This window comes from Ischnura elegans, chromosome 5, assembly GCF_921293095.1.
Source record: "Ischnura elegans chromosome 5, ioIscEleg1.1, whole genome shotgun sequence".
Classification (NCBI taxonomy): domain Eukaryota; kingdom Metazoa; phylum Arthropoda; class Insecta; order Odonata; family Coenagrionidae; genus Ischnura; species Ischnura elegans.
The window spans coordinates 5,768,558-5,840,646 of NC_060250.1; the positions used below are offsets into that span (position 1 = coordinate 5,768,558).

Genomic DNA, 72,089 nt, shown 5'->3' on the forward strand with positions numbered 1-72,089 from the left:
CCTAGAGGGATGACTTTCGACGATGACCGTGATCACCTGCACTCTCACTATCACTGGAACCCGTGGTGAAAATATCATCCCAATCCAATATCTATTTGGTTTTAACTGGGGAAAGAGCAACATAGAACTGCACATTCTTTGGGCAACTTTGGGTTTGACTTTCCCTCAAACACAGCCATTTCCCCTGTGGTGCACATCAGTCCTATCTTTATACGATGGCCTGACAACCTTTAAATGGATCCTTGGTTTATCCTGACAACCAACTAAATGGAAATTGCTGATCCACACATGTCCATTCTTATCTCCATAATTTCCAAATCAAAGGCCGCGGAACATTCCTCTTGTGACTCAACTTTTTTTTGAAAAGCAAGCAACGGCGCAGAATAAAATCAAAGAATGCTGCGATTCATTTTTTGTGACCACCTCTGGATTCCATTCTTTTTCCATCTACAACTTCCTTTATCTTTCGGGGTAAACTAAGGGACAAGATAATGTTTAAATATTTTCATTAATTTATAACAAAATATAAGTTCTAAAAATACCCAAATGCCATTTTATTAATCCGCACTGATGAGTGTAAATTAATGTGGAAGATGAATGCTGTAGACGTAGTAGTTTTCCTTAGGTTGAGTTGCAAAGTTCATGAAGTTGACAAAACGGCTAATTTTTCGGTGCGCGGAGTCATGTATTGCACTGACCGTGTCTACATTTTTCAATTTTTTTGTAATAAAATAAATCAGAATTTAGGATAAAATTTCCTTTAAAATGACGTATAGTTCATTTTTATAGCATGTAGTGAAGCCAGGATATAAATTTGCAAAGTACAGCGGCACATCATTTTGACGCCGACAGTAGAAGAAAACGCTGTCTTCTTGGCTGGCACTCGAATGCATGAGGATCAACGTTGCTCTATATTTTCATATTTCCTCCCTTGATTTTAAACATCATGGAATTTTCTATGTCCTTCCGTAACTGAAATTGAACAAGTGCCTTAATAATTTGAGTCCATCGTAACCATCGAGAAACACCTATCTCGATTTTTGTTCGGAAGTTGAGTTGAGAAGTTGAGTTGAGAAGTCTACGGCGGCCGAATTATCAAAAAATCTCAGTTTCAAGTTATTCAGTCAATGAAATATGGAAATATTATTTATATTAAAGTTATCTTCGCTCACATATCACACGGGTTTATCATTCCGTTTATTATACTCTTATTTTTCCGTAACGCTCATCCCGACAGACGGCTTGCATCGAGGCTTTTCTTCTAATTTCCTCCGTGGGAATGCAGACGAAAATTTTTTCTGGGGTGTTATTGCACAGAGGAACAATGCACCACTTATAATTTTTCCTTATTTCACCCACGTTCTCCTTTAAACGCAACGTGGCTCTTCCAAACCTGCAGTTACTGGGCTTGGATCTTGGACTCGTACTGAACTATGACGTCACAGCCAAAGATTAGTGGGGGCGGTATTTTTTAGCCCGCGAAACTCGGGCGACTTTTGGGAGTCATTTTCTAGGGTATAAACTGAATTTTAAGCGGAAAAAAGTATATTGCGGTACTAAGTGTTTACTCTAGTATATCAGCATACTGTTTATAAAAAGTATGCAATTTCCCTATTCATGTTCTCAAAAGAGCGCCTCTACCGGCCGAAGACTCAACTACGTGCGCTGTCCCAGCCTTTTCCCGACGTTGGACGGCGTTGTATATAACGTAGGCTACGCAAGGTCGGTAAAAGGCTACGGTATTAATCATGGCCTATGCGACGACTCGACATGATGAGAGAGTAGTGTTGAGAGAGCAATCTAGAGGACTCTGGGCTGTAAGATAGACTTAGGACATCTATTGGTTTCTCTGCTAACTCTCACCGTTTTGTGACCTATAACAGCGCTCTCTACAGTTCCTGTTTACGCACTGCCTGTGCTTAGTAAATCAGCGTAGCCTACGTTATATACAAGGCCGTCCAACGTCGGGAAAAGGCTGGGACAGCGCACGTAGTTGAGTCTTCGGCCGGTAGAGGCGCTCTTTTGAGAACATGAATTACATGAGATCTTACGGGAAATAGCAACGGAACTGATGAAATTACGTTATTTTTATCTTAAGAGAGGCTCTAAATTCTTTCTAATACTTGTAAATCTACATAATACCCAGCAAGCCACCTTTAGGGTGTTTGCCAGGGGAAAATAATGAAGAATGAGAAAAAGCGAGGATATTTATTTTAAGGAGGTCTCGAGAAAATTAGTCCTAAGGCGATTGATTTTGGACCCTATTGCAAAACATTTTTCGATGGAAATGATTACTCACTAACCAAAACTTACCAAATATACAAGAATTGCCATGAGAAAAAAATCTCCTAAACCGGGAATCGAACTGCGGTCATACCGCCATGCGCGTCTTTAGGGCAGGGTTGAGACTCTTAACCGGTCGTGAAGGGGCCATAACTAGGACTTTTTTCAGGGGGTGCAACGATCAGTTTGCCACTATCCCTCCCGTGATCCCCTTTTCTCTTCCACCCCTAAAATATAATACCTCTGTAATCCATTTTTTTATTGTGCGTTAGTAGAAATTACTCGCCGTATGTATGCTGTGAAGAACTTTTATTAATTTTAGTTTAACCCTTTCAATGCGGCAACGTGAGATGATAATTTTGCCGGTAGCGGAAAGTTTTTTTTTGTACAATACGATTATTTCTGCATTTTTTAGGCTTAATATGTTACTTTTATTCTTATTGTACACTTTTTTGCTGAAAAATAAATATTTTTTATTTTGACATTTATGGATGTCACCCGCGTCGTAGGATGACCTCTGTGGTATGCAACCCGCATTGCCAAACCCGCTTTTCTATCTCTTGATGGAATTTTTTGCCTAAACTCTAGTCGTTCGACACATTCATCTGCATTATTTATTCGGAATCAAAAGATATTAAGTCCATTTATTTTAAGAGCTTTAAAGCCAAGTAATTTTGTTGGTTTTTATCCACAAATCAATTAGAGTGCTTTTATAAGGATTTCTCTACGTACTACATACGTTTATGAATATTTTTTCGTATTTAATACGCAATAATACAAAAGGAATTGAAAACGTACTATTAGTCATCGTAACGGAAAAATTTGCTCCCTTACTGTAATCTTTTGGCGCTTAGGGTATAAACAATGGTTTGGTTAAAAAATTTTGAAATCTAAGAAATTCTGTGGTAAAAAGTATTTTATTTTCACAAAAATATCATTAGCAAAAATTTGGCATTTGAAATTTTGAAATCAATCGAAAAAAATCATAATTATATGCACAGTGATAATGAAAAACAATAAAAATCTCGAAATATATATTTCTAATTAGTAATCATTAAAAACATTTATACCCTTTCATGAAATTCTTGGAAGCAAGGGTGCAAGCAAAGTCCAGGCTCACCTTCACAGTCAGGACAGATGTAAATTACTGCTTTTCGCACTCCCTTTGCATAGCACACTCTACATCTTTTTTGAGGTTTTTTACCCTTCGTCCCATCACCAGCTATCGCCGGAAAGTGGGAGAGACCCTTTTTTGGTTGAGGGGATGGGGGCAAGGCACTTATTTTTGAGGACAATAGGGACTCTATTACCTCCATTCTATACTCATACAAGCTCTTTTTGTTGCCACTGAATTTATTGTAGAGTATGTAGCTATTTATCAACATTATTTGGAATAAATGAATGGCAAGTTTTTTGTACCACTTGAGGGACTTGTGCTGGCAGGTGTAGTAGGACAGCAACTGGTCGCAGTGATCGACACCACCCATAAACTTATTATACTCCACCACTGCTTCCGGTTTACCTCTCCCCGACCTTTCAGTGGGTACGAGGTTACACCCGAACTCAGAGGATATCAGAGACACATCCCTCTTATCCCTCCAGCGGAAGACGCAAATCCCCTCCTCACTCCAACGAGCAACAATCTGGTTTTTTGCCAGTTTGTGCCCAAAAACCTCTCTCGGGTTCTCTTTTCTTGCCGCACGGAGGGTCCCTGTGCAGTAAGTTTTGCATTTAATTAGATCCCTAGCTAGTGGAACGTTATTATAATAATTATTTAAAAATACACTATGCCCCTTATTTTTAAAGTCTTCCAAAAGTTTGTGCACCACTTTGTCCCCATGTCCACGTCCACCCACATCGCTATCCCCAGAGCCCGCATAAACTATCATACGATGCACTAACCCCGCTGGCTCACAGAGCATGTACATTTTTATGCCATGTTTGTGCCTTTTCCCCTGCATATACTGCCGGAAATTCAATCGCCCTCGCCAAAGCAGCATTGATTCGTCTATGCATAGTTCTCTTCCAGGGGAAACACAGGAAGTCATTGTTCTATGAAAGCAATTCATTAGTGGCCTAACTTTATATAGCCGATCAGATGGAACAGGTTCATTTTCATCTGCATTTTTTGCAAAATGAAGGGCTTGCAATATCCCAAGAAAGCGATCCCTTGCCATGGATTGGCGAAATAATCGAAAGCTGAAAAAAATCGACTTTTTCCAATAGTCCGATATTCTATTTGTGCGGACCGTCCCCATGTGAAAGAGCAGGCCCAACCAAACCTCGAACTCCTCTCTGGTCAGTGGCCGCCAGTCTGTTATCCTTGCACGGGGCGATGGATTTCCCAGAAATATGCACTCTGCATTCCTTTCTGTTTCCCTTATGACTAGGTCAAAAAACTCGTCGGTAAACACGAGGGAAAAGTAGTCTTTGGCGGTCGAGCCACTTGGAAGTTTCTTTAGACCAGGGGATCCAACAAAGGAAAGGGTATTCCTATTCACTGGGGGATTAGCGGCCCAAACAGCCTCAGATGTAACGGTACCCCTAGCCGTTTCGGTACCCCTTGCCGCCTCGGTCGTACTAGAGTACGTAGTAGAGTAATGATTTTTAATTATTTTGGCTAACTAATTTAATTATGAAAGTTAAATAACTTTTCTAATAAATGTTTCAAAATTTTCTGCTCCCCTCTCTGAAATCTTCGCCAGAGGCACACGCCCCCCTGCAACGCCCTAGCTCCAGTCTTGGGTTGCGGCTTCATTGAAGTCCTTTTTTCCCGCGTTGACATCCTTGACGAACCACAAGGGTTTAAAATCTAGCAATGACGGATATAGATCTGCACCAACTAGGTGGGGGGCCTATCTTCGTGAATTACTACACAACCAGGGGAATTTCCCCCTAGCCGAAGGGGGGTTCGGGGATTTTGAAAGTTAGGATTTTCCAGACTCAAAAACGGCTGTTTTAGACTAATTCATTGATAAAAAAGACACTATATTATGCAGGCGTGGTAGATCGTTTTACAAATGCCAAAGCGTTAAAATAGGCCCTAAAAGGTTAAAAATAATTTGTATTTTGACTCGTTATAGTTGGTAAATTTGCCGGAAAATTTTGCTATCTGCTTTACGTCAAAGTAGTGACATATGAAAATTTCAATTTTTATCTATAGCGTATGTTACGACTCCTAAGCATCTCCCCTCCCCATGGATCCGCCACTCTCATCTTGTACCATGAGCCTCGGAACAATTGCCATGGGAATCAAAGAAAGTCTGCTCAGTGGGCTGGAAATCCAAGATCACAGCCTCGATTCCCGGTTCAGGGGAATATTTTCTCATGGGAAATTCATGGATATATCACCGCCGTTCACGCAGCAGGTTGATTGCGTGAATCGTTCAGGGGCAAGGGGGTCGAACCGATTCTCACCCAATCTCACGTGGAGGGGAGGGGGGTCCTGGCAAGTATCACGTCTTTTTTTCCGCAAGAAACAGCGTAAAATTGTAAGAAAACTGGGTGGAATTGAGCAAAACGTGTTCCTCTATGAAACTAGTTAAATTATATTTTTTGTGGGAATTTTCACCGATGGCCAACGTTCATTCAGAAGACAGTATTCCATTGCGCGCCTTGTGACCCCATTTCGGCCTCTATTCCTTAGCTACAATTCTAGTCACACCCTTGAGAACATGAGAAATCAGTTTCTTGACCGTAGACTGACATCTGACGGAGTAAACGTTTCCAGTGACTTCGTCAAGTTACTCTACCGACAGCAGGAAAACAGTGAAAACATGTCAAGAACTTGAATTTCAAAACTTTCTACCTCTCTGCGATAGAGTAAATGACTCTGAAGATTGCAAATCACTGTTGCTTATCAGGAAACTCAATGACATTTCTAAGGGCCATGAAACTCCTGCAACGCAACCGGAAGATCTTCTCGAGATATGAAGTAGACCTATTCCAGGTATGGTTACTGAAAAAGTGTTTGTCGACTGATTAATTATTTGATAGTTAATTAATCATTATTAACAAATTTCCCCAAGTGACCATCGCTTATATATTTGAAATATATATGAGAGAAGCTGCAGTAGCTTTCGTGGCGGGTTACCTTATCCGAATCGCAGAGGAGAGAACTGAATGTATAGGGCGTCTGGAACCTCTCGCCGCATGTCAAAAAAGTGCTCCCTCACTGTTATTAGTGAATCATTTGAATAGATCATAGATAGATTGTTATCCTAGCAAAAACTTTACATATTTCTCAGTGTAAGCAGTGCGCAAACTTGACAGCAAAATTTTATATTCGGGCAGTACTGTTTCTGCAACGCCAGCTACTTGAAGAGCAATTACTGACATTCATTTTACCAAGATTTCTGAAGGAATTTGCTTGTAAGCAATGCACAAACCCGGTATTGCTTCGTGTAATATTACAAAAAATTTTTAGGCCACTTCTGGACAACTATGCTAAAATGAAACGGACACTGTAACATGGAAGAAGTAACAGCACCTGCGTTTAGGAAAATATCACTTTGTCGGAAATTCCTATAATTTTGAAAACATTATTCCGTGAAAAATACCAAAAAATAAAGGCCAAAATTAAATAAATATGGTAAATGTTAGCATAATCACGAAAAGAGAACTAATTTTGACAAAAATCGCGTCTGTTTCAAATGTTCGCCATTCATTCCCATACGAATTTTGTTCTCAAAACAGCGCCAGCGGCGACAACTGGAACTAACTCCAGACATGCTCATTCTGCCCGTTTACAGCCCACGTTGGACGGCCTTATGAATAACGTAGGCTACGAAATCAGTCTTGAATGGGAAGGGAAAGTGAGGGAAGGTAGGCATCTCGTGATTAATGATGTTTGTTATGCAAGGAAGAAATGCGCTATGAGTGTTAACTTCCTCGGTATTTCATAGTTGCTTTTACATTGCAGATAAAGATTATTTATAGTTCTTTTTATTGGAATATAGGTCATATCAGGGTTTACTAGAGAAGTAAGTAAATTACCAACTTCAACATGGGGAAACACGAAGTTGGAACTCCTAAGTATATAGCAAATAAAATTAAAGCAAAAGGGCTTCAGAAGTTGAGATGGTATTGCCAAATGTGTCAGAAACAGTGTAGAGATGAAAATGGATTTAAGTGTCATATGATGTCTGAATCACACCAGCGTCAGCTGTTAATTTTTGCCGATAATGCTGACCGTTACATTGACGAATTCTCCAAGTGAGGTGACGTTCCAATGTTTTGAGAATGTCTTATGTCTCCACATACCAGATTTGTTAATAACCTGTGTAATTTGTTTTTCTTATTCAGGGAGTTTGAAGAGGGCTATTTAGAATTGTTGAGCCGACAATTTGGAACGAAGAGAGTTCATGCTAATCGCGTTTATCAGGATTACATTTCTGAGAGAAATCACTTGCACATGAATGCTACTCAGTGGGAAACGTTAACGGAATTCGTGAAATGGCTCGGCAGAGAAGGAAAGTGTGTCGTTGATGAAACTGAAAAGGGGTGGTATGTCCAGTATATTGATAGGTAAGTGTACAGCTTATGAGCATAACAAGCTTACATCCTTGTACCCAGTTAATGATTTGTATTAATGAGTCTTCTAAATATACCGTTACTATCTTAAATACTTTAGGGATCCAGAAACGATAGCATTACAGGAGGCTCTCGCAAAGAAAGAAAAAATGGACAAAGATGATGAAGAGAAAATGATGCACTTCATTCAAAAACAGGTAGGTAGTTATCAGTGCTCATGGGTGCAAAAGATCTAGTGGCAATATGTACCTTTTAGTGGTAATCTTTTCTTCAATTTAATTCATAGGAGAATTTTTTTAATATCACGCAACGTATTCTCTTTCATTACTTTCAGTATTTCCCAGCCATTGGCTGTCTACAACTTCTATAATTTTTTTTTATGGTTTCAAACATCCATGGCATCGCAGGTATTTTGATTAAGGGCAAGGAATATGGGATGGTAGGAATGCGATTTTGGGGACTTATGTTTGGTTTTCACAGGCAGGCTGTAGTCCAAGGGAAGAGAAATGAGATCATTAGCAGTGACTTAGCGAATTTATGAAGTGACCTTTTTATACAGTTCAGCAGGGAGTGAATTTGAGATCTTTTCGAAGGTTTATGTTGCTGATGTTCTACGAGGCGCCGACTATCCTGAGAACTATTGTGTTTTCTCTGGTTTAAGTTTCTTGAGATGAGTTGCTGCAAAATGAAGCCAATCAGGTGAAGCACACGATAGAAGGGGTTTGATGGTGATGGAGTAAAATGACCGTTTCGTTTTCAGGGAAAGCGGTGAAGATGAGTGAATGAGTGGCCGAATACTGTTTCACACTCCTTGTCAATTTGGGTCTTGATGTGGTAGGCCCAAGGAAATTTCTCGTCAATGTGGACGTCAAGATACTTGACTAGTTGCCGTTTTGGAATTTTGGTTTTACCGAAGTATGATGAGGGATCTTTTTTGGCTTTCTGTCTTCTTGAAAATACTGTATGGGTGCATTATGAGGTATTAATTGAAAATTTCCATAATTTGGTAGTCTTTGTAAACGCCATGACGATCTTGATGGCAATCAATCAAATTCAGGGTTTGAGCTCTTGATAGTGGTGTCATCAGTATAAAGATACCGATGAGTGGAAGGTGAGGTTGGGGTGTCATTTACTAACAGATTGAAAATGATTGGTGAAAGAATGGCGCCTGGAGGCATTCTGAGGAAATTGGGCAGTAAAAGGATGAGGGAGAATTGATTTGGACGTAGAATGTTCTTTCGAAGACAAATGATTGTAGGATTTTAAGGAGATACAGAGGAATATCTTGGGATTGGAATTTATTTATCAAACCCAGAGACCAAACCCAAACAAAAGCTGCTTCCAAATTGAGAAAGGCAGCATTTGAAATGGTTTCTGGAAGGTTTTGTAGGATGCCGACGAAGATCTTGAATTTTCTTGTCCATGATATGAGATCTATGTTTGCGGAGAAGTCGTTGGACGCAGTTTCGAAGGGCATTGTAGTGAGCTTAATTAGATGGTAAGTGGGTGTGCTTCCGGAGTTTTCGTGCAGCCGTTGAGTGATGATGGTGAGAATTTCTGCAGGAATGACATCAGGTAGGGCTTTAGAAGGCACTTGGTACGATAGCTGTGAAGGGATGACTGTAGTGAGTTTTTATATCCAGCCGTCGGCATCACTATGGGAATTAAGTGGAAGCTCAGAGAGGAGATGGGTGCTGTCACCAATAATTATGAGGAATTTTTTGTTATTTATTTTTGCTTTGGCAATGGGAATGCGGCTTTCCAGAGAGCATGAGATGACGTAGATGATGGGGAGATGATCTGAAGAGCCATGGTCTATGATGCAAAGTTGGCTGGAAATTAGAACATTTTTGGGAAGCACGATGTCGAGTATATCAGAGGATTTGTTGCTATATAATTGCTTGTTCTTTTGTAACTATTTATGGGGAAATATTTTATGACAAATTGATTGTGTTATAATGATCCTCGTGGGGAGTGTGGGCCTGTAGAAACAAGTTGGATGTGAAGTGCATGAACCTTCTCCTTTCAAAAGCACTCTAATTTGCTGTCGTGTCATGCACGGTGGTGTTAGAAATCTATTGATTTCATGCAAACAAACTTTCTCTTTTATACCTAAATGCATGAACTGGCCTTTGTGTTTGTAATGAGTGATGAAATCAAATAACTGATCAAGTCAAGTAATACTAACTGAAAAGAAAATACAAGGTGTGTTCAGAAAACTAGAACTCCAGTTTTACATTTGTTGCGAGAGTGTAGAGTCCTGACTATCAAAACATTCTTATTATGTTGGCATACATGCCCCTCAAGTGTGATAAAATTTTCAGCTGTATTCATTGTTTACTTTGGCAGCCGCTAAGGTTGGACGTGTTCTAAGGAGTTTGGCAATTTTCAGCTCACACGTCATTGCTTGTGTATGAATTTTTAGCCAAAAAATATGTACTGTAATGGTGCCCCAGCCTCCTCATTCGCCAGATATGGCTCTGTGTGACTTTTTGCTGTTTCTTTAAATAGGGAGAATTTAAAGAACCATCGTTTTACAAGCATAGGTGTTATTGAAAGAAATCACTGACAGAGCTAAAGGCTATCGCAAAGAGTGAGTTTAAGAAGTGTGTCAAGGATTGGAAGAAGCTCTGGTAGAGGTTACAACTTTAATGTAGACGAAAGAATGAATATCAAAAAAACTATGTTCCTATTATTTTCTGAACATACCTCACACAGTTAAACACACGTGGTGAGCGGAGTGGCCCTTTGAAAAGTGTTTGCAATTCAGAATGTGCGGGATATTGTTTTAAGTTGCTTCCTAGTAAGCTAAAAAATTGAAACTTTGGCAAGTGAACCCATGAGCGATTGCTGAATATTGAAATATGTTTATCATTTTTTATTGATGGTCAATGTTACTTGGATATTGAGGCTAAAAGTAATTTTATCATAATTTTTGTGAAATCAGTAATTATTAAGAAAAGGCTTCGAAAATAATTAGCTGGGTCATTCCATGTCAACTCAACCAGGGTCCCACGTCCACCATCTCAGATTTTGATAATTTTTTCCCTGTTGTTAGTTTCAACCTTAGTTAAGAAAAATCCAAAATATTAAAGACCCATTGCAAGTATTTTCCAAGATATGAGTGTTTGAAGTCAATGAGGCGCACACAAAAATTCTGCGCACCGGTCAAATTATTCAAAACTACCATATTTGTGCCCCTGTAAAACCTAAACCAAACGAGTGAAGCTAGTAAAAATTTTAGAGGCTATAAACATGCTGCTATAGTGTTCAAAACTGTTATCAAAACGATTTTCACTTGACAACTTTTTTTTCTATAAATGTTCAAAAATTGCACTTTTGACAAATTTCGACAAAAAAGTGACATTTTCAAATACTTGTAAAAATCACATATATCAAATGAAAGCCATAAAAATCTCTGTAAGCATGGTTTAAGACCACCAACTTTAATATAGAGTGAGGTTTTGGGCAATTTTGGATTTATTTGTTAATAAATCTTATGAAAATCATCATTCCGCTAGTGTTTTTTGTTGAAAAATGCCACTTTTTCAACTTCTAATAACAAAAAAGGGACACCAATTAGGTGGCTGAGATTTTTAATATAACTTGCTCTATACTCCCTCTTTCAGGAAAATTAAACCTGAAGTTGCTCTCATGATGGATAGTGCTTCTATGATTTATTTTATCGATGGTTGTAAAATGGCGGGCTACTGCACTTATGTTTCAGGGCTTCCCCCAAAAGGGGAGTTGTATTTGAGTATCAAAGTTCCTGTTAACCCCTATCATTATTTAAATTTAGCAGGCAATCTATTTTTAATTTCCAAATAGTATAAAATGGAAACATTTTAGCAAATATATGTATTTACTAGATAATTGCAATTAGGCAAAAACTGGTTGAATATGTACCTATTTGAAGGATAAGTACATACCTCTGACCTCTAAGCCTGATGGTAAGCATCACAGGCCTTCTCAATTGCAGTGACTTTGGAATCTGGTAAGGTACACTGCCTTCCTGTGATGGTCTTACGCTCTGGTACATGCATTAACACATCAGTCAACATTATCCAGCACTAATCCAAATGTTTTGGCAAAATGTTTGACCTAGCCTTCCCCTCTGGTGTCATGAAATTCACAAGAATTTCACCATCCTCAACTGTTTGAACAACACAGCCAATGTACCATCTGTTTTCATACACAGCAGCAACATAATATCCAGGTGTATGATGAAAATATGTGGGAAGTGGAGACTTTTAGACACTTGTAGTTCAAGTCCGCTTTTGAGTTTGAGCACTTTCAATATGTTAGTTACTTTCAATGGAATCCCAAGTTTCATGTTGCCATGCTTTAGCTCTCAACACAGAGTAGACATCATTTAGATCATTAGTCTTTGACATTGAAGATTAGAGTTCTGGTGTGTCGACTACTAATTTTATGAATTTGGACATCCCTGGAGGTTGTGAAACTTTTTAGTTTGAATTTCCATGTTTTATGTAATGGAGGGTTTTGATATCTGCTTTACTTGAAAACTTTTGGAAGACAAATGTCACTAGACCACATAAACTCAAGATCAAGGACTGTGCTAGATAAATGATCTTCGATTGGAATTGAAAGGTAACCTAGTATGGAGAAGGGGGTTTCGTCATATCTCCTCTACAGGAACTGTCTCACCAGATTTTTAGGTTTGTCTCCTCCACAAGTGTGTATATTTGGAAAAATATGCATTCTTACAATAATGCTGCATTCCATTTGGGGCACATTCTAGACCACTCAGAAAAAGCTTATGGGAAATTAATGTGCAGACAGCAAGAAAAATTGAAATGCACAGCGGAAAATCTGTGAAACCTGGTCAAAAGTTATTCCCTTGATGTTTAGCTTTGGCTTCAAGTTTTGAGGACATTCAGGTTGAAGATGCATACTGCCCACCTCATTGTATCAAGCATGAAGATACATTGAAGCATGTTAATACAAGTTTTGAAAGAGCTGTTCCCCAATCAAAATTTCAAATTTGAGTAAGACTAACAGATGAAGTTATAGTAGGAACAAAATTCACTCTTGTCAAGTAGTCAATTCACTCCTGGAAGAAAAATTGAGCACATGCTTTGATGTACCAGGACATAGTTTTCATAATTAAGACAGAGAGTTTAAATGTGATAATTGTTTTGATTTCAATGCAATGATAGATGATCTCAAAAAAAATGTGAAGAATCAAACCGGGAAAAGCAGTCGTAAGTTCTTACACTGGTGCCAACAAGATGGACTGTATCAAAAATAGCTGAAGTGTGCAATGTAACTAAATAGCAAGTGAAGCAAGCTCGAGATCTGAGGAAAAGGAAAGGTATACTTCCAGATGTGACCTGGAAAAAAGGAAAACAGCTAGCTGATAATATCAAAATAGGTGTAATTAAATTTTAAATTCAGTAGGTGTTTGTATGGAACACCAGAATATTATGCTTATGCTAGATGTACTTCCTTCAGTTAAAATAGAATACAAAGATACAATGAAGTGCCTAGTTTGTGACATAGGTAACAATCGGTGTATGGTGCACAGGTGTGAGCAGTGCCGAGGTAAAAAGCAGCTGCGTGAATTGCTATGCAACCATTTGGCTAAGTAGTTATCAGATGATTTAACTCTTACTTATTTTCAGAGGACACATACAGATCGTACAATAACTGAGAACGTACAAGTAAATGTACATGATTATATAGACTGGCTTGCCAATATGGTGAAAGGCCTTAAAATTAATGATTTTACTGCTGTATCTCAGGCCAAATTTTTTAGAAGAATTGAATATCGATAAGGTCATAATTTTACTTGACTTTGGTGAGAATTTCTCTTTCATTGTGCAAGATGCCATTCAGGGATTTTTCTGGGACAACCGTTAGGCAACAGATCATCCACCTGTTATCTATCATAAAGTTAATGAAAATGTGTCCTACATGACCTTTTGCATCATCAGTGACTGCTTGGATCACGATGCAGTAGCAGTATATCCCCTATGAATGAGCCATGGCAATGTATAAGAAAATATTTTAGTGATAGAACTGCAAGCCAGCATAAAAATTCAAAAATATAAAAAAATATATGCTTGCATTAATCAGGCTTTGATTTGTCAGCAGAATGGCATTTTTTGCCACAAGTCATGGAAAAAGTGTATGTGATGAATCGGCGGAACGGTAAAATGTTTACCTACAAGAGCCTGTTTACAACAACCCAGTGGACAAAACATTTTATCAGTGTGTGATTTGAGTGAGTTGATAAAAATGTCGAAGGCATAAAAACATCGTATGTTTCCAGTGCTGATGTAGAGATTTGGAAATCAAAATTGAACATGCGGTTTTAAAACTCTAAAACAATTAAGGGACAAGACCTCATCACTAAAACATTTCAATCAGTGAAAATGAGTAACAATTCAGTGGACTTTCTCTGCCCAAGTTCAGAGTACCGAAAAAAGTTGATTTACAAAATAGAAAAGCAAGATCATGTGCCAAAGAACATTATTAAAAACCCTGGAACTTATGTCATCACAGTACATAAAAACAGATGGTACATTGGCTGTGTTATTCAAACAGTTGAGGATGCTTACCATCAGGCTTAGAGGTCAGAGGTATGTACTTATCCTTCAAATAGGTACATATTCCACCAGTTTTTGCCTAATTGCAATTATCTAGTAAATACATATATTTGCTAAAATGTTTCCATTTTATACTATTTGGAAATTAAAAATAGATTGCCTGCTAAATTTAAATAATGATAGGGGTTAACAGGAACTTTGATACTCAAATACAACTCCCCTTTTGGGGGAAGCCCTGAAACATAAGTGCAGTAGCCCACCATTTTACAACCATCAATAAAATAAATCATAGAAGCACTATCCATCATGGGAGCAACTTCAGGTTTAATTTTCCTGAAAGAGGGAGTATAGAGCAAGTTATATTAAAAAACTCAGCCACCTAATTGGTGTCCCTTTTTTGTTATTAGAAGTTGAAAAAGTGGCATTTTTCAACAAAAAACACTAGCGGAATGATGATTTTCATAAGATTTATTAACAAATAAATCCAAAATTGCCCAAAACCTCACTCTATATTAAAGTTGGTGGTCTTAAACCATGCTTACAGAGATTTTTATGGCTTTCATTTGATATATGTGATTTTTACAAGTATTTGAAAATGTCACTTTTTTGTCGAAATTTGTCAAAAGTGCAATTTTTGAACATTTATAGAAAAAAAAGTTGTCAAGTGAAAATCGTTTTGATAACAGTTTTGAACACTATAGCAGCATGTTTATAGCCTCTAAAATTTTTACTAGCTTCACTCGTTTGGTTTAGGTTTTACAGGGGCACAAATATGGTAGTTTTGAATAATTTGACCGGTGCGCAGAATATTTGTGTGCGCCTCATTGACTTCAAACACTCATATCTTGGAAAATACTTGCAATGGGTCTTTAATATTTTGGATTTTTCTTAACTAAGGTTGAAACTAACAACAGGGAAAAAATTATCAAAATCTGAGATGGTGAGCGTGGGAACCCCCAAAAATTGGTTGAGTTGACATGGAATGACCCAGCTAGAATTAGAAAAGAAGCTTAGTTATGAGATTTTTACAATGAGAATTTTAAGTAACACCAATTCTAAACCTAGGAATTTTAATAGCTGTTTTCTTATTTTTAGTGTTGTCCTCGTTGTTCATTTATTCCTGTGAAATCATAGGTTGAAAGAATGTCAATTATGGCATTACGAATCCTAAAGAGTGTCATGCCATTTTAAAATGTGCTAGCAAAGTATACCGAGAAAATATGAGTAAATTTTATGTTTATTGGTGAGGATGTGATGAACTAAATGAAAGTGTGAGTTGAAAATGCTGATGTCGTTCATAATGCTAAGGGTGGTTGGTGCATGATATTGATATAGCATGTATGCATGACTGTGTAATCTCTCCTCTCACTCTAAGTCTCTCTTTAATTCAAAGTTTTTGAATTTTGTGAAAGCTATTTAATTTATGCTGTGTAGTGCGTCTTTTTGGAGAGTAAACTTCGGTGTTTAAATTTTAGAAGAAATTTTGTTTTTACGTGAGGAATCTAGCTGTAAGTGAACAGAAAAAGGAAAAGGATGTCTCAAGGGTTCAAATCCAGTCAAAGCCTCTGAAGGCACCCTAATACAAATCCTGTGCAAACAAAGAGGGTCAAGGGAAGGGACTGGACCTGTTACTCTGGCCTGTGGCCGGTTTGGCCCTCACCGACCTCAACCAACCTCGGGCCTCTTTAAGCACTGCTTTTGTTGTGTTGTCTTGTAGATAGAGGAGGGGCGAGCGCGGACGCAAGGCGGTAGCAGTGCACCCACGGAGCTGGTGCGCGACAAGGAGGAGCCTTTGAAGCTGAATCTGAGCCTGAAGGCCAAGGCGGCGGACGATGAGCACAAGCCACCCACGACCAGCCTCCTCTTGCTGAAAGGTGAGAGGGAGGGAGAGTGGAAGGGAGACTGAAGCGAGGGCTATTTGGGGAGGCACTTACACGTGTTGTGGGCCTCTTTAGGTGGAGTAAGTTGATTGACGCTTGAAATCTCCAAGTGGGTAATCAAGAGTGCAGAGAGACGAATGAGTCTGTGAGTAACCAAAAAAGTAACTTATCATTTCGTATATAGGCAAGAAATTATGATATTCTAATGCTTATTCACCATTGCGAATGATGGCAGTTGAGGTAGTAACAATTCTGAAGAAAAGAGCATAAAATTAGAGGTGTGCGAATAGTATCCGCGAATACTCGAGTACCTCGAATACTGGAAAGTATTCGATATTCGAGATCTCGAATAATTATGCCAAAGGTACCGTCTCGAATACCTCGAATACTTTGAATTTCGCGTCATACACTGTCGCTCGCACGTCGCTGGTAGTTGACTCGGAAAAATGAGGAGAACTCTAGTCGTTTAGTGCATGCAGCGCCGTTTTAGGCATGCTGACGAACTACATCAAATTCGCGGGTTAGAGCGGTGAAAAGAGTTCGACGTGGGGAACCGAAATTGATCGAGTGAAAAAAAATCCGAAAATCCCAGGTGTCCCCCATCAGGAGAACCTCAGTGCCGTGGGATAGCAACATTTGCCCATTTCCCACGATCCGCTATCCCCTCCATTCAGCATTCCCCTCACCCACTCTGACGATTTCCTCTTCTCCGAAATCAAACAAAAGATCCCAAATCGTGCAGGGATCGTATTACGAAGACCTTGGCTTCGAAAAAAAATATCAAGTTACACGAAAACAATAAAAACGTGTCTTGCGCTCCCCCCCCCCCTCTACTCACCCACTGGCCTTTTTCTGCTTACCTGCTTCGAAGTTCCCCATTTCTGGAGGTCAACTGCTGCATGAGTTATCTACTAGCCCAAAAGTTGTCTTACAATGACTTTCGGCAATTGATATTACACTTTTATTGGATTGAAATATTAGTAATATGCACATAATTTAAGAAAGAATAAGACCAAACATGACATATTTCTGACTTTATGTAAGCATTTTACGCCGGAAAACAAATGCCGGAAAGACGAAGAAATACGATGGAGGCTTAGTATTTAGGTGTAATGCTCAAATAGGGTGGTTTCCTATTATTTTTTATTGCCTAAATCGAAATATTAATACTCCTGGAGTACGTATTTAACGCTTTTAGATGTTTGTAAGACGATACCTATTTTTCGCATTAAAATTAAAAGTGATAATTTTCAAGCGCACGAAAACGCGATGGGTAAGTATGAATGCCGGGAAAAACTCCGCGTGACGTCGTTCTGCTTCCCGCTGCCGCGAGTGAGGTGACCTTGGGGCAAGGCTCTGAGCGCTAATACGACGTAGGTAGCCGAGTACCATGCTAGCTGGTAGCGCTTGGCTTAAATAAGGATTATTAATACCTTATGAAATGAAGAAAACTTTCCGACCTTAGCCAGTTTTAATAAGTGATTATTAAGACATGTTTCCCTGAGCTCTGTGCCTCATGTATGCATTGGTAACCTCAGGCGATGTAAAACTCCTATCCTCTCGTGTGGAAACTAGGTCTCTGTGATGTCACGTGGAGTGGCATCGCATGGGCGCCAATCTGGCCTTTTTCAAATGAGGATAAAATTGACCATTGACATTGGTCTAAACCGGTATGTCTAGAACCAAATAATTTGTATATTATGGATACACCAATGGTGGGTAACGAATCACAATCAATGCCTTTAATTTTTTTAATGAAGGAAACTACCCTATTGTTTACATAAAATTAAAATATTCCATTAATCAGCTAAATTCCTGTTTGAATCCTTTAAAGGCAATCACAATTACTCGCCAAAATCTTGGGTTTCCTGCTGCGTAGGCGACCTAGTCAAACATTTTCACATTCATCGTTTAGTATTCGAGGTATTCGAAATTCGAGGTATTCGAATATTCGAGCAATGATTTGATATTCGAATTCGAGAAATCTACTATTCGACCCATCCGTAGATAAAATCATCGAGAAGTCGAGTCGAATTTGAGTCATTTGCAGGTCGGAAAGTGAGAGAAAAGAAATCTTGACAAATTAAGAAATTTCACTCATTTTCCTTGTTATTGTTTGAGTCTGGATATTGTAGTTCATGGAGCAAGACATTCGTTAAGAAGAGTCTTGCAGGTAATCGCGCACTCTCAGCTCCTGCCAGTTTCATCCCCTCTCTGCATTCTCGGTCCTTTAGTGCAGTTGGATGCCCAAATTTAAAACCCTCCCAGCGGCATTGACTCACAATCAAATTATGATATATTTATACGTATTAGTTACATGGGTAACTGTTGCTTGCTCTTAAATTGCAGTCTTTGTTGCACTATAGCAGAATTTTCTGTCCATTGACAAAATTTCAAATGATGTTCTACCATCAATATGAATTAATTTAATGCAGGAATTGTTTCCATTCCAAAAATGTGCTCATAAAATATTCTTATTTTATTTTAAACCTTTGATAAACCTCATTAACTATGCATTTAAGTATATAATTTATTTTGCTGATTTCTAGAAGGTCAAATCCAATGTTCACATCTCATAATGAGTGGAGTAGCTGCGACTCCTCGGGATACTACTATTGCCACTAAAAAGGTAGAATTTTTACCTTTAAGCATTTTTCATGAAATTCTGCCAAAGCTACATAGGGTCGAGTAATGTATTGTTTTGCTCATTTTTTATTCGACTACAACAATGAATCACTAAACAGTGTTTAAACGTAACTGTGAAATGATGCACTGAATTGTTGAGGCCTTTACTTTGTAGAATTCCATTATATGGTTGGAAGGAAATTACTTTGCTTTTCTACAAAACACTCACTTTATTGCCAACTAGTTTCGGTTACACTGTACCATTTTACACACTAGTCTTGAAAATGGTACAGTGTAACCGAAACTGGTCGGCAATAGAGTGTGTGTTTTGTAGAAAAGCAAAGTAATTTCCTTCCAACCATGTAACTGTGAAAACTTGTGAGGCATTGCTTGTATTGCCCTAATGTTCAATAAGTATAGCTGGATGGTGAATTGGTTGTAGGGTCCGATGTGGAAGATGATCCGGTCACTAGTGATGATTCTCTGTAAGACCCAGACCTCAATATCAGCAGCGATGATGAAGGGGGAACTTTGGAATTTTAGAGTTCGGAAGCAGGGACTATGGAGATAAGTCCCGCAAGAGACTCCGATGAGAGTGTTTTGCCTTCAACAATCCACCCGCATGAATCGAGTGAGTCTTCCTCTGCACATCCAAACTGCTGTCATGACTGGAGTAATCCCTCTGGAAAATATACCCTTTTATTGAGGAAATAAAACTTGGAAAAAAACAAATAGGCCATCCGTAAACTAACTTCAAAGTCTTTCTTGCAGACCGCCGACAAAACTTTGAGTTTGAGGGACCGCATGGCATAGCTAGGGAAATAACAGCAGCATTAGTTGATGGAACTCCTTTAGATATTTTTCACTTTTTCTAGATTCAGATATTATAAAGGAAATGGTAAAGTAAACTAATCTCTTTGCAACAGAAACTCTTATGTCTACTGAAGACGTCGGAGAGCAATCCAGATTACACTCGTGGGAACCTGTCCCTTTAAGGGAAATGAAGAGATTTATTGGCATACTCGGATATATGGGTATAGTTGATTTGCCTAAACTTCACCACTACTGGTGTAAAAGAAGGCTCCTTCGAGTTAGCATACTTTCTAATGTGTCGCTACGCAATAGGTTTGAAATCCAACTAAAAATGTGTTATTTTTGTAATAATGAAGAGTGCCCAGATGGCGGTCGAGGCTTCAAAAATGAATTCCCTCATCAGGAAGTGGAAAAAGTGCTTTAACCCAGGGGAAACTTTTTGTGAGGATAAGACTTTCAGGGGACGCAGCAATATATTCCACAAAAGAAACCCATAAGTACGGAATAAAAATTTTCAAATTGTGTGCAGATAAAGGATACACATGGAACATGAAAATGTATTGCGATAGAGAAAAGGATGCAAGTATTTCCGTGCTAACTAATGTAGTAATGAAGTTATCAAAAGATTTGCTAAATTCAGGAAGAACCGTGATAACCGGCAATTACTGTACAGGCATAGAGTTGGCAAATGCTCTGCTAGACAACAAGACCCATCTAATTGGGACACTTCGAATTAATAGACGAGGAAACCCTAAAAATATGATTGGTGAAAAGGTGAAAGTTGGGGAAATAGTTGCGCAAGAGAATAACAGAGGAATATGCATTTTGAAATGGCGAGATGTTTTGCTTCTACAGTAAACTCCCGATTATACGAAGCAGGATTTTACGAAGTTTTCGATTATACAAAGTGATATTGCGGTCCCGGCGAAAAGCCTATGCTAAATACATGGCGCTATTCGATTATACGAAGTTTTGATTATACGAAGTTTCGATTATACGAAATGTTTTGAAATTACGAACCTCGGCTCGGTCCCCAGGAGCAAATGGCATTCGTTTATACGAACTGTGGTGAAATATTTGCCAATAAAACCAGTTACTCCGGCGTTAGTAGCTAAAAAAAATCAATGCTTCCGACTGTGGTCCATCAAAAGTGTGAAATCGTGAATGATAGTGCAATTTTGGAGAGAAAGGGTTTGCCTAAAACCTCACGGAGGGAATTTAAGGGAAGTAGGAGTTCAGTAAAAATATCGCGACTTCGTAGTTTAACATGTCAGGAAGGTTGCGCGGTGTATTTCGTACACTCCTACTTAACCCTTTGCACTGCTGTGAACGTACCTGGTATGTTCGCAAGGCAGGCTGCTGTGAACGTACTTCGAAACTACTTGACTACTTTTTGCCAAAGCACTTCGAAGGGTCCCCAATCCGGGACCCTTTCCTCAACGAGCTCACCCTTGCTGGCCCCTCTCCTCGACCCTCCGAGCGGGTGAGAGAGGTAGCCAATATGGTACGAGCAGAGAGACTGGGCGCTCGTCACGGTCACAGCCAATTTCCAACTCAACCGAGTCCCTTACCGTACCCTGCTTATATATACCGAGGTAGCCAATATGGCCGGCCTAGGCATATATTAGAGAAGTACGGTAAGGGACTCGGTTGAGTTGGAAATTGGCTGTGACCGGGACGAGCACCCAGTCTCCCTCCCCAAAAGTGACCGCTCTTGACTGCATTTTGAAAATCTATCAATCAATGCCATCATCAAAAAATGATTGTTTGCATCGCACTCCTGCCAATCAGGCATTCAAGTATGTCTCTGAACCGTGTTTCAGCGATGAGAGATAACGATTTTGTTAACTTTGCTAAAATGGCCAAGTTAATAAAATTGTTATTTTTCATCGCAGAAATACGGTTCAAAGACGTACTTGATTTCCTCCACTACAATCGCTACAATATTTTGGACTACGATAAAGGGAAAACTTCCATTGATTTGTGAGAGCAGCTTTGAAGCTAGCTTAGATCAGCCTTATGGAAAACATTGAAATGGTATTGAAAATTGGTAATTGAATTAATTTTGGGGGACTAGCGTCTTAAATGCACATATTCTGTACAAAACAAATTAACAATTGCACAACGTCCATAACGGTTTTTAGGGAATTATTAATTGATCGGTTGCTGTTTGGTGAGGAGGAAGTGGCTGAAGGAGATGAAATAGGGACATCATTCGAAAAGAAAAGGGAAAAACTTCCACTCTCACTAAAGAGAAAGAGTGAGATAGTATTGCAAAGCCGTTACGAAAAGAAAAAGAAAGGGCTTATGCATAAAAATAAGGTGCCTAAGGTAACTACTGATTGTAAAGACTGCAAAGGTAACCCCCACTTTTGCATTGATTGTTTTGCAATGCATCATAAAAATAACTCTTGCAATAAATAAATAGTGACCATGTAATGAGTATCAGAAAAATGTGAAGTACAGTAAAACCTCTATGTAGTGAACCTCTTTACATCGTAAACCTCCATACTTCGTACCAACCCACTGGTCCCGTCAGATTTACATGTAAATTTATAGGAAAACCTCTATATAGTGAACCTCTTTATCTCGTAAAACCTCCATACATCTTACCAACAAGACAGCCCCGAGGCGGCCTAACTACCTCCGCAAATCGTACCGAGACAACTAGAGACAATTAATGCAGCCGCGATTACCTGCATGGAATGACATTTTCAGCGATAAATGTTTCACGCTTATTTTTTTCTTTTACACCTTAAATAATTTTCACGTTAACCATTAGTTAGGGCATCCAACTATCCTAATAATATTAAGTGCCGGTAAATGAAGACAGAACACATCGTTTTCTCTTGAATCACGGTCAAAATCACGCGATAACACTCGCTTTCTTTTACTGATGGCTTTATTTTCTTGTAAGTGCCTACATACTATGATCAGTTAATAAAAGAGGCGACCAGCGCAGCCTATAATCACTAGCTGACGGAAATATTTCAACTAACTTCACTCCCATCCATGGAGACTGAATTACTCGACCGCATTGCTACTTCCGCTTCTAAAATTAAAATATTTCGAGAATTTTCCGCGACTTGAAATAAATCAAATACAGTTTTGCAATTATTTTATTCCCATATTTTCCGGTGTAGCACTTTCTTACTACCGCCTTGGTAATTTTTTCGATGCTTTCGTGAACGATCGTAGTTTAAACCTCGCACGCTCCGCGCGCTCGTTAAGGGGCTCCGCCCCTTAAAAACCCCGGTTCTGGCTTCGCCGTCTACAGTTGTGGTCGCTCGAACACTTTTAAAGTTCGAATAATCTCACCTCAGCTAGGGGCTGGCTTCGCCGGCCAGGGGGTAGGGAGGCGCCCCACTCATTCCTCGAAACGGCTTCGCCGTTCCTCGCTGAAGGGTGGCTTCGCCGCCCAGGGGTTGAGTGTGAGTTGAGATGGGGGGAGTCTACAGTGGCTGCGCCGCTTGAACATCGGGGCGGCTTCGCCGCCCGAGGGTTACTGAAGCTCCCCCTCGCCTACGCCAGTTACTCCTCGGAACGGCTTCGCCGAGGAGCCCCCCCGCGGCTGCTCCACTTAGTCCTCATTCTCCACCGATAGGGGTGCCCAGGGGGATTCGGGGGTTTTAATGTGTTATGCATGCGGTCACCAATCGTCCACAGTGATCACGTAGCGATGATTGTAAAGGGTAGTGCAATGCGGAGTAATAGTGGCGACAAGTACCCATAAAAGAAGACTTAATGGCAAGTTTTTCATGTTTTTGCGGGGGGTTCCAACGGAATACCGGGGGTTTTATACTTGTGTTAAACCAGTGGTCACAAATTGTTCTCATAAATTCCGTGCCGATAAGTCCTAGGGGTCCGGAACAGTGGTCTGACCATTCTTTTACCTGGAGAGGCGATTTATTAGAATTTTTTTGGGAGGTTTCACGGGGTTATCAGGGGTTTTAATGAGTGGTAGGGGCACCGGTTAAAGTGTGACGAAAACTATTCGGAAAGGCGACTTTAAAATTTTTTTATTTTTTTTTCGGCGATGTTCCAGGAGGTGATCGGGGGTTTTCTGGTATTTTTTCCCGTATGGTTTACGGTGGCTCGCCCTAGCCAAATATTCCGGATCTAGAGCTCAGAGGGGACGAGTAGTGCGGCGTAATGTTTGCGAGAAGTTCCCAAAAAGGAGACTAAATGACACATTTTACATTTGGGGGGAATTTCAGGGGGATACCGGGGGTTTAAATGTGTGTACTCCTGGCGGTCACCATCCATTCACATAAATTCCGTGGGGATGCGTCGTTGGGGGCGGTGGAATAGGCACGAAAAGTACCCAAAAAGTAGACTTATATGCAGAATTTTATTTTTTGGGGGGGTGTATATGGGTTTACCGGGGGTTTATAGATTTTTACTGCCAGCGGTCATCAATCGTCCACATCAATTCCGTAGCGATGAGTGGTAAGGATTGGAAAAGCGGCGGAATTGTGACGAAAAGTACCCGAAAAGGCTACTTATATGCAAATTTTAATTTTTTTTGGGTTTCGGGGGGTTTAAAGATGACGATACTATATGGTCACATTCATATACTGTCATATCTAAAAGAAGTAGGCCCTATGACATCCATAGTCCTATGACATCCATGACATTTCGAGAGAAATACAATAAAAAGTAAATCTCTCCCCGGAAAAAATTAGTAGTGCCCGCCATTTTTATTTTTTCGCGGTTACATCGATTAAATAATTTATTAAATATTTATGTTTTCTGAAAGAAAATGCATAGCTGTATGTAACTACAAAGTTTGAAAGAAATCGGTCGGGTTAAAATTGACAAAACCTTGTGTTAATCTTTTGGAAATCGTAATTTTCGGTGATTTTCGGAATACTTTAATTTTTTTCTGAGTATCCAAGCATGATGAAAGAAAATTGTTAGCTATTATTCGTAGACAATGTTATGAACATATATATTAATCATTTTCGTTGTCCAACTCACAAAATTAGGCCGACAGTAGTGGAAAATATGAAATATTTTCCGAGAAATCAATTCTTGGACGCCATTTTGAAAGCTTTTAACATAGAAATTAACTTTAAAAATTACATAAGTAAGTGGCGACATTTATTGGCTTTCATTATATACAGCAACGGTCCGTGTGACGGAAATGTATCGCCTGTATAACGATAACTAGTAAACGGACTCCCGGGAAATAATGGGAAGTGTCCGCCATTTTTAATTTTTTGCTGGGTTATCGATGGCAAAATTGTAAAAATGTTTAAATTTTCTAAAACAAAATGAATACTTTAACGTATATACTAAGTCTAATTGAAATCGGTCTTGTTAAACTGGACGAAATCTTGTGTTAATCTTTTGGAAATTGTACTTTTTGGCGATTCTCGGCATTATTTAATTTTTTTCTCGGCAACCAATGGTGACAAAAACAAATTGTTGCCTAGGTTAAATGACTAATCATGTAAGCATGTATAATAATCATTTTCGTTTTGCAACACTAAAAATTAGGTCGATGGCAGCAGAAAGTATGAAGATGTTTCCGAAAAATCATTTTTTGGACGCCATTTTTGCGGCGTTAAACTTAAAGTATAACTTTAAGAAATACATAGGTACGTGGCAGCATTTATTGGCTCTCTAAGTGTACAACAACAACCCGTGTATCATGCACAATTCGCGCGCAGCAAATTAAAAACCGGAAGAACGTCCCCGAAAAAAGCGCGATTTCGGCCATTTTGTCATCCTGGCGAGGACACGTGGCGGAAACTTCCGGTTTTCGGATTTTTCCTCCGGATCATTTCGGGTTCCCCGCACGCGTGCCAAATTTCAGCTCTCCACCATGTCTGGAAGTGGTCGGGAATTTGTATCCATCAGTGAGTCAGTTACCTCAAGGGCTGTATATAATATGAGCCATCGACTCCTCGGAACGGCTTTCCGTTCCTTGCCTGTAAGCGGCTTCGCCGCCAAAGGGTTATCGGCGCCCTCCCCTAGTAAGCTTCCTCGTGATGGGGTGGCTTCGCCGCCCTAGGTTTACCCGTGTCCCCCCGGGACGTCGACTCCTCGGAACGGCTTCGCCGTTCCTTGCCTGTGGGCGGCTTCGCCGCCCAAGGGTTATCGGCGCCCTCCCCCCTCGTAAGACACCCATTCGGCTGCTCCACATGTTGGAGCGGATTTTCCGCCTGAGGGTTCTCCGAGGTTTTCCGTGCCTCTGACTCCTCGGAGTGGCTCCGTCGTTCCTGGGGCGGGGGCAGCTTCGCCGCCAGGGTTTTCACTCATCACAGAGCAATGCGTACTACCAGCTATCCCCCATCGTTTGCAAAGGCTGCCGGGGGATAATGTGGCAGAATGTAGACGCATGCTAGCCGTGATCGGGGCATTTTAGCTTATGACGATGTTTTGAAGGCGGTATGGGGGGTTTACAGGGGTGTTATGGGGTGTACTGACAACGGTCACAATCATCGAAATAAATTCCTTAGCGATGAGTCATAGGAGAAGGGAATTACTGCTGAAATATGCGAAAACACCAAAGAACATGCTATTTACAGAAAAAAAATAATTTTTTCCCTGGTCTTCTAGGAAGCCACGTGAAATTTCGAGGGGTTTTCTTGCATAAAAGGTCTTTGTCTACCTACAATAAAAATTCCAGCGATCTAGCTGTAGGGGAACAATTATTTTTCCCGTATTACTCACATTTAGATTACCAATTCTGTGTTCTCCACATAGCGGTGCATAGGCGCTGTAATAAGGCATAACTAATGTGAATTTCGTAGCCGTACCTTGTGGGGAAGTGGTTTAAAAAAATCGCTTTTGGTGTCCATGTCCTGGAACCCCTTTTATTACTCTACTATTTTGTTAAGAAATGTACATTTAAAAATTTGAAGTTTTATTGCGGGGGTCTAATTGGGGCAGGATAATTGAACATGACGGGTAAATATAGCCGACACAATTCCCATTCGGAATCAATAAAAAGGATACAACTGGGATGAATGGTACACGAAATATAAGACTTATTAAGTAATTTTTATTTTTTTGGGGGGGTCACAGGGGGTTTTCGGGGGACCTAAAGTGCTTGTTCTGTATAACGCGGCATCGTTTACCTTCGATAAAAATTTCGGCTCTGTAGCTGTAGTGTAAGCATGCTTTTTTGACGGTGTCACCCGTTAAAATTAAATATTCTGCGTTCTCCTGGTTGCGGCACGTAGGGGCACGAGAAAGACGTCACTCACATGAATTTGGTGTCCATACCACGTCGGGAAGTGGCAAAGAAAAATTCCGAAAATTTTAAAATCGTGTGTTGAGGGAATGCAAACTTCATGGCGGATGTGTTGTAAGTTACCAAACGTTGTAGGAGTCGCGATTTCAATGGAAAATCGATTGTCAGTAATTACTCGAAATTCGTTGAATTTATGGATATGAAAAGATACCCAAAAAATGAAGAAAAAAATCTTGTATGTTGCATTAAATTGAATTGGTCCTACGATTATTGCAAATTGGTAAGAAAAGCATTGGAAATTTTAAAAAGTAAAAAAAAATACTTTAAATCAAAATATTGCCAAGAAAACCACACCAAAAAATCAACCAAAAAATCTTGTATCTCATACGTTAAGGACTTATTCCTACAACGATTTAAAGTTGGTTTTAAAAAAATCCAAAGATAGGCCCGTAAGAAAAGCATTGGAAATTTAAAAAAATTATAAAAAATACTTTTCATCAAAATATGGCAAAATCTTTCACATCAAAAAATCAAGTTTCCGTCAGAGAAATTTCATGTTCCTAAGACATTTGCAAGTAGGCAATGAAAGGAAAATGTTTCAGTCCCATACGGCTCCAGTGTTAATTCGGATCGATATATCTCGAAAACCGATCGACTTTTTCAAGTTTTCGGACTTTTCCCCCCGATGAATATTTTTTCTCCACGACCTGTAAAAATTTCGTCTTCCCAGCACGTCCGGAAGTGGTCGGGAATTTGTATACGTGAATCAGTGAGTGAGCTATCTGTCACACATCGGGTTGTATATGATATTGACTCGCCGCGATGCGCGCGCTCGTTAGGGGGCTACGCCCCCTAAAACCCCCCCTCATCCGGCTTCGCCGGCTGCCCACACCGGACGGCTTCGCCGTCCCACCCGCGACACCTCGGGACGGCTTCGCCGTTCCTCGTCAGGGGTCCGCTTCGCCGCCCAAATATTGAGGTAGCCTTGTGACGGAGACCCGCTAGTTCCTCGGAACGGCTTCGCCGTTCATCGTGGAAAGGCGGCTTCTTCGCCCAAGGGTTACCCGAATCCCCCCGAGGCGTCCACTCCTGGGAACGGCATCGCCCTTCCTCGTGATGGGGCGGCTTCGCCGCCCAAGGTGTACCTGTGTCTCCCCGAGCCGTCGACTCCTCGGAACGGCTTCGCCGTTCCCCGCCTGTGGGCGGCTTAGCCGCCCAAGGGTTATCGGTGCCCTCCCCCCGTAAGCTTCCTCGTGATGGGGCGGCTTCGCCGCCCAAGATTTACCCGTGTACCCCCGGGCCGTCGACTACTCGGAACGGCCTCGCCGTTCCTCGCCTTTGGGCGGCTTCGCCGCCCAAGGGTTATCGGCGACCTCCCCCCTCGTAAGACACCCATTCGGCTCCTCCACGTGTTGGAGCGCATTAGCCGCCCCAGGGTTCTCGGAGTTTTTCCGCGCCTCTGACTCCTGGGAGTGGCTCCGTCGTTCCTGGGGCGGGGGCAGCTTTGCCGCCACGGTTTTCTTTCCTCACAGAGCAATGCGTACTACCAGCTATCCGCCATCGTTTACAAAGGCTGCTGTGGGATAATGTGGCAGAATGTAGACGCATGCTAGCCGTGAATGTGTCATTTTACCTAATGACAATGTTTTGAAGGTGGTCCGGGGGGTTTCCAAGGGTTTTGATGAGTGTACTGAGTACAGTCACAATTACCACATAAATTCCTTATCGATGAGTCATAGGAGAACGGAAAACTGCTGAAATATGCGAAAACAACAAATAAACATGCTATTTACAGAAAAAAAATTTTTTTCTCTGCTCTTCTGGGGAGCCACATAAACTTTCGAGTAATTTTCCTGCATAAAATTTGTTTGCCTACCTACAATAAAAATTCCAGTTCTCTAGTTTTATGGGAACAATGAATTTTCTCCTATTACTCACATATGTATGACAAATTCTGAGTTCTCCACATAGCTTTGCATGGGCGCTATAATAAGGCATTACTCACGTGAATTTCGTAGCCGTACTCTATCGGGAAGTGCTTTAAAAAAATCGCGTTTATTTGTATATGGGCTAGAAGGAACAAAACAACACTACTATTTTGTTAAAAATCTGCATATAAAAATTTGAAGTTTTATAGCGGGTGTATTATTGGGCCTGGATAACTGAACATGACGGGTAAATATAGCCGACACAATTCCCAGTCCGAATAAATAAAAACGATACAACTCCGATGAATGGTACACGAAATATACCACTTATTAGGTAATTTTTATTTTTTTGGAGGGGTCACAGGGGGTTATCGGGGGATTTGATTTGCTTCTCCCGTATAACGCGGCATCGTTTACCTTCGATAAAAATTTTGGCTCTTTAGCTGTAGTGCAAGCATGGTTTTTCGACGGTGTCACCCGTTAAAATTAAATATTCTGCGTTAACCGGGTAGCAGCACGTAGGGGCACGAGAAGGACGTCACTCACGTTAATTTGGTGTCCGTACGTCGTCGGGAAGTGGCGAAAAAAAATTCCGAAAAATTTAAAATCGTGTGTTGAGGGAATGCAAACTTCACGGCGGATGTGTTGTAAGTTACCAAACGTTGTAGGAGTCGTGATTTCAATGGAAAATCGATTAGATTTAATTACTCGTAAATCGTTCGACTGATGGAAAATTAAAGGTAGCCAAAAAATTAAGTAAAAAATCTAGTATCTTGCGTTGAAAGGAAGTTGACCTACGATTATTGCAAATAGGTCAAAAAAATCCCGAAATTCGGCCCATAAGAAAAGCATTGGAAATTTTAAAAAGTTAAAAAAAATACTTTTAATGAAAATATTGCAAACACGACCACACCAAAAAATCAACCAAAAAATCTAGTATCTCATACGTTAAGGACATATTCCTACAACTATTTAAAATTGGTTTTAAAAAAATCCAAAGATAGGCCCATAAGATAAGCAATGGAATTTTTAAAAAAATATATAAAATACTTATAAACAAAAAATGGCAAAATGTTTCACATAAAAAAATCGGCCAAAAAATCTAGTTTCCGTCAGTGAAATTTCGTGTTCCCGTGACATTTTCAAGTAGGCGACGAATGGAAAAAGTTTTAGTGCCATAAGGCTCCAATGTTAATTCGGATCGATATATCTCGAAAACCGATCGACTTTTTCGAGTTTTCGGACTTTTCCCCCCGATGAATATTTTTTCTCCACCCACAGTGAAAATTTCGCATTCCCAGCACGTCCGGAAGTGGTCGGGAATTTGTATACGTGAATGAGTGAGTGAATGAATGAGTGAGCTATCTGTCACACATTGGGTTGTATATAATATAGATTTATTGCGCTTAGCGACAGTCATATGTCTTGCCTGCGTATTTATGCCGCGAAATCTGACTATTCCATCGGGGGTCCAGGACGTCAATTTATAGCAATACTGAACGAACATCAATCCATGCGCGGCAGTTTTAGGTGAAGGAGGCAGCTAATTAGCTGATACGCGGTAGGGCAATGAAATTTTTTTCCGTCGCCGCCGCTTTCTGAAGTTGTTCACCCAGCATTCTCACTGGGAAATCACGTCCTTTCGCAGAGCTAGCGTTTCTGTGCGCCCTCGACAGAGTTTTTCTTCAGAACGCTACGTGCATTGTATTTTGGAGAGAGGGAATTCAACAAAATTTTCATAATTACGCTCAATTTTTTGTCTATTTTTTTGCGGTAGTCATGTGTTTATTTATTTTTTTTATAATCTTTAACAAGTCACATGTTATAAGAATGATAAATCAATTCTAAAAGATATAATAAGGAGTATTTTCAATTATTTGCCATAAATATGAAAAAATATGAAAATTACTTAATTAATCATAGGCTGTTGATGGATTCGAGAAATAAAAGAAGGCGACTGCTTGACTTTACCACATAATTAGCAATTTTCCTAGCCATCAACGAGGACAGGCAGAAGGCAGTGACCTTTGGAATACCATCATTCACCTTCACATCTATTTTAAACAACCGAGGAAAAACAGAAGAAACTGTATATCTAGGCTGCACAAATAAAAAAACTCAGGCAGTTAAATACGAGGATGAAGAAATTGTGTTTAGAAATATAAAACTATTGTTCTTTCCTCCGAACACTATTAGTAAATTACAACCCTTAGACCAGGGAATTATTTCTTAGGTCAAAAGGCATTAACGAAAACAGCCAGTGATTTATTTACAGTGAAAATGGCATGAAAAAGTTCTCATGGAATTGAAAACATTATTTCGAAAGAGTTTGAAAAAAAATTTAAGCAAACCTATTAACTAATTTATTTTCTAAAAAGGCCTCTTGAACAATTTACTTTTACCTTTGTGTAACCATTAAATTGTAAATATATGTTCACTTATGCATACCTATATATTTAAATATATTAATATAATGGCTTAAAAGACAGTAGCACCTTTCATTTCCCAAGGATATGAAAAAATGGTGCCTACCACTAAAACCTCTCTATAGTGAACCTCCATACATCAAATTGCCCAAATTTTGGTCCCCTCCATTACGATGTAAAGAGGTTTTACTGTATTTAGAAACGAAGTAACATTATGTATTTCAAATGTTATCGAGTGTCGAATAGACATAAATGTGCTTACCAAAAAAAGATTTTATGACATCTTTACCCATAAAAAAGTATTTCATAATTAAAATAAAAACATGTTATAAAAATGTCATTTTCATAAAACCTCTGCCGTCAGTAGTACTCCTTGAGGCCATAGCGGTCCGATCGTTATGCGCTTCATGCTGCAGTAGTGGTCCTCTGGCCCTACCCAGCGCTTCTCTTGGAAATATTTAGGGCGGTCCCATGGGGCCGCCGTGGCCACAGTGGATATTTTCGTAGCGGTCCCTATGAACCACTGCGGCGCTTAACATGTTAAGATAAACCACAAAGATGAAAATTTCCCCATTGCACACTACCAATATGGCTACCTAAACTAAATCTGTTTATCTGCCCTTTACAGTTAGGACTTGGAAAAAAAGGCTATGGGATTGAGAGAATTTAAATTTGAAACCTCTATTACCTACTTATGGACTGCATTGATAGCTTGATTTGTGTAGTAAAGTTCTTGGTGAGGATTAAATCAAAGAAGCATTTAAAAATGTTCGTGACATGCCGGTAGCACAATTTAAAATGTAAAAATATATAGTTGTTTTTTGTCATAAATTAATATAATTAATTTGCTAATTATGTTTTTTATTTGTTGTCTTGTATTTTGTCTATCATAGCTGAAGACATTCTTTGGACTGTGGGGCAGTCTACCCTCAGCATCATGTCGCACTTGGGAGATAGTCAATGATTACTGCAATCTGTGACATGAGCAAAGGTTCTTGGCATTCTGGTTGAGGAGAACTCAATTCCTTCTCATTCAATCAAGTCTGTGCTGGATGGAATGAACGTTGTCCTTGGTTGTTTTTGCGTCAGTGCTTCTCTCTGTAGCTACATAGCGTTTAAGCAAGGCTCAGCCTCATGGCTTTGAAGCGTACTGTCCCTGCCATTCCAGCTTATGTCTTTTAGAAAATACATGAGAAATATTCTTTTATAAAAATTGATCACATTTCCATTGAAGTGAGAATTTTGTTTATGTCATTCCAATGTTCCCTCTTGAGTGTCTCAAGCACACTGTTGTTGCCTGTTTCAGGCCGTGTCGTGGATGGTGCTTTGGAGGCAGGGAGCAGCCGTCAGAAGAGGGCGGTTGGCGAGATTGGAGGTGTTGGGGTAAAGAAGGCGAAAACCAATGCCCTCGATGACATTATGCTGGAGGAGGAGTCTAAGAAGGAGAGGGCCAATCGCAAGGATTACTGGCTGGCCGAGGTGAGTGCATCTCTGATTACAGACCCCCTTTTAACTGTCCAAAAATCTCCAGGAGAAAAGTGGTTAGAAGGGAACTACTAAAGATGTAGAGTAAACATAGATAGAGTAGCCAAGGCGTTGATGACAGCGCTCTCAACCTAAAGTCAAGGGAATTAACGTAATAAAGTCACGTAACAGAAAAAGGTGAGGAGGTAGAACGAGTCAGCTAGTCCATGCAAGTTTTCTAATTTATATTTATCAATAGGTGTGTGTAACTCATGGTAATATGCATACTTCTTTCATCATAAGGTCATTCTTGGGGTATAAAAAATACTTTCGCACACAATTACCTCCAATCATCCTATGTGCTATCAGGGCATGGTCCTTATTTTGAAAGTTTTTGAATTTCTTTTAGGACGCCCCCCAGTTTTGTTCCATTTGGTGAGAAATTAATTCGTGAAAATTATTTTTGCAATCGGATACTGGTAGTGTTGCTGTGAGACTCGAGACTTTCTTGCCTCGTCTCGAAAACAAGACGAGACCGTTGGGTAGAGATCAAGACGAGACGATACCACTTCCACGAGACTCTCGAAAGTCACAAAATAGAGATGTATGTTCTAAATTGGTATTTTATACAGCTTTATTCCTAAAACTATGTCCTTCTGTTAAGTACGTTTTCCTTAAGTATTACATTTTAAATTTAATTCAATAATAATTTCTGGATAATTTTCAGTGGTACTTCGTTAAAGCGAGTATGGGCTATTGCGAGACCCAAGCCAATACGAGGGATAGCCGAGGCAATGACCCCATAAATAGCATGTAAAAAAATTCGTTTTTACGAGGCCCTTTTGGTGTTGGCACTCGCCATAGCGAGAGTTTCCATCGCCAGAAAGCCCTCACCAATAGTCCCTGATTTCTGTTATTTCTTGCGATCTGTTAGAAATGAAGTTATGCTCAGTTTCAAATTCATGTAGTACGATGTCGTTCAATAAATAAGTAGTTCATTTTGGTGAAAGTATTGTGGCATTAACATTCGCGAATTCTTGATCTTCTTTTGTTCCTCGCGCAGCAGAAAGCTGTCGGCAGCATACCTGCACGTCTGTGAGTTGCGTGAATAGAAAGCCTTTGATGGCACACCATGGCCAAAAAACACCAAACACGTCTACGCAAGAAAATAAAAATAATAGAGTAGAGGCATCCCCTGAGTTACGTATGTCTTGACTTACGTAAATCCGTACTTACGTAAGCGACAACCGTATTTCAAATGATTGCGTTAATTTTCGAATGCGAGCGCAAAGTAGTAGATATTCGCTCGTACAACCCATGGTAGAAAAAAATATCGAATTGTTATCTAGTTTATATGTGCTAAAAATAACAAAGTGACCCATTTTTGTCATTCCTCGAAGGAATTTTCATCCATTTCTGTAGAAAAATCGCTTATAAATCCCAAGTCAGCAATCAACGTGAAAATTTGCAGTTCTAGCGATGGATGTGGTTGCGCTCATTCCTGTACGATACAACTTTTTATACAGCATGCACACCCGAACTCCGACTTTCAACTATTTAAAAATTATATCCTTAACCTGGATCCGCCCAATGTAACATAAATGTCACACCCTGTATCGCTCCACTGTAATGGCTCTTGCATCGTTCGGTCACGGTATATTGTTGTGTTTTATACTTCATAAGAAAGAGGAAGCTAAGTGCTTCAATTCAAGGTAAGAATTGTCAAGTGAGAGTGAAGACCTATCCTTTGAGTACCCCTGGTACTTATGCGCCTTCCCTAGACACTAAAAATGGACGTTCGCTTTGTGTAAATATTTAATTTTTTCATTAACTATATGCGCTACAGCGACAATTTTTGTTATGTATCAACATAATGATACAAATTTATTAATAATACATTAATATGTTTGGTATTGCTTTCCATTTCTGTAATATACTCTGATAAATGTTACTGTGACATAAATGTCACATTGGGCGGATCCCTGTGCAAATCTTCAAAGTTTCGAATTTTATGCTCTAGTTAGAATTTATTCCATTTTCAACGTTTTTCCTTCGTATTCCCGCCAAAAGATTTATTATTTATCAATTAGTCGATAAATTTGCATTTATTAACTTTTATTCCGGTAATTACTTTTGAATTAAATTTTTTAATATTAGGGATATCGATAGCTCAGAGATATTACACTGTGTGAAGCAAAATAGCTTCCGGAAAACGAAGACTTTGACGAAGTACAATATACCTTGAGCCACCAGAAGCAGCAATTGTCACTTATGAGGACATTGCAGATTACCAGGCTGGTGGACTTGTTGAAAATTTAACGGGAAGACAACTTCGGGCAAGAGTGGAGCTTGTTTTGCAGCTTGATAATGATAATACTAATGAATTTCAAGGGAAGTCCGGAAGTATTTCGGTACCAGTTAGATGTAAGGAAAAGGATTCGAAGTCAACGAAGCTTATGTCACTTCTCCAATAGAAAAAAGTAAAAAGAGAAGCTGCCAATTTGCGACAAGAAGGTCATTTTGTAAGAAATAGTTTATTCCCCGAAACAGATCTTCCTGAATAGAGGGAAAAATTGGGTGTAGAAATTTTTTAAATAGTTTTTTCGGATGACATTCTTTTTTCTCATGGCAGAATTAGATAATTATACTACTTCTATTGTTTTTTCATCTTCTAGCATCAGTAAAGAGGAGATGAAATTTTCACTGGAATTTTACTGTTATGAGGTTGTAACTGGTTTCCATCCAAGCGATGCTCCTGGGAAGATTCTGGGGGTGCTCACAACTCAATGATTACCGTAGCCTAGCGAAGGAATAGGTTCTTTGTGATGAGTAGATACCTTTACTGTGCAGACAATACGATGCCCGACATAATAGACAATTTGTGGTAGCTTCGCCGTAGATCACTAAATTAAAAGAACGTTTCAGAGGGATTTTTCCCACTGAGAAAACTCTCTTTTGGCAGGGGTATGATTGTGGAGTATTTTGGTATCCATCCTTGCATGTAATTCATTCGGCGGAAGACAATCAGTTTTGGTGGTAATGGTGGAATATTTTCCTTGACTTTTGGATGTAGCTTTTCACAATCTGAAGCTGTTCACAATCTGTACACAAGCGAAATCTGGTCATTGCATGTCACAATTAGAGATCAGGTGTGTAATAATGCAAACATTACTGACCATACATCGATGCAAAGGCAAGTATAGCCGCCGTACTACTTCATTTTCAACAGAGGCAGACGGTGAAATATGTTACGATGCTAATGATCAATTAGTCTCAAAAGATTGCGTCGCCGTGCTGGAGAACACTGCACTTCCGTCAAATGCACTGCATGCGATGCATGTAATATGGACAAATATTGCTTTACTACTTACCACTCAAAATGGTACGTATACGCCGGCATTGAACTCTAAAGCAATCTTTAGTTTATATGAAACAAATTGATTCAAATTTAATTCAATTTTATACTGTATTACACCCTTATATGTTGTGAGAATATTTTTCAAACATGTGTATTTATTCTATGTATTTTCCAAAATTGGGAAATGCATTTTCAACTGTTTTACTTATTAGCCATGTAAAAATATTATTTAAATGTGCCATCTACAAATCCATTGATTGTGTCAATTCAAGGTTCTGTAATTTCATAACACTACTGCCGAAAACTTTACATAAATTTAAAATAATTTTTCTTGATGTGTATTTGACAAGTTTATAATATAAACATTATAAATTTAAATATACCCCAAACTTGTGAAATAGCATTGAAAAAATCCAAAACACTCGTACACCTTAAGAAATCACAATTTACATCGAAAAATTTATGATTCCCGGGCAGTGGAACTCTGAAAATTATTGCTAAATTTTTAAACAATTTACTTTAAATTTAAACAAAAGCTTGAAAATAGTGTTCGTAATAATAATATGCTTTTCTAGTGTTTTTTTATCATTTTAATGAACAGTGCAGCTCAAATGCAAAAAATATTTGCTTTTTCTGGGGAAATATTACCTTGCACCAAAAGACAACAGATCCGCCCAATGTGACATTTATGTCACAGCCTGTATCTCGGAAACTACACAACCGATCAACAAAATATTTTCAGAATGTAGTAAAAATGAGACCCTTACCATTCCCCTAAAATATGAATTATTAATCTCAAAAAAAATATTTTGGGCGGATCCAGGTTAAGTTTGGACTTTTCCATCGGTAGAATTAAAAGAAAGTGAAGTTCAAGCAGAAATCTTTATTGAGGAAAAGAATTGTTTAGTACCCACGTTACGGCATTGAAATTTTGAGTGTTGGCAATGACCGCCGCGAAAAAGTTAAGAAAAAGTTGACACACGATATTAATTGCGTAATTGTTTACATGTTTCTGGCGGAAAATTTTATTAAGCTGCATTTTCTCGTTCTCTCATATTGTGTGCAACTGTAAATGAATATTGCGTCATTGAAAGCTTTTCCCCACTAACTTTGTTGCACGTTAATGACGGAGTTGGCTGAATAAAAGCTCACTTTTAATTAGCTTCGTGCTGTGGAAATACTCTTTGATGTTTCCAGCGAAGTAAATATTCAAATGATGATATTTTCACGTTATTTTATTGAGATATGAGAGAATGAAAGTATGTTTCCGTGCATGAAAGATTGAGTGTATGTGCGTGTGAATGTATGTGCGTGTGAATGTATGTAAGAATATAGTAATATACTGGCATTTTTTTGTGTGTTATTTACTCGCAGGGACGCCGACTTACAAAAAATATTGGGGGGGCCCAAACTGGGGATCTTTCCCTGGGAAATTTTATAAGTAGTGAGTTTTTTAAGAATTTTAGAAGAGTCATATGATCAACATTAGAACTCTGAGAACTCTAATCTCGATATCTGGACACTCCGGGGAAAATCGACAAGCCTGACACTTTTTTCCTCACACCCATTACGAATTAATGAGGGGGCTCAGGCCCCCTCAAGCCCCATGGAGTCGGCGCCGACTGAATGAAATTGTAATTGAATGAAACTTCACCGAGAATTTACCGTGCATTTCTCCGCTGAGAATTTCACTGCGCCGATCGCAATCTCTGAAGCACTAACGCAAAGGTTCGACTTACGCAAAGTCTTCCGAAACTTATCTCTTACGTAACTCGGGGGATGCCTGTAATATGATAGTGGCGTAGTTAATTTATCTTCCTATTCACTCTTCACAATAAAAAAAAAAAACGAAAGCGCCAAGGAATGTAGACCATGAAGAGTTAGAAGGAGCTTTGTTCTATAATATAGCATTTAATAATTAATCGGTCCTCCACTCAATGTGCTCATGTTCTTCACAAAAAACTCAAGTAATTGGGAGAAAGTAAGAATTTTATTTATAATGATATTGCTGTCTTCAATTTTCATTGGGTTCTCTGTGATTTTCCGATTAAATGACTGAACTACTCAATTGCCTCCTGGGCTGGGATATCACAGCCTGCATCTACATACCTGCTAGTGTTTTCATTCCATAAAGAAATCCAAATATTTTGCTGGACTTGGAAGTTTAATTTCTCTCAGCATATGGTACCTGCAGAAGTAATATCTCCCAAGAAGAATTTTTTCCATGCGCTCCGTGATCAATGCAATTGTTATAATATAAATTTAGGGCTGAGGATTTATAATCTCTGTAATCTCCAGCTCAACTCTGCGGAAGTTCATTGTAACAAATGAAAAGAGAAGTACGTTCTTATCCGCCTTCTTTTAAATTGGTGGATAGTTTTCTTTTCATTTGTCTGAAAATGTATGTCTATTGTAGTTGTAGTGAGGTAGATTGGCTGGCATTGATGATAAAATTGGTTTTTTCTTTGTCCCTTTTTCTGTCCAGTATGTTTTGAGCTTATGCAGTTTGAATTTTTCAGGGGATAGTGGTCAAAGTCATCACAAAAACTCTTGGAGATAAATATTACAAGAAGAAAGGTTTCATCAGTGAGCTGTTGGGCAAGTATGTTGCCATGGTGACGATGCTGGACACGGGTCACAAGTTGAAGTTGGACCAAGCTCACTTGGAGACAGTAATCCCAGCCATTGGTGAGTTCAGGAAGGAAGAGAGTTATTCATGGTAGAATATATTGTCAAGACTGAATTTGTAGCCCTTGCAGACTTTACTTGGCATCTGGACATACTTCTTCAGGACAATAGTTTTGGCAGCTTCACTGTCAAAAATGATGAAACTGTCGTCCAGAAGAAATAATGATTGACTCCGAGTAAAGCCTGGAAGGGCTACAAAAAGAGCCTCAGCAAATATTCTCTCCCCAATTCTCTTGGCATGTTTTGGAAAAAAAATCTTTTAGTTTGAACCAAGTTTAGAAACTGTAGATGCTCAGCATATTTGGTGCTCTTGGAGTACAACTGTGCCTTACATGATCCTTAATTTTTTCTTACGGTGGTATATTTTTGAAGCAACAGGAGAAAGAAATCTGAGAAGAGAAAACCACCCACTTTTTAGTTGTCTATACACCAACAGTGTTTAAGGGCTACTAGAGACATAATGAATTGCTGCATTTATGCAATACCATCACTATACCTTAATGAGGATTTCTTAAATATGATTTTGGAGCCCTAATTCCATAGCTTCAACGTGAGCTAGGCATTGGCCTGCCATAACTCTTGTAGGCTACAAAAAGTGTTCTTCATTGTGGTTTCTTGATGCATGAAACTTGAAACAATAACATGTTTTGTATTGATTTAAAATTAGCATCAATTCCACTGCGAGATTTCATCTGCCCTTATTATATACTGGTGCTGAACAATTCATGGCTCTTGAAATTACCAACTGGATTCCAATAGGATATTATAAAGTGTCCTTAGTAGCTTTCAAAAACAATAGAATAACTTATATGTTGTAACCGTAAACCCCAACTTTTGGGTGTAAATGACTTGGTCAAAAGATAAAGAAGATGTCTGTAAGGGAAAACCACGGCGTGCTTGCTAAAAAATCTAAGTATTTAAATAGAAAGGGTAAGTTTCAGGGCATTTCCAATATTTTATTATATATTTTAATGTCCACAAATACAGCCTGCATGATGCTTCCATTATTTTTTTTCTCTTGGTGCTTCAGGTAGGTTAGTGAAGGTGGTCAATGGAGCGTATCGAGGCAGCAAGGCAGTACTCAAGGCTCTCAACCAGGAGAAGTTCAGTGTCACCATTGAAATATGCTCCGTGAGTATGGGGAGAACCTTGGCTCTTATTTCATGCCCACTGCATGTGCATTGTGCTCTCGCAAATGCAGAGGAATCTCCAAGTGAGGCATTTTCACTTTATGAGTGGGCCTTTACTTCAGAAATTCTTCATGATCCCTACCACTCGTGAGGGGAAAGCATCTTCATTTATCTTGAAGTCGTTATTAAATCGATAAGAGGAGTGTATGGTTTGTCATTATAGGAATAGATTCGCTGACGTACAGTGGAAGCACGTTGAAGCGAGTACAGGCTATTGCGAGACCCCTGCCATTATGACGGATAGCCGGAGCACCGTCAATTAACCCCATGATTACCATGTAAAAAATAGCCATTTTTACGAGGCCCTTTTGATGTTGGCACTTGCCATAGCGAGAGTTTCCATTGCCGGAAAACCCTCACCAAGAGTCCGTAATCTCTGTAATTGCTGGTGATCTGTTAGAAATGAAGTTAATGTGGAATGCTCAGTCTGAAATTCATGTGGTAAACTGTCGTTCAATAAATAAGTTTTACTGCACATTTAGGTGAAAATACTGTGGCATTAACATTTGCAAATTTTCGATCTTCTTTTGTTCCTTGGGCGGCCAAAAGCCGTCGACAGCATACCCGCACGACCGTAAGTTGCGTGAATAGAGAGCATTTGAAGGCAGACACCATGGCCAAAAAATGCCAAACATGTCTAAGCGTGAAAGTGAAAATAAAGGAGCAATACGAGAGTGGCGTAATTAATTTATCTACCTTTTCTCTCCACAATTAAAAAAAACAAAAGCAACGAGGAATGCAGAACATGAATAGTTAGAAGGAGCTTTGTTTGGGAGGCTTTGCCTACTTCAATCTGTGGGAACTACTGAGAAAGGGGCTATGTTTAAGGCTGAAGCGGAGTATTATTTCAGTGATAGATTGAGAATCGAGAACTTCAAGTGTTTGAAAGGTTGATTATACTAATTTAAAGCACGTAAGCGTTATCTCCATTCATAATTGCTGGTGATGCCTGCGGTTGAAACCAGAAGCCGTGGAAGAAAGGACTCCGATCCTAGTGGAATATCTTAAGAAGTATTCCCCGCATGGTATAACGTAGGCTAAACAGAACTCTTTTACAACCTACACCCCGACAAAACCCTTGGAGTATGGTTGTTTCTTGCGATGATGATTCTAGATGCACTCTCAGTGATGATATGTATATGTGAAAAGCTGATGCTGCACCTTTAGTTTATTTAATATAAAAAATTCTGCATTCTTTTTCATGTTTCGCAGTCATTATTAAGAATGTTAAATCAATAACTTCATACATGTAAGTTTTGTTGGCCATCAGATGCGTGTGCTTTTTCATTTTTTTGTTGGATATCTTATCCATGCAATTTATTTATTAGTTGCAGTTTCTTGCAGCTTGCTTTTATTTTACTTAAGTGACTCCATTTTAATGTCTGCGTTATATTTTTCGTGAAATACAGTGAAACCTCTCTTAAACGAAACTCAAGGGACCGAAATTTTGCCGTTTCGTTGATCGGGAGTTCGCTTCCCGGAGTTGATACGCATGTTGCATCATCCTAGGGGCACGGGAATTGAAGCAAGTCTGCATACGTTATCTTCATTCTACCTTCGCATACTTCAAAACAGTGCTGATTTCTTCAACTGCAATGCAAATCGCAGGCAATAGACTACATTTAGGAAGCCTCAGTTTGTACTATTCAATCACTTCGTGTGCTTTTTAATCGGTTTTCAAAAATGTATGCAGCGTAGCGGTGAGCACGAGGCGATCCCTTTATTCTCAATATTTGAAATAGAGTTCATGTATTCGCGTGGTTTACACTGAAAAATTAAGAATTTGATAGATTTGACCATTACTATTATAAGTGTAAGGTAACAGCACCAATTATAGCTTCATCATGAAATTTAGATCGCTCTACCGTAACGACGCGAGTTGCGACTTTCGTCGACCGATTAAAGCGCAGTGGGTGGCAGCATTTTTTTATAGTAGTCGAATCCAGAATACTCCATTGGTATACTTGTGGTCGCGGGCTTTGTTAATAATTTTTTGTATTAATATCATTTCCATCGTATTCCAGAGAGACAACTGCCGATAAGAAAACAGCTTGAAAGGCCTAATGCATGAGTTCTCAAAGTAAAATAAGTCACGATGATAATGCTGTTGACTGCAAACCCGATTTTTGCAAAATAACTATATATGGTGACAGGTGTGAATCGCTTCCAAGCTTTGCAAAGCCGTTGCATTATCTGCAAAATGGTCCTCTTCAATTTTGTCGATCCCTTACATCCATTCGACAAACCAAAAACTCCACTAAAATCCGAGGATAATCCCGCTTTGCCGCAGAAATGACCCCTCTGTCGAGAGGTTGCAACTTAGCTGGTGCAGTTGGGGGAAGAAAATAACGTGCACATTTCTTATTGTTAGTCCTATGTTGGGGCCCGTGCAGTGATCGAGGAAGTATGTAGTACTTTCCCCATGAGTGCATCAACTCCTGCCAACCACCGCTGAATTAATCCTGCTGTCATTCATGAATGTTTGCTGCTACCACAGGGGGGAGGCATCACACTCACCAGTGGCACAGTCTAAGTAATACATGACATGTTTAGACTGTGCCAGTGGGGTAGCCAGGGGAAAGGTCCGGGGGTACGAAATATTCATTTGAAAAATGAAGTTTTTTCGATTATAAAAAGTGTTAAAATAGTTTTAAAACTCTCAACTTAGTGGTACTAATTTAGTACCCTGTTTTTCAAAAATTCGTCCCCATGTTTTGGACCCCCCAGAACGAAATTCCTGGATACTCCACTGATTATATCATTCTTAAAACAGCGGAGTTTCACGTACTTCCCCAATAAAAATGGAGGTTACTTCTCTGAGCCATCACTATTGGTGCATAGGAGTACTAGTATAAAACGTTCTTTGCTCATTTTTCCCCCGTGACCCGCCTCTTCCTTTAGAGTACGGTCAGGAAGCAAATTATGAAAAAAATGCTTCGTCAGTATTAAATATGTCCTTAGAACTGTTTCTATTCAGCTGTCCTTTCCCAACTTCTTGCTTGCTCCTGCAAGATTGGCCCTGAAATGGGGGTCAGCTCCAGAAAGATAGTTGAAGACATTTGTCCATTGACATTGGTAATGGAGCGTTTTGGTTAGGCCCCTGGGATGCTGCGTTAACAATTTCCGACCGTTCGTTAGGCAAGAATTGTGTATAGTATTGACTTCCAATTCCATTAATTTTCTGAATATCGTGCTCCTTATTCTCTATTTATTTTTTCTGTGGTTCTCTTTCAAATATTAGGTAGTGATATTTTGTAATTAGTAATAAACATAGTACCGTGAAACAAAATGTGATTATTAAACATGGAGAACACATCTATGGCTACTCGAATAAAATCATTTTAATCCTTCCAATGCATCATGTTTCATGAAATATGAATTAATTATGTATAATATGTATGTTTTAACATTGTTAAGCATTTAAAGTAATTATAATGTTTCTCTAAATAGTGCAAAAATTATGAAAATCCGATGACGAGATACACTCGTCATTGCGCGGTTTGGTGTCTCGAAAGTTCATGACGACCGAGACTCGTCATTTCAGCGCAATTGCGACTGTCGTCTTCTTCATGCAACGATCGACAGCCGTCGCAAACCTTTTCCTCTGATGTTAACCTAGCCAGTTATATAATATCATGTTAATTCTTTTCTTATATTAGCAATTTTAATTTAAATCATTTTTGTTGCAGTGCCGTGGATACAATTGAGGTATCCTTTCAATGACGTTGCAGGCATAACACTCAAAATAGAAATTGTTTGAAACATAGGTAATTTTAATCACATCATTAAGAATGTTTAGAGTACTTTTTAGTGAAGGCGAAGAAGAAATTACCTTGGATGATCGAAATGGTTGCTGAGACAGGATTGTTCTATCACCTTCCACCTTTTATGTCTGCAGAAACAAATGCGATTGGTTATTTCACATAACTTCTGCAAAATGTACAGGATCATTAATCACACACCAATGGAAGCATTTGAGGCATTAAATAACTGTGATACAGTTTTATCAGTAATTGTTTGAATTTTCAGTGAAAATGTTAGGGATGGACGGATCCAGGATTTTTTTCATATCCAGATTCGGATCGGATATTTTTGGATCCAAATGCATTTTCAAATTCCTGACGCTGAGATTCCCCCAATGATTTTTCAATCTCTTGGGAAAAGTCACACTGTGTTCCAGTCGTATTTTGCCTTTTATATTTTCCACGGCTGAAATTCTGCTATGTAACCTCTGCGAGAGCTTGCAAACAAAACAGTTCATGAGTAGGACAAGAATTGCATGCGACGGCGCATTCGAAGATAGAAGCGGAACTCTTTCCATCCTTAATGGGTAGAAATTTATTTTCGCATTTTCGGATACGGATCCGATGTCTTCTATGACTTTGGATCCGATGTATCCAATGAAGGGCAATATCCGTGGGTATTTGGATCTCGAGGTACCCGATCCGACCATCCCTAAAAAATATCAAAATAAAGGAAGGATCACGTAAATGCACTTAGTACAAAGAAAAGTGGCTTTGTCGGTTGTGCCTTTGGATTATGATTGAAAAAGTAATGCTTAGCATGGATTTCATTTACTACAGCGCTTATGAATTGAATGGCTGGTTTGTTATTAAGGTAAGGAAATTTAGTGATGGAACAGAAACATGTCTCGTCTTTGGTCTGGATTATCGCTTAGGTTTATTGGATAGAAATGTCTCCTTCGCTGCACCAATCCTGTTCCTATAAAAGTGTTGACTATGGGTTTATTGGCTCTTATTTGCTCCACCTCCGGTAAAGTGATAATTGGGTATAGCGAGTGTTTATTTGAGCACCATAGGGCCTTGTTTTAATGAGTTTGAACTGTATGTAAGTAATAAGTCTTCTAAAGGATTAAATCAAGAAATATCCATAAGAAAAGTCCATAGTCATGTTAATAAATTTGAACACTATTTGTAGAAAAAAATATATACAGTGGAACTTGGTTAGTACGTTCCTCCTTAGTATGTTGTCCTCCTTAATACGGCAATTTCTCTCGGTCCCGATACCATCCGAACAAAATACAGGTAAATGTATTTGGTTAGTACGTTTGAAAAAGTTGCACTTTCCTGGTTAGTATGCTCAATTGCTTGCCGTGACGCAACCCGCAATTCGTTCTCTAGTATCTTCTTGAGGGTCGTAAACCTCCGAATTCATGATTTAATTTATTATTTTTAGTCATTAACATTCTTGCATTCATTCCACATCTCTTTCTTCGACTGTGATTTATCCAAATTTATCCAAAATCGTGAATTTTCAATTCTTGTGACGTGATGAATAATAAAATGCGGCCATTTATCAGGAATGTCTGACTATGCAATACTTTAGCCAATGAGAAGCCCCAATTTTCCCCACCCCGAGCTCCTCACCTTCTGTTGCCTATGGAGTGCCCACTGCACGCAAATTTTGTGAGTGGGCAATTGTTGCTATTGCACGAGTTATCATGATGAAGAAATGAATCTTATCCAATTCCCACTTTATCTAAAGCAGTTCTGCACGTAATCCATAAACTCGACGTCGAGGCTATGGAGTATGTGCGTATTTACTTGACTACTGTTGCGGGAGCAGACGATGCTCTGGATCTCTACGTGAAGCTTAGCTTAAAAATACTTGATCTCGGCACGAAAGCAGATGGCATTAGACAAACTTTTTAAGTAAATTTCAACTGTATAATATAATATCTTCTTGTAATTACATCGTATTCTAATAATCTTGCGCGTTATTAATCGCAATATCGATCGATATGGTATAATTCCTGAGGTGAATGTGTACGACTGTTGCCGAGGTGAATGTGTACGACTGTTGCCGTAATTTAAGGTCAATATAATTTTGTCCAATTTTTTCCAAGGTTGAAAAATTCATAACAGATTGGATACTTTTGATAGGATTACCCGTTTCGCCTACTTGAAAATTTATCACTTCGCCCATTTCTCTGACTTTGGTCTGTGGCGCATCGTCCGCCACAATGTAGAGTTGGACCAGTGGATAAGTGTCCGCCTACTAATCGGACGGCGCGCGTTCGAGTCCTGGCGCCGGCCGGTATTTTTTCCTATATCTTTTCAGGAATTCTAGAAGGTTCGAGGAAGATCCGGCGCGGCGTTCCAGAATATTCGCCGCATGTATATAAGCTAGCCATCTGGGCTACCCAAGTTCAGTTCTGTATTGTCAAGTCACAATAAACGCCTCTCCGCAGATAACCGAAGTGTGTTATTTAGCGTAGCCATCGCTACAGTGGTGACCCCGACAACACGCGACCATGGCCGACGCAGATCAACTCGCCAAACTGCAGGCTCAAATCGCGGGACTCCAGCAGCAACTCGCCGCACACCAAACGAACCACAGCCAACAGCTAGCGCTCCTTCAAGAACAGCACCAGCAGGCTCTGCAGCAACAACAGCAGCAAACAACGCTGTCATCGCAGCAAGCCTCACCGTCTCCATCATCCTACGGCGTCGACACTGCTGCCGTCTACCGCGTCACTCCGAAACTGCCTCCTTTCTGGCCAGCACAGCCTGAAATATGGTTCGCCCAAGTCGAAGCACAATTTTCTTTGGCCAACATCACCTCGGACAAGACTAAATACGATTACGTCGTGGGAAACCTAGACCATCGTTTTGCCAGTGAAATAAGCGATCTTATCGTGAATCCTCCGGCCGAGAATCGTTACCTAACGCTGAAAAACCTATTGATACAGCGCGTCTCTCCCTCCGAGGATCAACGGGTGCGGCTACTCCTCACAGCAGAAGAGCTCGGTGATACCAAGCCTTCGCAACTATTACGACGCATGCGGTCTCTCATCAGCACCACCCTTGTGGAGGATTCTTTCCTCCGCACATTATGGTTGCAACGTCTTCCGGCCAACGCTCAAGCCATCCTGCAAACGCAAGTTACTTCAATGCCTCTTGATGAACTTGCAAATATGGCCGACCGCATCGTCGCCGTGGCTCCGCCTCCAACTGCACCCGCCATCCATGCAGTACGCCATACCAACGATGTTTCGTCATTGGCCCAACGGGTTGAGAAACTCTCAAAGCAGCTCGAAGATATACAAGCTCATCTGAAAAAACCTCCGTACTCACGGACTTGGAGCAGATCTCTACCTGCGCCGCGCCCCGCTCAGCCTGAGATGTGTTACTACCATCGCAAATTTGGAGCCGAAGCCAGACGTTGCCTCCAGCCATGCACCGCAAATGCAGTGAATCCGGTAAACTCCAACAGCGACTCGTAACGGCGGCTATGAGTCGTTCTATCACAGGCTGCCGCCTCTTCGTCACCGACCGCCTCTCCCAGCGGCGTTTCCTCGTAGACACAGGATCGGATCTCTCAATCTACCCTGTAAAATTATGCACCGAACAACGAACCTGCACTGACTACGAGCTCTCCGCAGCCAATGACAGTAGGATCCGTACTTATGGTACTTTACTTCTACGCCTTCAGTTCGGCCTCCCGCGTGACTTCCTTTGGAGATTCATCGTTGCCGACGTTACCAAGCCAATCATCGGAGCAGATTTCTTAACCCACTTTCAACTCATTCCTAACATGGCCACTGCTCAGCTCATCGACGCAATCACTGGCCATTCTACATCGGGTCATCGAGGTCGAACTTACCAGGACAGCGTGCGCGCTCTGTCGGGCTCTTCATCCTACCACGACCTCCTGGCCGAATTTCCTGATATCACGCGGCCATCAGGGACTCCTCGGGAGATCCACCATCATACCAAGCACCACATACGCCTACAACCTGGACCGCCAATCTACCACCGTGCCCGCCGTCTAGCCCCGGATCGACTCCGAGATGCACAGGCAGAATTCGAGCTACTAGTACGCGAAGGCACTGCACGTCGCTCACACAGCCCTTACGCCTCACCACTACACATGGTTCGCAAGAAGGATAGTAGCTGGCGACCTTGTGGTGACTACAGGGCTCTCAACGCACGTACGATACCGGACCGCTACCCCGTCCGCCATCTGAAGGATTTCTCCCACGCTCTTCAGGGGTGCAACATCTTCAGTGTTATCGACTGTGCCAAGGCCTTCACTCAAATTCCAATGGCTCCCGAAGACATAGAGAAGACAGCCATAATTACACCCTTCGGCCTTTTTGAATTCCTATTTATGCCATTTGGACTTCGAAATGCCGCCCAAACATGGCAGCGCTTCATCGACGAAGCTCTCGAAGGCCTAAATTTTTGCTTTCCTTACATAGATGACATCTTAGTATTTTCCCGTTCGCAGGAAGAGCACCATCAACACCTGCGGATATTATTTCAGCGCCTTTCTGACAACGGTGTCATCGTCAACTCAGCTAAGTGTGTCCTAGGATCTTCCAAGGTCACATTTCTGGGCTTTCACGTGAGCGCTGACGGATGCTCGCCGTTACCTGACAAGGTAGCTGCTATCAACAACTTCCCTCCACCGAAGACCATAAAGGACCTTCGGAGATTCCTCGGTATGCTGAATTTTTATCGACAGCACATACCACACGCCGCATCCACACAGGCCCCTCTCAATGCTCTACTTCAAGGTCCTGATATCAGGAGCTCCACTCCAATTTTCTGGACACCAGAACTTCAGCAGAGTTTCGATGCCTCTAAAGGCGGACTAGCCAAGGCGGCAACCCTGTCGCATCCAATCGACTCAGCACCTCTGGCTCTTGTCGTCGATGCTAGCCGAACCGCAATCGGCGCTGTCCTACAGCAAAATTTTGGGAACTCTTGGCAGCCACTCGGTTTCTTCTCTCGCAAGCTGACACCTTCCCAGCAGAAGTGGAGCACTTACGACCGCGAACTCTACGCCGCCTACCAAGCAGTGAGGCACTTTCGGCCGATGGTTGAAGCCCGCGATTTCGCCATCTTCACCGATCACAAACCACTCTCTTATGCCTTTGGCCCCAGCAAGAAGAGTAGCGACACCTGCTCACCACGACAATTTAATCACCTGGAATTCATCTCACAATTCACCACGGACGTGAGACACATCTCCGGACTTGACAACGTCGTCGCGGACTGTCTCTCCAGGGTAGAATCCATATCCACACCGTCTCCGATTGACTTCGCCGCTCTCTCTTGCTCCCAAGATGAAGACGAAGAGCTCCAAAGACTACGCCACAGCGGTACGGCTCTTCAACTTCACCGTAGGCCTGTACCCGGAACGAACATTTCACTATGGTGCGACACCTCCATGCCAACCCCACGCCCCTACGTTACTCCCTCATATCGCCGGCAAATCTTTGACATCATCCACTCCCTTAGTCATCCTGGTGCAAACTCCACCATTAAACTCGTCTCCCGTCGATATGTTTGGCCATCCATGCGAAAGGACTGTCGCGCATGGGCTCGCAGCTGCCTCTCCTGCCAACGTTGCAAGGTGTCTCGTCACATCACAACGCCACTTGGAGACTTCGTTCCGCCAACCAGGCGTTTCGAACACATACATATGGACATCGTGGGACCTCTCCCGTCTTGCTCCGGCTACCGGTACCTCCTCACAATTATCGACCGATTCTCCCGCTGGCCAGTCGCAGAACCCCTAGCAGACATCACCGCAGACAGCGTCTCCCGCGCCTTTCTCCTTGGATGGGTTGCTCACTACGGCTGTCCTCAACACATCACCTGCGACCGTGGACGACAGTTTGTGTCATCTCTTTTCCAGAGACTTTGCACCACTCTGGGAACAACGCTACATCACACCACGAGCTACCATCCCCAGGCAAACGGACTCGTCGAACGACTACATCGCGTTCTTAAGGCGGCCCTCATGTGCTCTTCTTCCAACTCATGGATGGACGCACTACCCACAGTTCTTCTCGGCCTCCGCACAACTTGGAGAGCCGACCTGCAGCAACACCTGCCGAACTCCTCTTCGGGGAGCAACTGCGTCTTCCCGGGGACTTCTTTGTCGACTCTGCCCAGCATCTGGACTCCCAGGATCTTGTTTCTCAGCTGCGTAACCACATGAGCCAGCTGCGTCCGACCCCTGCGTCACGCCACATCTCATCGCAGCGTGTCTTCATCCACAAGGACTTGGCCACATCCTCCCAGGTCTTTGTCCGCCAAGACGCTTTGCGGCCAGCCCTGCAACCACCTTACGCGGGACCATATCCTGTCCTCAGCCGCGGTGAGAAGACGTATACCCTGTACATCAATGGCAAACCAGCCACTATATCAATCGACCGTCTCAAGCCAGCCCATCTTCTTGAGGAGGACCCTCCGCCTACTCCGTCACCAGATACCACCACTCGCTCCGGCCGCGCCGTCCGTCCTCCAGAACGTTTTGTTGCCAACACTCTGTCTCTCCTCCAAGGGGGGGAGTAGTGTGGCGCATCGTCCGCCACAATGTAGAGTTGGACCAGTGGATAAGTGTCCGCCTACTAATCGGACGGCGCGCGTTCGAGTCCTGGCGCCGGCCGGTATTTTTTCCTATATCTTTTCAGGAATTCTAGAAGGTTCGAGGAAGATCCGGCGCCGCATGTATATAAGCTAGCCATCTGGGCTACCCAAGTTCAGTTCTGTATTGTCAAGTCACAATAAACGCCTCTCCGCAGATAACCGAAGTGTGTTATTTAGCGTAGCCATCGCTACAGGTCTATTACTACCGTATCATTTCATATAGGTTTTCACGTGATAATGTTTCAAACGTCAATATGTGAATATTCAAATGATTTTACCTTAGAAAATCTTTGTTTGCAGCAATTTGAAGCAATCCAAACATTGCACATTTTTCTCACCAGCACACGCAGTCACATCATTTCCCATATTAGGCACAAACTGCATACCTCCTTTGAGACTTAGATTTCTTCCCAGCTGCAGGAATAGGGTGGTTTCCTATTATTTTTTTATTGCCTAAATCGAAAGATTATTACTCCTGGAGTACGTATTTCACGCTTTTAGATTTTTAAATGACGGTATCTATTTTTCGCGATTAAATGAAAAGTGAAAATTTTCAAGCGCGCGAAAACGCGACGCTTAAGTATGAATGTCGGGAAGTCTCTCCGCGTGACGTATTTCTGGTTCCCCCTCCCGCCCTGCGAGGTGACCTTGAGGTGATGCTTAGCGCTGATACGACGCAGGCTGCTAGTGGCTAGCCTAGTACCCTGCTGTCTGGTAGCGCTTGGCTTAAATAAGGATTATTAATAACTTATCAAACGAGGAAAACTTTCCGACCTTAGCCAGTTTTAATGAGTGATTGTTAAGACATGTTTCCCTGAGCTCTGCGCCTCATGCATGCATTGGTAACCTCAGACGACGTATAACTCCTATCTTCTCGTATAGAAACTAGGTCCCTGTGACGTCACGTGGAGTGGCATCGCATGGGCGCCAATCTGGCCCTTTTCAAATGAGGATAAAAATGGATTATTGCCATTCGTCTAACCCGGTATTTCTAAAACAAAATAATTTGTATATTATGAATACACTAATGGTGGGTAACGAATCGCAATCAATGCCTTTCGTTTTCTTTGATGAAGGAAACCACCCTATTGTCCTTGGGAAATGTATTTCTGTGAGTCTTGGTAATAAATTGTGTAAGGAGTGACGGCCATGTCCAAACAGTCCGTATGAAGTTGGATGTTTCAAAAATATTATCTCGACCAATGGCACGCGAAATGATAAGTCGTGTTTTTCCTGTGAACAACATATTAATTTAGGACTGCGGCATTCAATAGTCTCCTAAATAACGTCATGCACCGCTTGTAATGGCGTTTTCTTTCCACTAGGTACGAATGCAGTAACAAGTCCTTGAAATACACCCCACCAATGAATTTATTATAACCTTACACACAAACGGACTTCCGAGTCTCTTTTTTGCCTTTCAATACTATTCTCATTTCGTAGGATCCCCTATTATACATAAAAATACCACACACAGGAAGTACACCTGATGAGAATTTCAACACACTGCCTGAAAGAACACCACACAGAAAAATGACTCTAGTGGAGTGAGTGGCGCGTGATTTCAAAGCTCCTTCAAGAGATGAGAAAATATCTCGAAGGGATCCTGGTATACGCTGACTGTTTAGAAGGCATCTTATCTTCGTTGATTACTGTCCAGTAAAAAAAAATAAAAAAATAAATGCAGAGCGAGGTACATGTCGCTTTCGCTTAGGACTATGGAGGCGAACCAAACACACTTGGGTCTCGAGGTGACGGCACACAAGACGAATATGGAGAGAAGGCAGTGAGCTTAGAAGATACCGTATCTCAAGCTAAAGTAGCTGACCCTTCTTGACAGCCCACAAGCAGAATAGGTGGCAGTTTTTAAGATAATACAGTTGAAGGAAGGCATCGAGTTTTTGGACCGAATTCGTCAACGTGCTGGTTTAAAACGGAATTTCATCGAAACATTTAAAAATATCCTGAAGGCATAAAGTCGCGATGATTATTTTATTGGAGAGGAAAAACATTTCTTCAAAAGATAGAGTAATTAGTTTTAATTTAAAATACAATACCTGGCGAAGAAAAAATATTATATACAGTAGGTCAGGAAGCGTACTGGGTACGGATGACGGCTGCATACGAAATTTAAAGGGTGCGTACTGGGTATGCATGACGGCTTTGAGAGGTTAACTGAGTGAATTTCACTCTGCTGAGAAAAAGTGTACTTTATATATCATTGTGTATGGGCTACACTGCATTTTTATGGTCTACTCTAGCCACATCCTTCATAATTGTAGTTTCTGATTGTCTTTTCGTAAGCTTCAAGTTGTCATCATTTTGCATTTTGCTTTGCAGGGGCTGTTGAAGGGCAGAGTGGTGGAAGGCGTACAGTACGAAGACATCAGCAAGACATACTCCCCTGACTGAATGCTATCCTCTGTTGGTTGATACCTCAGAAAATGCTCAGTGGTGAAAAGTTTCTGGCATAAGGCTCCGACAAAGGATTCATGGTGCGCAAAGGAGATAAGTAGATTTAACAATGTTGTGGGAAGTGCAACATGGGTTTCTTGCAGGGCGAGGCCAGGCTCCCATCATGCTGCAGGGGCTAGTGAAATCCTATGTTAGGTGGGGGCGTGTTCTCCCAGATTGAAGGGGCTCCTTCACAAGTTGTCGCCGTCGTGAAGACTGCATTCAAAATTATGTGATTTTGAAGTGTTGTTTGTAGCTTTGGACTATTGATTGCACTCTTGGACCCTTGTTTTCCCTCCCTCCTATTTATTTATGCCATTCCCTGTCTTCATTCATCTGAGTCTGTTGCTTGCATTGCATTCATGTAATGTATTAATTCATGAAATAAATATTTTTATACAGAATGAAAATGATTGTATTTATTTTAGTGTTTCGCTGCTGATTCAAGAGATGAATTTTCATAGGATAGTGTGTGAGCGGTGGCCCTCTTTCACCCAATGGAATCGATTGTCGGACTGGCTGTGCTCTAGCCGAGAGTATTCATGCACAGCGCCTGACTTGCTTTATGTCAGCCACTGACTTTGAATACACTCAGGAGCTGACTGAGAGTCTGCATTGGCTAGCCAGAGAGCTTGGCATTGTGTTGCGTTTATAGAATTCTGTCTGTAGTCTGATTACTTTATTTGGAATATTGGTGTAGGTGTTTGTTTTTCTTTAAGAGAAAATGAATTTTTCCTCATATCTGATTATTACTTTTATTGACAGCAAAATTATTTATTCCATAAAAACAAAATATGTTTACATTGGTATGCCAACACAGTCATCAATCATATCATTCATTAAAGTCTATTTTCCGTGTATCCTTGTCGCTGTTTTATGTAAATATCTTGACTGAAATTTCCATGAAGAAATGTGGTCTTTAGATAAAAAAATCTGAATGTTCATGCTTTTTTGAGCAATTATCTCAATGCACTTGTACCTACCAATGAGCTGAAAATATCTCCTTCTGATGACAACCTCTAACCACAAGTTCTGCCTTTTATTTGTTGTTTCTTTCAATCTAGGAAATCAATTAAGCTGTTTGTATTTATTTTTTTGCTTTATTTTTATCAACCAATTTCTGAGTGCTGTCAAACTTAAGAGCAGATGAATTTAATCTTCATTTGCTGCCTTTTCCCAATCTTCTTCTTTTTCCCTCAATTGCTTCTCTGCGAGCCTGAAATTCCTCTTCATCCTGACTTGGTCATATAGTCCTCATCGGTGAGTTAGTGTTTATGGATTCTTTTGGCATCGTTTTTCGTTAAAACAATTCCCTTCTCCTACGTAAATTCTTACTTTATCTGATTCATTCGTTTTATTTGCTTTCTCAGTATGCCATTTTCTAATAATTCCGGCCTGTTTTTTCTTTCTTCAGTCCTTTTCCAAGTGAGAATTTTTTCTCGGCTGTTTTAGGTTTCTTTATTTGGACTTTCTTCATAAAATTCACTTCTTTCTCTCCTTCTTGATGAAGATACATTTGAGAAATTATTATGTGTCTGCCTTATGTATGTTTGTCTTTTTTCCGGATCGCACAACCAACGTCCGTTCAAGAGGAAATATGGCAAGGCAAATAGTGTGAATGTTTCCCATGAGATGGAGCCACTGTTGGGGGAAGCTCAATGCCATAGAATAATTATTAGGGATGGTTGGATCAGATGAAATGGATCCAAATATCCGAGGATATTGCCCTCCACCTGATATATGGGATCGGAAGTCATCGAATCTGGCTCTGAAACTTAAATTAAAGCTTCAGTGAATGCAACAATTCCCCATTAGAGTGGAAAAGAGTTCTAATTCTCTACGTATGCGCCAATGCACTGCGATGCTTGTAATACTCATGAACAATTTTCATTTGCATTTCTGAAGGTATTTATATATTTTAGTTTCTAATTAATTGATGCGAAGCTTTCTGCACTAAACTATCGTTACTACGAAGTTAACGGGACCAAAAAGTCGGGAGATCGAGGTAACGAACTTCATAAGAGCGTTTCCTGCAGGAATCGACGCTAAAATCTCTTCAATCGCCCGTATTTATACTCGCACTGCGGAATATCTTTAGAGTATGATATGCACGAGTCAATCATGCACATATAGAGTAAGGCACATACGAAAAGATGCGTCCCGAGAGTTTGTTCGAAAGTTGATAAACCTATATGCAAGGCATTGAAAAGTGTTGGTATCCTGCAGAATGCAACACTGCATTACAATTTTGCGTTAACTCACTGTTGTGACGAACTGATCCAGCTGTGCTGATCGTCACAAGCTGATTGCGACGCGGATGGAGCTGAATAGAATGCGCTGTCTGCAGGATGGAAGAACGGGCGAAGCGCTGAACAGTTGCTGACTTATCAACGGATTTAATTGACACTGTTCAGACTGCCCAAATTGCGAGTTCCTTTGCGCCACGCTGCATCGCATCGGCCGACTGCAAAGGCGCCAAATTTGAAATTTCGGGCAAGCTTGAAGTTTTTCTAATGTTCCTATCTCTGAAAGTTTGTAAATCGAATATTCGTAAGAAAAGGTCTTTCTGTAGGTCCAATTTACGCGCGCTAATTACTGGATCACCATGATTCCGCCGGAATCAAGCGTATTATATGATGTTGCGTGGATACTGAAGTATCTGCTACTGAAGGAAGAACTATAATTGACGCTCTTGGACACAGTGCGTGAGGAGAACTTAGACGTCGCGCAATGATTATGACGTAGCGTAGGGTGTATCCTCCTTTAAGAAAGCCGTTAGTCAGTGTATTATTATAGTATTCTACCGATTAAGGTAGGTTTTCATGGAGTATTCAAGAAATGAGCTGGGAGCCTCCCTTTCCTTCCAGCACTGCCTTCTTTAACACTAGAAGGACGGGACTTTTTCACCTACGAGAACGACGGAATTAGCCATTTTGGCTATTTTGAGTTTTTTGGATCCCATACTTATTTTAAATTAACAAAATAACATTACACATAATTTATTCCTATTCGATCGTTTCTATGTTTGAATTGCCATCTTTTAAACATTTTTTATGGATATTTAAAGAAATTGTTTTACATCACATTCTGCGTAATTACCAAAATTACCGGAAAGAAGACAGCTCTGTGATACCTTCGTCGCCGTATAGAAATTAGCACTATTAATTAAAAAAAAGAAATCCAAATAAGTTACTTACGCATTTTCCGCAAAGTTCAGCACTGTACTACATTAATGACGGAGCGGCTTGGAGGTATGCATATACATATATTGGCTGGTAGCACAAAAACCGATTCCGTCGGTAGATATGATAATATTTATTTCTCTGTTTTTTGGTGAAGCAAGGATAATTATTTTACATAATTGGTTACGGAAAACAAAATATATGGAAAAGTATCCAATGAATTGCCCAAGACCTTAATAAAACTTGATTAACCATTAAATAATTTTGTCCAAAATTTACAAACAAATCACTTCACACATCAACTTTGGTTTCAAAACATACATAAAAATAAGTACTTGGAAATTGAATAGGAATGACCAATGTCAGCGTTAAAAAGAAACACTATAAAATAAATTTATGGACCGGTGGGTACCGTATAGACTACGTAATGCTCCCGTAAGAGTTCTTTTTGATATTACTCCGAGCATTTTACACAATCAAATATGGTTTTGGCTCTGCATTTGCCGCACAGTCGTTTCTTACATCCTTTGCACTTTCCGATGCTGTGGTTATTTTTACAGTTTTTGCGTAGTTGGCAAAATGGTCGTGTTCCCGCACTTTCCTTATTAACATCTAAATCAGAATCGTCACTTTCTGATGGGCACGATTTGGAACTTTTTGCTCTGCACGGTTCAGTAAGCTCCTCTGACAGTTTACGGAGGAATTCCCTACGCGTGATCCGACTACCAGTAACACTTTTGTATATGACATAGGCGTTGATTGCGCTCAAGTCTAGAGTATTGTGGAAACTATGAACAGGCCATCTTCTCGAGCTCGCCTTCACAGAATACAGTTTAGCCATAGCATCAACTACATCCACTCCGTACTTCGTTTGATTGTACACTTTTACAGTCTCTGGCGTTCGTTTAGGATTCTGGTCTATATTGATCGATGAATGCATAGTACTCATGATAATAACATGCTTATTTTTCTTTCCCTGGTACACAGTCAGAGAAGCGTCCTTATTTCTGAAAAATTTGCAGTCATAATGTCCGTACTTAGCCCTCTTTATTGCATGCGGAATCTCCCTCCTTGCATTATTCACCGTTCCAACAATTGTTGTCTGTTTCTTTTTCAGCTCTGAAATGACGTAAAATAATTATCGGTTGCCACGTTCCTACCTTTCCCTAACAATGGCCGTACAAGTTTCATTGTTACAAAATCAGACAACCTTTCCCCGGAGCCACGCTCGTCACATTACCCAAGATACGGAAACCCATTTACGATGTATTTGGTGTCAACATCAACTGCAAGCCAAAATGTTTGCCCATACTTATCAGGTTTGGCTGGCATAAACTGAGTAAAAGGGCACCTCGCTTTTGATGGAAATAACTGCTCGTCTACAGTAATGAAATTTCATTTTGTATACACCTTTTTTCAATTTGTATACACCTGGACCTTTAAAGGTCCAGGTGTATACAAAAATATGCTATTTTCAATAAATCTGTTCCACACGAAAGAAAATAGTGCAAAATTTGTCTACTTTCAGGCGCTCGGATCTACTTGACTTATCGTCGAATCTCAGAAAACGTGAGATTTCCTTGAATCTGTCCCTTGGCATAGTGGCTTTGCAAATTGGCAAAGCCCAAGACCTAGACCACAAATCGGAAATGTAGGCCTCAAGTTCACTTATTTCGAGAAACCAGTTCTCATTGCCAGATTGCCGGCGTGCCTCTACTTCAGTGCATTTTTTTATATGCTCCAAGATCACCTTGTCAAGAAATAGCTAGCAACGCTATTTTCACTCACATTTTTTTTGCATAAGGCGTCGGCCCGGGAACCTCTCCCAGAATATTTTCTTGACCGCGTCTGCCAGTTTGCTCGTGCGCAGTGACGTCCACATTACGCCAAGTTGTACCATCAGGAGCAACAAGTTCATCGGCCATCACTTCAACTTCCTGGCTGTTCCCATCCGTGCTTATATCTCCGTCACCAGTATACGATCCTCGCGGTGAAACTTCACGAGAATTGTGCCGATCCGACGTGCTTGGATAAGATGCCTGACTTTTCGGATTTGCGGAAAATTGAAAGCGCCCTCTTGAAGTACTTTTTTTTCCTCCACGTTGATGTCTACGTGCTGATTTTGCAAGCTTCTGCCGTTTGCCTATGGCAAAAATGGACATTTTTAGTTCAAATAAATTTATAAAGCACAATATATATATATATATATATATATATATTTTTAAGCAGGGGTTCTGGATACTTTCGTTTGAGGAGAGCATGATGGAGGTTCTGTGTGGCTCTTTGAAGAGATGGTGAATTGTTGCAGATGCGATGGGCACGGACTGATAGGGAGTAGGGGATTGCGTGTTTGGTGTGAGGTGGATGGCAACTGGTGTAGTGCAAGTATTGTTCATGGTTGGTGGGTTTTTTGTGGATGGAGGTGCTGAAGGTATTGTTTTCAAGGCGGATGTTTATGTCAAGGAAGGTAAGGGAGGAAGCAGAAATTGATGAAGTGAAAGAAACGGATGAGGTGGAGTTGAGGGATGCAATGAAAGTGTCTAGCGAGTCACGCCCATGGGCCCATAGTAAAAAAATATCATCGATGAAGCGGACCCACAGGAGAGGCTTAAGGGTTTGGGAATTTAAATAAGAGTTTTCCAGGTGACCCATGTAGAGGTTTGCGTAGGCTGGGGCCATTCTGGTTCCCATCGGGACTCCTCGCTTCTGTAGGTAGATGGTGTCGTTGAAGTTGAAGGCGTTTTTGTTTAGAATCAGTTCAGCTAATTGGGTGATGAAGTTGGTGGAGGGAGAGTGAGGCTGAGGGCGTTGGGCAAGAAAGTAGTTGAGGGCATTGAGGCCTTCGTGGTGGGGAATGGAAGTATAAAGTGAAACGACGTCAATTGTCGCCATTAGGAGATTGGTACCGGTAGGGATAGGGGTTGAGTTAAGTATGCTTAGGAAATGATAGGAGTCTTTTATGAAAGATGGGAGGGTGGTGACAAGAGGTTGCAAGTAGTGATCTAGAAGGGCTGATATTCTTTCGGTTGGGGAATTGCGGCTAGACACAATGGGACGGCCAGGGTTATTGGGTTTGTGTATTTTGGGGAGAAGATAGAATTGTGGAGTGTTGAAATCGGCAGGTGATAGAAGATTAATATCGGAGGGGCTTAGTCCTTCTGCGGGCCCAAAATTTTTAAGAAAGGAGAATATTTCTTTTTGAAATTTGGGATTGGGATCATTGGGGAGGGGAGAATAGCCGTATGAATAACCACAGGCACTCCTGCAAAACTCCCCCCTTTCATGAACCCATCCCCAACTAAACTAAAAATTTCTTGACAACATACCATTATCCGCATTGCTTTCTTCACAACTCGAACTATCATCTGATTCCGGAATTTCTTCAGATATCTTAGAGTCTGGATCAAATTCCTCGTCTTCTAAATCTGATGCCTCTGACTGATCTTCGGAAATATTATTTAGCTCAGCGATGATCTCTTCCGGTGTATGCCACTCATAGAGGTATCTGGAGGGGGCATAAGCGCTCTGAGGTGAAGCCAAGCATAACGGTACTTTTGCGCATTTAGCCATCATGCTCTGCCCCGCTTCGTCGATTTGCCGTAAGCTTACATGTTAAGTAAATATTGTTTTTTCTGAAACCAGTGGCTACAGAGGTCATATAAAGGTACGTAAATATTTATTAGTGTGTTTATTTTCATGGATATTATTATCTACATCCGGAAACATTCCGTTAGGCAGATATATGCTATTTAAACTTTGCATTCGCAGATGGTTTGCTGCTCGGCTTACGGGTGCAATAATCGCACGGAAAGGAAGAAAACAGAACTTACTTTCCACCGGTGAGTAAAATATAGAATAAAACAGTAAAAAAAATGCAATATAGCGTGAGATGTTCGCTACACCTGATACATATTGAATTTGTTACCTACAACGTGCTCGTGTTTGGGGTGCCATTTAATGTGAATAGTTGATAATGTTATTAGTGAACGGTAGTAATTAAGTATTTTATTTGTATTTTAAGTGTCATGTTAACTATTTTGGCCTCACCCATACATTGTGTATGTTTACATTTGCTGTTGATCTGCCAAAGTTGAATCTTGTACTTGAGCAATGTGAAAATTTTTTGTGTCGTGAATTAATCTTTTTGTAATTTGCCCATTAAATGAATTTTTATGCTTGATTTTGTTTTTCTTTGAAAATCATAATATTTCGACCTTTTCGTCAAGTTAAATTTAGAGGCACGCACTCAGACGAGTTCACTCGCGTGCAAAGGGGCATTACTTGATGTAATATGGATATTTTCCAGGGGCTTGGGTAGTAAAAATAAAATAATTTGTATCGAAAACGTAGTGATTTCGCAATCTTTCGTCCGTCAATCTTACTTGAGCATGGTCAACTGCGCACGTACGCACTCGTAGTGCATTAACTTGCATTACGAGAGGTAGCACCGTTCTTTTTCGGGGGCTTTGACAGTGAAAATGGAATTATATGAAACAAAGTCGTGAGTTATTTCTGCGTAATGTCGTAAAACTTATTTTAACTTCGGGTTTGGTCAATATTTCTATCGTACAGGAGCAGTTCATGACGAGTTCAATGGTGATTACTATGTTCGTAGAAGTAACGACGGTGCATAGCAACATATTCAATCGATCTTTAATTTCCGGATTAAGATTCATTAAGTTGAAATTAATGCAATTTTCGAATTGCCAGCCATTGTTTAGCTAGTAATATTGAGTCAATTATGCTTGACTAAACACCTCATTGTCCGTTGATTATTGTCTTCCTGCAGGTCACAAGGGCTCTGATCCAGCATAAATTTATTCTTTGGGCATGTATTACTATTTATTTTCATCGTACCTTTCGCGAAAAATGCCTAAAGGTATTATTTAATGAGTTAAAAGCAAAAATTTGTCGTTGCCCCGTAAGACTCTGTGTTATAGTAGGGCACGGCATCATGGCTAAATGCGCAATTTGGCCACGCCCCCCTGGCTTCACTTCCCGCTATTGGAAAGGATAGGGCGCGCCCCCTCCAGTAACCTCCATGATGCCACTTGTGTCCAGCCATGTTTGATGCTTCGAGAAAACTACCACTCTCAGTCATGCATGCGTTGAGTTCAAATGCCTTACACAAAGTCGCGAGTATAGACAGGCCGAAAAACCCGACTAAGTAATAGAGTACGGGATGGACGAGAAGCCAGCCGGGCGGCCACCTTGAGGCACTCAGCACAATTAGACAAAGTCAGCCCAGAGAACGTCCGATACACTACGTGCGACGGACGCTGTCATACTTACGAGTCCTGAATGTATAAAATGTGCACACATATCGCTTGATTTTTACCATGTATAATGGGAAGTACTCAACGCACGCTTATATCTCTTGACTTTTGCCGACCAGAATAAATCGCCAGCCAGTCATTTCAGTTGCTAAAGGCAAATAAGCAAAGAAAATGCCAAAAATAGTAATAACAAAGCTAATTGTGATCTACTCACCTTAATTTGTTTTTCCCTTTTTTTCTTGTCTACTTATACTGAGAGAAAGACGTTGAAATGGATAGAAAAACTTTACGTCTGGACTGAAATAACGTTAGCCAAAATGGCTCATGCCGTCGTTCTAGGCAAAACATCAATTATTTCCAGAAACGATTCACACGGCAGATATCTGACTGCACTAACCTAAAGGTCATTAAAGTGGATGAAAAGTCACGAAAGGGCAAATTAATTAAAAGAAATTTGCGTGTAGGGTGAAGGAACGAATTTCAAAAATAGCCAAAATGGCTAACTCCGTCGTTCTAGTGTTAATTCACTGTGAGGCCTACTCTACTTCAATCTATCTAAAAATCCTATTCTTTTCCTTCCCCTCCCTCGTTTACCTAACATTCTACCCTCTAACACCATTTTCAACATCCCCTCACCGCTAAGCACTAACTCCATCCATACCTTCCTTCTCCTCCGTATCTCATCTAAAAGCTGCCTCTCCTCGCCAACCATATCCAGCACTTCGTCATTCCTTTTCCTCTCCGTCCATTTCACCCTCTCCATTCTTCTCCATACCCACATCTCGAAGGTCTCCAATCTTCTCTCGTCTTCTTTCCTCAGTGTCCACGTTTCCGCACCGTAGAGAGCTACACTCCAGGTCAAACTCTTCACTAATCTTTTCTTTAAACTCTTACACAACGATCCTCTCAGAAGCTCCTTCCTGTTCATGAACGCCTCCTTCGCTAATGCGATTCGCTTCCTTATGTCATTGCTACTGTATCCATTTTCCTCTAACGTACTGCCTAAATAGTTGAATTGCTCAACCTGCTCAAGTTTTTCCCCACCCACCTTTATCTTGAGTCTCACATTCCTCGCTCGTGATGCTTTACAAAACCGCATAACCTCAGATTTCTTCTGATTAATCCTCATCCCATACTCCTCGCAACGCTCGTATAACGCATCCACTAGAGCCTGAAGCCCCCTCGCTGACTGGATAATCAACGCCTGATCATCCGCGAATCTCACTGATTTGAACATCATTTTCACCCACTTTTATTCCAGCTTCTAGCTCATCCCACGCTTCCCTTACCATCTCTTCAGCGTACACGTTAAAGAACAGCGGCGATAAAGGACAGCCTTGCCTCACACCTCAGCCAATGCTTGCCCATCCAGATTCTCCGTCCGCTACCCTCACGTGCGCAGTCTGGGCCATAAACAGATTACGAACCAGTCGTCTATCCCTCCAATCTACACCTATTCTCGTGAGAATGTCCACTGACTTAACCCAGTTCACCCTATCAAACGCTTTCTCAAAATCCACGAAACACGCATATACGTCCTGGGGGGGTGTGCTTGAATCGCTCGGGATTGATTCCGGCACGGAATAATCCCGATCTCTCATTCCGTGTCGGAATCGTTTTGCTCGGGATTTGGTGTGCTTGAAATTTTCTAGCCGATTGTCGGCTTCGAGTGTTGCTATCTAGATTCAACCCGAGCGATAGACGTGGCAACGTCGGGTTTAGGACGTAAATACGGCCGTTGTTAACGCCGAGCCTACAAATATTTACAAAACAATCGACAGCAGAAATTCAGATACCGCTGATATAAATTAATACAACTAAACAAGATAAGGAAATACTTCTTCAATTTGTGAAGGTAAGTAACCTCATAAGTAACTGGAACCAATTTTGATTCTATTGTTTGTAATATTTAATGTTTTTTTATCAGTGTTTACTTTTCAGAAAGTGAAAGCATAAACAACGGAAAACTAAAAAATAATTTTACTGCCAAAGAAGGAGCAATGCATTGGCAGCAGGTGACGCTGAAACCAGCTGAAAATTAAAGAATGTATGAGGTTATGGAAGTGGTGGAGAAAGGAAATAATGAAAATTGAATGAATTTATGTATCGCGAAGTAAATACTTATCATTTTCAACCACAAATCATCGACACGGCTTCTCACAATTTTGTAAGTGCTATGACTTTTTCGCCGCATAAATAATAAAACAGATTCGGTTAATGAAGAGTTACGCATATTTTTGTATGGCGATAATTTTAATAGCTATGAGTGGAACAATGTATCGGTATCATGGGTGATATATCTCTTTACAGTCTTCGCAAGATAAATATGCTCCCAAGGGCAAAGCAGCCGCCCAATCAAAAGATGTAATCCACACTGCGAGTGGGGCTCCAGTAGCTCAATATTTCCAGAGGCGGGTGGCTGATATAATAAGTGGAAATGCAATTCTTGGCTATTTCAATATTAATGAGTAGGTGATTTTTTTTGATGAGGAGAGGTTTTTTTAAAGTTGTCCTTTGAATAATAATTCTCTATGCACAATGTTATTACTTTAATACTATTCTAAAATTGCTATTAATACTGTAAAAATTAACATTATGAACTTAAAAACCCTCATTGCCCTTTTTAAAAATATTATATTATTTACAAAATATTTATTTCAGATACCAACACCAGTGTAGAGTAATTGAAAGAATTCCAGAGAAGCCATTGTTACTACAGGAGAGTGTATTCTACCCGAAGTTAAGCAATTAGAGGAAACAAAAAAAAGTTAACGCAAAATGCTTAGATTGGAAAGGGAGGAACTAAAACTAGTAAACATTGAGGCCAAGATCGACAAAATTAATTTTAAGTTGTCAAACTTTGTATTTGATTATTTGTGTTCAATATAATAATTGAATTCTACCATTGAAATATTTCATATGAATACCTCTCCTATAACCAATAACTAAATTGATGAATTCTTCTCGGATTCTCAGCCAGGTTAATTATTTTGTATAAGCCGACGTTTTGAGAGACGAATTGTCTCCCATCTTCAAGGTCGTGTTACTCTTTGAAAGTCCAATTTCACAAAATTTCACCTGGCTGAGAACCCGAGATGAATTCATCAAAGAATCATCAATATCAAAGAATTCATCAATAGTATTCACCCGGAGAAATTAAAATCGTTTAATAACTAATTTGTTTACCTCCATCCAAATTGCATTCTCATGATAATCATAAATATTAACCTTAGTAACTTTTCCCCTAATAATATTCTTTAAAATTAGTATATTCATACTAGCAGGGCTAAAAAGAGTAAAAAAAAATTAGGATTACTACTAGGGAAGGTGAAATTAAATGAAATCTCTAGATTAAATAACATTTTTTTATTTGAACCACTTGAAATACAGTATGCAATAGCATTTTATTAATTAATCTAGACTCCTTGAACCCAAAAAAGGCATTTTTGTCACAACTTTCAGTGAATATTAGGCTTCTGTCCATTATAGATACGTTATTTTGTTTCAACCCACATTTGTTAACTTTGAAGGTAAGCATAAATAACGAGAACTCTTCCAAGTAACTTTCGGCGTCCAAAAATTACTAAATGCACCTTCAAGTACATCCTTTGATTTCGTTCAGCAGCAACAGGAAACATAGTTAACCACAGCATACACAGCACACAGACATTCGATATTCGTGCCGGGTTCTTCAACGCGTACAGTGGTACATTCGAGCATGTTAATTTGTATGGTCTTCGAAAATTAACATAATGTTTCTGGAGGTACATCACACGCGCAGCCGCGTATGTAGTGCAAACATCTGAAATTGCATCATAACCTGAATTAATGGCAATGAATATGCTTTTAAAATTTAGGAAACTCAAATAATTCAAGGTGAAGGGACTTAATTACGTTAATAAAATTTACTCATAAGCACATTACCCTGATACGATTTCAGCAAAAATGTTACTCGCCCTTAGTTTCTACTGAAATCGATGAGGATATTCCTTCGGAATGACATCTGTGAGAGATTCAGTTAAATCTCTTGTCAATACCTTTGAGAGACAAAAAGGGCTCTTGAATTCGCCGTCGCTCACATTGAAGGAATCCTCTGTTTCCCTGAAGTATCTCGTTCTTCCAAAAACTTCACCTTCTTCCTATTCTAATTCTCTCATTAACCGCAAATAAACCATAACATCCGCCATATTGTTCAAGATTGCGACACGGAATTATAATCTCACCTAACTACGACCACTCGGCTTTCATTCCGGCACGGAATCAGCAGATCCCGAGCAAAATCTCATCTCGAGCGTTTCAAGCACACCAAATCACATTCCGTATCGAAATTTTCCGGGTGAGTCCTTGGTTACGTATCGGAATTAATCTCGAGCGATTCAAGCACACCCCCCCTGGTCTAGGTTCCTCTCCACGAGGGACCTTATTATTGCTATTGCATCACGAGTTGACTTCCCTTTTCTAAAGGCCTGGTTACACGGTGCATTAACCCGTACGGGTTAATGTCTAAATGTATGAACGCGAGAATGAACGGAAAAATTCACCGTGTAACCACCCCAAAATGTACAAATGCATGAACGCGTGAACGGAAAATAGAACCTGTTCTAATTTCGTTCATGCATTCGCACAAGTTGATAACAGAGCCACCTGGTGGGAAACAACACATATAGTTGTCATCTGCAGGGCTATTCCACGGCCGTCTTGGCTATTCAGTAACTCTTTACGCGTATTTGTTCATTTGTACTGCATCGTAAGTGCTTGAATCCTACCACAAACTCACCATTTGCATCTACCATAATATTCGTATAGATTATCCCTGTATGTATGCCGGACATACCAAGTTTAGTATTATGCCGGAACAAAACAATCGATGAGGTTGTCACAGAGTTTTCAACACGACATTTGTGAAATACAACGGCTATCATACGACTTATAGAACACATTTAAACATATTTAATATCATACGAATTAACGACGATTATACCTTTTATACGTCCGAGGTGGGAATGCGCTGGCCCACCACAAAAATATGACTCACATTACGCAAGTTCATAAATCGACAAGACCTCTAAACCAACATCTTTTCCATCAACAGCAAATATCTTCTTAACTTTATAACCGTCCCGGACAAAAGTAGAACAAAGTATTAAAAATATCTACTCTCATACATAATCTACACTCAGTGAAACAGATGACAGAAAAATGTCTAGTAAACACGGTTTAAAAACAAGATGCGTCTACAAATTTTCAGCCTAAGTATTAACTTTGATAACGGTTTGAAATAAATAGAGTACTATTGAGATATAGCATTAAGCGAGCGATAACGATAAATATTAAATATAAATAAATATTACTGGCACGAAATGAAACAACTTCGGCAACTACAATGAAAACCACTGTTTACACGGCAGCGCAAATATATTACCAGTATGTGAAATTTCCTGGTCCTACAGGAAACAACGAAAAGGGAATTATTTTCTGGTAGGTATCGTCTGCTTCCTACCTAATGATACTGTTTTCACATTTAAATTTTGCGCACTGTAAAGGGAATAAACAAAAACTAAACGCCTCGCGTTACAAGAAAATGTGTGAAAACTTGTGCGAACGCATGTACCGTGTAACCGCTCATTCATGCTCCTCGTTCACGCAAACGTCCATGAATTCAGACATGCAAACAGACACGCATTCATACATTAACCCGTACGGGTTAATGCACCGTGTAACCAGGCCTTAAAACCAAACTGATCTTCGCCCAAATACTCGTTTGCCCTCGCCTCCATTCGTCTGTTCAATATCCTCAGCACCACTTTCGCCGCATGCGATATTATATAATCTCCGCATTCCACAGCTTTCTTCTTTTTCGGCAGCGGATTTAAAACCGTCTTCACGAAATCTTCCGGCCAACATCCCTCCTTATAGATCCTGCGCACTAGTTCGAAAAACCTTTTCTTACTTTCCTTCCCTAGATTCTTTAGAAGCTCACACGGTATATTGTCTACGCCTACTGCTCTCCTAGCCTTCATGTCACGAAGTGCTCTCTCTATTTGCGAATCTAATATCTCCGGCCCAAGATTTTCCTCCTCCACTGCACTTTCCTCCTCTAGAGTCAATCTCTCTGGGCTGTTCATTCCGTCATACAGTTCTTCCACGTATTCCTTCCATCTACCCTGCACCTCTTCTCGCTCGGTTAGTATCCTCCCATATGTAGCCTTAATTTTAGCCATGGCTTGTCCTCTTTTGCCGCCCGATAGCGACTTAACTTTGGCGTACAACGCGCCATACTTCTCCATCCTTCTGCGTATGCGTACTTCGCATGCGTACTGCGCATGGCGTACTTCTCCATCCTTCTGGAACTTTTCCATTTCCTCACACTGTCTTTTCCACCAAGCCTCCCTTGCCCTCTTTGTTTCACGCCGTAATCGATTATTAATTTGTCTATACCTTATTTTTCCCTGTTCTGTGCCCACGTTCTTCCACTTCCTCCTCCCCTCCATTTCCCTTATCATGTTCTCCCTTATCCACGGCTTCTTTATCCTTCTACTGTCAACGTAACCAATTGACTTCTCCGCCGCTTTGACTATTCCCGTTTTAATAGTATCCCATCTTTCCTCAACCGTCTTAGTACTGTTTATGTCCCGCATACTAATGTCCACTAGTTCCTGATATTCTCTCCTCATACTCCCCTTCAGGGCTTCTACGTTCCATTTCTTCTCCTTCCTAATTTTCATAAGTCTTTTGAATCTTACGTTGCATTTCGTGAGCACTAGATTGTGGTCCGAATCCGCATCCGCTGCAGGGAAGCTGCACGAGTTTTTCACACTATTCCTAAACCTCTGTCTTACCATAATGTAGTCTATTTGATATCTCCCCACATCCCCTGGAATTTTCCATGTATACCTTCGCCCTTTATGATGATTGAACCTCGTGTTTGTGATGAATAATTTGTTTCTCCTACAAAATTCTGCTGCTTTCTCTCCCCTGTCGTTCCGTATTCCCAGACTAAAATCTCCTATTTCGTGCCCATCCCTCCCTTCCCCCACTGAGGTATTCCAGTCCCCCATCACTGCCAGATTTTTCTTACCCGGCGTGTCTCTAATTATTTCCTCGAGCTGTTCATACACCTCATCTACTTCTTCCTCCCAATGATTCCTAGTGGGCATGTAAACTTGGACCACCACAAGGTTGGCGGGCCGCGCCTCAATTTCTACCACCAGAATCCTATCGCTTACCTGGTCTATACCTACCACATACTTACCCATCTTCCCGTTTAATACTAATGCTACCCCTCGCTGGCTTCCCCCCCCCCACTATATATAACCCTATACCCATCACTCCAATAGTCACCGCCATCTCTCCACCTCACCTCGCATAATCCTAAGATCCTCCCTTTATCCATTTCCCTTTTGATATTTTCTAACTTCCCCGCCCTCATCATAGTCATCAGATTCCACGTCCCTACATTTACAGCCGACTTCTTCTTCTTCATCTTCTTGGTCTTCTTTTCTTCCTTCTTCATTGCTGCTGCTGATGATGTTGATGATGATAAGTCTCGTGCCCGACACCCGCCCTTTGCGGACGGGTCCCGGGCGATGAGATTCCGAGGCTCATTTGGTTGTACTCCATGTGTTCAGGGAAGAGATAGTTGGTAGGGTTTCCCACTTCCATTCCAACAGTGTTTTTCACGTGACACCATCACGTGGACTACCTTTCGTCTGGCTCCTACCCTTCGACCTATCTGGCATGGGTGGCCCTACCGGGAATAATTTAGAATTAATCCCGCCAGTGCAGCTCTAGGGGTCATAGGAACGCGCAAGCCTTTTCACCGCGACAAGGTTGTAGCCCAAATACGAAATGACGCATAGAATTTAAAATTCTAATTGAATGCATAGTTTTACTGGCATGAAGAAAAAAATTCGAAATGACGAATACAAATTAATACTCTTAAGTAATGCACAGTTTTATTGCTGAGATGAAATACATGAGAAATGAAGAAGATAATTTAAAATTCTTCTACAATTGAATTGAAAAAAAGCAAAAAATGACGAATTGAAATTAACATTCTTGTGCAGCGCACAGTTTTAATGTTGAGATAATAAAAACGAGATGACGATAAGAATAGAGTATTATAGCAAAAAAGCACAGTTTTACTGCTGGGATAAAAAATATGCGAAAAGACGAATGGAATTTAAAATTATTATACAGTTCACAATTTTTCTGATGACATGAAAAAATGCATTTTCTGATGACGTGAAGCAAAAAAATTTTTATTCTTATACAAAGCACAGTTTTACTCTCGATATGAAAAAAAGGCGAAATGACGATTACAATTTAAAGTTCTTACACAAACACAGTTTTAATGCAGAGCTGTAAAAAATGCGAAATTACGATTGCAATTTAAAATTATTATACAAAGCAGAGTTTTATTGCTGAGATGAAAAAAAACGCTAAATACCGAAAGGAAATTAAAATTAATATAAAGCGCACATTTTCACTGCTGAGATGAATAAATGCGAAATGACGCTCTGATTTTAAAATTATTTGCAAAGAACAGTTTTGCTAATGGGATGAAAAAAAAATTCTAAATGAAAAATACAATATACAATTCATTTTAAAGTAGTTTTTTTTGCTGAGATGAAATAAACGTGATAGGACGCAAAGAATTATAAATTTTACGCCGAGAACAGTTTTACTGCTGAGCTGAAACAACACGAAATAACGAATAGAATTTAAAATTTATTTTAAACAAGTTTTACGGTTTAGATGAAATAAATGCGACATAACGCGTAGGATTTATAATTCTAACGCCGAGAACACTTTTACTACTGAGATTAAAAGAAATACGAAATAAAGAATAGAATTTAAAATTCATTGTAAAGCTCAGCTTTACTGCTTGGATGACATAAATGTAAATGACGCGGAGAAATGTTTTACTGCGAGATGATAAAAATAAGAAAAATAGAATTGAAAAAAAAAATGCGAAATGAGGTTGGAAATTAACATTCTGTACAAAGCACACTTTTACTGGTAATATGAAATAAATGCGAAATGACGCATGATTTTAAAATTCGTTTTAATGCACAATTCCGCTGCTAAGATTATATAAATTCTAAATGGGGAGTGGAATTAAAAATTCTTACGTCGGGAACTTCTGAGGAGGAAAAAATGCTCAATGAAGAATGGAATTAAAAATTCATTTTTTAAGCACAGGAGAAATGCTCTGATTCAATAAACGCGAAATGAGCGATTTTAAAATTGTGTATTAAAAGTTTTTTTTAGCAAAGCACGGTTTTACTGCTGACATGAAATTAATGCGAAATGACGAATGGAATTTTAAAACGTTACGACGAGAACAGTTTTATGCTAATATTAAAAAATGCGAAATGAAGCATAGAATTTAAAATCTTACGCCCAGATTCGTTTTACTGCTGAGATGAAGAAATAAAAAAAAGGGAATAGAATTTAAAATTCATTTTTGACATAGTTTTACTGATAGGATGAAATGAATGCGAAATGAGGCATCGAATGTAAGATTATTATGCCGAGAACAATTTTACTGCTGAGATGAATAAATGCGAAATAACGAATAGAATTTGAAATTAACTTTAAAGCACAGTTTTACTTCTGCGATGAAGTGAATGTTGTACGATGAATTCAATTAAAAATTATTGTTCAGCCCATAGTTTTACTGCTTAGATAAAAGACAAGAGAATTGACGGATAGAAATTCAAATTCTTTACAAATCACTGTATTTTTTCTCATTTTTACTTCTGATATGAAAAAAATTATTAATGACTCATAGAATTAAAAATTATTATACAATGCACAGTTTTACTGCTGATATCATAAATATGCGAAATATGATTTAAAAATTCTCAGACATTGAAAATCTTTACTGCTGTGATAAAAAAGGCGAAATGACCACTCGAATTTAACATTATTATACAATACGCAGTTTTACTGCTGATATGATTAAATTCCGAAATGTCGCCTAGAATATATAATTCATATAAAATGAGCAGTTTTACTGCTGAGATGATAAAAATGCGATATGACGCCTAGATTTTATAACTCTTATAAGATGCACGGTTTTAGTGCTGAGATAAATTCAATTTAGTGCTGAGATAAATTCAATAATTTCAAAATTTAAATTCTTTGCGTCATTTCACAATTTTTAATCTCAGCAGAGAAACGACGAATCGTATAAGTATTTTAAATTATAGACTTCATTTCGCATATTTATTATTTCCGCATTAAAACTAGGCATTGTATATTAATTTGAAATTCTAGGCGTAGTTTCGCATTAGTATTAACTCAGTAGTAAAACAGTGAGCTGTATTAGAACATTAAATTCTAGACGTCATTTGGCATTTTTAACACATCTACGCATTGTATTAGAATATTAAATTTAAGGCGACATTTCCCATTTTTATTAACTCCGAATTAAAACTACGAAACGTACTAGAATTTTAAAATCGAGGAGTCATTTCGCATTATTATCATCTCAGCAGTTAAACTATGAACTAATAGAATTTTAAAATCCTGGCGTCATTTGTTTTTTATTATCTCAGAAGTAAAACTATGCCTCGTATAAGAATTTTAAATTCTAGGCTTCATTTCTTCATTTCATTTATATAATCTCGGGTGAAAAACTACTACTTGTAAAAGAAATTAAAATTCTAGGTGTAATTTCGAATTTTTATCATATCAGAGTTAAAACTATGAGTAGTAAAGGATTTTCAAATTAAAGACGTCATTTCCTATTTCTATCACCTTAAAAGTAAAGCGTAAAAGTAAACAAAGTTTAAGTACGG

At 40.1% G+C, this 72,089-nt stretch overlaps 1 protein-coding gene and 1 long non-coding RNA gene across 5 annotated transcripts; both read left to right on the plus strand.

Moving 5' to 3' along the window:
• Positions 1-7,071: 7,071 nt before the first annotated feature.
• Positions 7,072-53,233, plus strand: LOC124158460 (DNA/RNA-binding protein KIN17). Of its 3 annotated transcripts, XM_046533559.1 has the most exons (9): positions 7,072-7,107; positions 7,242-7,497; positions 7,588-7,809; positions 7,916-8,012; positions 16,105-16,261; positions 32,570-32,742; positions 38,605-38,773; positions 39,804-39,904; positions 52,710-53,233. In XM_046533559.1, the coding sequence occupies exons 2-9, from the start codon at positions 7,289-7,291 to the stop codon at positions 52,779-52,781; spliced, it is 1,200 nt and encodes a 399-aa protein (XP_046389515.1). In that variant the 5' UTR covers positions 7,072-7,107; positions 7,242-7,288; the 3' UTR covers positions 52,782-53,233. The 3 variants fall into 3 exon arrangements, with proteins under 3 accessions (XP_046389515.1, XP_046389516.1, XP_046389514.1); XM_046533558.1 differs by lacking the exon at positions 7,072-7,107 and having other exon boundaries at positions 7,129-7,497; XM_046533560.1 differs by lacking the exons at positions 7,072-7,107; positions 39,804-39,904 and having other exon boundaries at positions 7,127-7,497.
• Positions 53,234-62,785: 9,552 nt separating this feature from the next.
• On the plus strand, positions 62,786-64,000 carry LOC124159644. Of its 2 annotated transcripts, none has more exons than XR_006864998.1 (4): positions 62,786-63,136; positions 63,223-63,448; positions 63,592-63,749; positions 63,943-64,000. It is a non-coding gene; the product is annotated as an uncharacterized LOC124159644 (long non-coding RNA). The 2 variants fall into 2 exon arrangements; XR_006864997.1 differs by having other exon boundaries at positions 62,787-63,136; positions 63,209-63,448.
• Positions 64,001-72,089: the final 8,089 nt, after the last annotated feature.

What these genes read in the sequence shown, in the direction of transcription:
- LOC124158460 (XM_046533559.1), top strand. Translation starts at nt 7,289, where the DNA reads ATGGGGAAACACGAAGTTGGAACTCCTAAGTATATAGCAAATAAAATT. An exon ending in TATGTCCAGTATATTGATAG is followed by an intron (nt 7,810 to 7,915) that starts GTAAGTGTACAG and finishes TAAATACTTTAG; the next exon opens with GGATCCAGAAACGATAGCAT. An exon ending in GACAGTAATCCCAGCCATTG is followed by an intron (nt 38,774 to 39,803) that starts GTGAGTTCAGGA and finishes TTGGTGCTTCAG; the next exon opens with GTAGGTTAGTGAAGGTGGTC.